The sequence below is a fragment of the Stylophora pistillata genome, chromosome 7 (genome assembly GCF_964205215.1).
Source record: "Stylophora pistillata chromosome 7, jaStyPist1.2, whole genome shotgun sequence".
Taxonomy (NCBI): Eukaryota; Metazoa; Cnidaria; class Anthozoa; order Scleractinia; family Pocilloporidae; genus Stylophora; species Stylophora pistillata.
Window position 1 is genome coordinate 28731019 of NC_142525.1, and position 70075 is coordinate 28801093.

The following is a 70075-nucleotide window of genomic DNA, read 5'->3' on the forward strand; positions in this document are numbered from 1 at the left end:
TGTAAAGTTCAATATTTCTTGTACTAATGTCATTTTTTTCACGGAAATTTTGATGACATGTTAATTTCATATCCATTACACGCAGATTTTTTTAGATAAAGTTGCAAATGAACCTTATCGCGCTTCAGATTGATTTATGATTTTCGAGACAGTGAGTTGTATCAGTTAAGAGGCTCCAGGCCACATGCCTCTTTCTTATGAGAACAAAAGACGACCGAGGATAATTTTATAATAACTATTGTCTTTGAGGTTTCGCTTGGCTGCCCGCCAATCAGAAATCGAGCACTAATTAGTGGCACGCGCTATTCTTTACAAACGAGTTCGTAATTTACATTTTCGTCCGAGAGTGATTCTAAACAGAGCGAGTTTATTTGATCTTTTGGTCGTGTTTTATTAGTTACTGGGTGTCGAATCAACGCTAAATATCAGCAATAAGGGAAAAGTAAACTTGAAAGGTCAATTCTGCGAAGTATTTCGCGTAAAACTCCCACAGTGGAATGTTAGAAAGTTGAAAAGTTTGCCACAGACGGCAAATGGAGATTTGTTCCAAAAATCAATGAGCATTCCGTCTGGTATTGTTAGGAATTATCTCCTGAATTCTTCGATAAAAGTGATATTAGCTAAACAGTTGCCTTTTGAATAATTTGTTTATTAACTTAAAAAGAGAGTAACTTGTAAAAATCCTCGAAAAAACCTCGCATTTGCTGTCAAAGTAATGGAAAGTCTAAAATCCAGACCTCATTTTACCGGATATAAGTATATTTACACTCTCGAGTGTATATTTGTGCGCCTATCATCAAAATACACGCAATATAAGTTTGCTAGTTTCCAATTTTGTAAAGAAATTATCACCGGCTAAAGCGAAAGTCGATCTAACACTCAAATGAAAAAGTGAAATCTGCGGTGTCACAGTTGTTAGAGAGTGTAGTCCTCGCGTGATATACTGCGTACAACAGTAATCTGTAGAGCTATGCTGTTCAGGTAGTTAACAATTATTCCCTGCGAGTCATAGAAACCGCACAGAAACACGCATCTCAATCACCTAAAGAGTAAATCTGGATGCAGTTGCGTGCCTTAGGCACAACCATGTTGACAGAGCTCTGATATATTCTATCTCGGCGATAATTGCAGCCTGCGTCGCTCAGAGAGTCTAATTACATAGCTACGCTCTGGTGGAAAAAAAAAGGACAAATAATCTGAACCATTTCAACTCACCTGATCCTCGAGGCATTGTTTAGACCCTGATTCCACTTTGAGTTGCCTTTTCCAACGTCTGTCAGAAAATCAAGTTTGTTAGAACTGTTTTTGAGATCTCTCGCTGCAAATGCTGCTCTGATTAACTACTGGTGTGAGTGCTGGTTTTGAACCCAAGTTTTTGTTTATACGCCGTCGTTGTTAACTAAAGTTTTGTAGTTTTTATACACCGCCCATGGATCGGCCGGGTCCCAATAAGCCACTAGCTGTCCTTATACACCAGAGTACAACTATCAAAAACGCCCAATGTGTGACAGTGAGAGTAGGGAACTACGACCGTGTCTTGGTTACAAGCTTCAGAGACAATAGGCTGCATTGTTTTAGGCCTAGCGTGGTTTGCTTAAGGCGCGTGTGTCAGAGACCATTGTCAATTGTCATTCACTTAATTGCTCTGTAGCTGTTAGATATACAACCATACATCGCGGCACGCGCAAACAATTAACTCAGACACTCGCCACGTGCCTAAGCGAGTATTGTTATAAACTCGAAGACATGATCCGCTTCTTGAAGTGGAATTGCATTAAGCGACTTAGATGTGCCGGAAGCAAACTAAAAATAACATTTTTGCTGTGCTCTAACAAAAGTTCTGTGCAGTTTTTGTTGTTTCTTTGGCCAGGGTGTCCGGTTTATTTTAACTTAATTTCCGTTTAATGACCGTTGAGTTTTTCAACTCCGCATTCAACAGCTGGTTAAGCGAATTTCTTTGTCTTTCTTTGTATGATGTAAAAGGATCAGGCACAGGTGTTCGCCATTAGCCAAACGTCTTCTCGTCTGTAGCAAACACGCTTGCTGTAAGATTACACGCGCGTGCTTACAGCACCGAACAACACGCTGTTAGAAATTCTGACTGTGTATGGCGCGACACATAGGCGCATCTTTTAATAAAATCTCTACTTGTTCCGTTTAAAAAATGAATAAAGAAAAGAGGACAAAACAAAAGTGCGACAAAGTTTTCAATGATACCAGAAAGGTAGCGCTTTGCCCAAGTTTAAACAAGACAATTTAGCTCGGACCGCGAGAGATTGGGACCGACAGGTTAAGGAGCCGCTGGTGCCCCTTGGCGACTTGTTTACAAAGAGGACCAAGGACTCTTTTGTTAGCTGCAGGAGTTAACAAGGGGAAAAAAAAGAACAGGAAGAAACGGTTAACGTTCGTTACGCTGCTGGAAGCCTAACAAGTTCGTTACTGTTTGTGAGTTCAAGAAACTGAACGTGGATGAGGGGAAAAATCATTGCGGCCATTATTTTCTTGGTCACCTTAATGGAAACATTTCCACCAATCACGGCCTATTCAGCGTAGGGCCCGTTTTATTTGCATATCAATATTGAGCATGGAATAATTTGTTTTTAATTTCTATACCGCCAAGCTTGTATTACCTATTGTATGTTAGAAGTCAGAGAGTAGTATCTAGGCAATCGTGTATAAATCAGCTGGAACGCACGTGTTGATCAGCGAATGATCGCTAAGAAGCAATAGAATCTTTGATCGCGGAAGGGATAGAACGTTCAATCGGCTCATAACAAAACCGTCACATCAGTATGAAATAGATTTTTTGGCTGCAATGAGTTAACACTTCGCCTTAAGGTTTGATCATCGATCGTTTTGTATTCCTAAAGCAGTGTAATCGTCGATTTAAAAGCGATGAAATGATCTCCTGCAAAAGCAAATATATCAATAGGCCAGTTTTGCACACATTTTCCTTTTGTACTCGGCAATAAACATGTAACAAAGTGTGAAAAGTCATTTACCAACTCGTTAACTTCACGCTGTTGCGAGCATTAACCATCGCGTCTCACAAAAAATAACGCAGAGACCCATCGTTGGTAATGAAAAAAATGAAACTTATCATTTCTTCCACTTTGTGCTGTAGTTTTGTTAGGAGATTGCCATCTTTAAAAGCTAGTCACAGGAAAATAAGGCGCCATTAGGTATCGAAAAACCATCATTGTGCGGTAAAATTAATTTTGAAAGGAAAGTCGCAAAGTTTAACGATGAATGTCATATTGAAAGGGAAACCAAGCCTTGTCTCTAGTTGACCAAATTGGCTTGATATTCATCAAGACTGGATCTTTATCTGCAAGACTTAGCTCAGATATATCAGTCGCTCACCAAAGAGAGAGCAGATAAAAACCTTGCTTCGTGTTTGCTAAAAAATTGTTTCTAGGGGTAAAAAAGCTGCGTTCAGGTGAAAAACTAAAACAAACAGGCAAATTATTAATAATAAATCTGAGCTTTCTGAGCGTGTCAAGTGATTTCAATATTATTGATTATTTATATAAGATATATGTATCAAAAACGTAAGACGTTTATAGAGTAGATTCAATGTTAAGCGACAGCCGCCAACCCATTGAAGGAAAGAACTTAAATCAAATTACTCATCCGTGTTCTTTCGCTATGAATTATCCGTTGTGGACATATCGTGAAAATTTAATTACGTCCCTATCATAAACATGAATTTTACTGTTAGTGGACTAAATTTCCGTCCCGATTTTATTCTAAGACAGGAGTTTATCAGAAAATAAAATCAAGACATGAATTGATCTCCTCTACATATTTCTGTTAATCCGTTCCAAGAACCGAAAATTTTGATTTGAAAACTTTTCATGAAACATTGAGAAAAAAAGAGTAGTGTATCTATCTCAATATCGATTTGGATGTTCTAGCAAATTTGAAAAGTTCCGAAAGAAAGCTTTGCTCACTTCAAGTCTACGTCGTGGTTATTTCTGAAGATTGCAGAGTACACAGTACATGGAAATTTTTGAAATAGAGAACATTTGGAAAAATGGCATGAGTAAACTTGATTTCGGCATTCTGGGCATAATCAGAGCAATAAGCGGGGCTGTTTTGTACTGTAGTGCAGAACTTTGAAGCTGAATGACGCAGCAAAGCAATTGTTAGTAATCGAGGCCTTAAAGGTAAAAATAATTTTCCAAGTCACTGGAAATCCAGCACCGAATCGCACGCTCAGAAGCTCGGGATACAACTTAGGCTCTATCATCAAGAGATCAGTTTTAGGATGAACACGTAGACTTGCAGGGATTATATTTTCCTTCGTGGCGGCATGAAGAAGATGGAAAACGTCCATTTAACCCCAGACTTTAACTTAGAAATTTGCCCGCTGCAATCATTAATAAAGCTATACCACCGTTGGGGAGTTCACCCCTAAACTAAAACGATTGTCTAATCTGACTGCAAAACAAACCCGTAGCCCAGCAAAGGATGGATTCTTAGGAATAGAAAGTTAAAACACGGATCGTTCGCTGGCAAAATTCTATGGAAGCCAACAGAAATATGCCTTCTTTGATATTCCCATGCAACGAAAGGACGTGTAGAGATGGGAGGCAAAATGCTCGCGGTTTCCCTAAGTTACAAATCTTTTGGTGCCCAGTTGCCACTGAAAAACCCTCTTACCTTCCAGAATTTCCAACTTTCTGTGATGTCGAAAAAGTCTTGCCACCAAATCCTGAGATGTCCTTGCAGCAAGTTCACCGCCGCACAGTGTTCAAGTCACTGCTTAATGGAAAACATGAGTTGTTATTTTTAGGACCTTGTTTTGTGCCCTTCTTTTGTAATTCAAGTAAAACAATAAAATCTGGAGTTCTCATCGTGTATTTATTATTTTGATTGACAGTTAAAGTTTTCTTGCAGAAATAAAAGCATATTGGAGGCGTCCACCTTTGCGGTGACCGCGGTACACAATAGGTTGTTAATTTTACTTTTAGAAGTACATGCCACTCTTGAAGTTCAAATATCCATGGATATTTACTAAGACCTTGAACCTAGCGTAAGATATTCCTCTGTTTACGCATGTACATTTATTTATTACCTAATGCATCTGAGACTCACCATTCAACTTCCTCTAGTCGCGTTCCGACTCACTAACAAGCGAAATACAAAACTCCCTTACACGCTAGACATAAAATGCGACGTTCCAATTTGTCTTTTGCAATGTTTCCTCGTCGGCTACGCGCAAAAAAACTCTACTTTGATTATTTCGTTTATGGAAAGATGGAGACCTTCACCCGACTTATTTCCCTAATTTATTTTAATTTCGCGCAGGTTTCCCATCTTTCATTTTAGTTTCATAGTAAGATGTATGGTGTTTTCGTTTACATTCAAAATTCTGCGCATGCATATTTTGACTGAAATTCTTCCCCCAGGCAAGTGAATAGATAATGGCCATGTGCTGACAAAATTAAAGTTTAATGTAAAACAATTGAGTGATCTACCCGTCTATAAGAAAAGAAAAGCCTTATTTCTCAAATCAGATACAGAGTTTCAACAATCGCATCAGGAGTTATGCTCAGTTACCGTATTTCACAAACGCATCAAAAATTGTCTTGTTCGTTATTGTATGGCCTTAGAAGACCGCGGTAATTTTATGTACCTAATATTTGGCTTTTGATCGCCGCATCGTTCCCAAGCAGGCTGTGTATCTTAGCAAGAAACCATGGATTCTAAAGACGCCCGCGAAAAATGTTGTTCGCTTTTTTCATTTAAAATTTAATAGAAAACTGAACGTGGAAAAAAATTGCAATTCAAACTGCGTTCTTGAGCTTTGTCTGCGGTCGGTTAGTATATGTAAAGACCAATTCGAGGACTTTTGTCCAAGTTTTGGTTAAGAGAGTAAATTGTTGTTGTTTTGTACACAAACGTTAATCAAATCCATGCAGCTACTGAGCGACGTTTAGAAGTTATTTCAGAGGGGCATCGTTTTTTCCCACTTTAGCTCTGCTGAAGTCGATGATATATATTTGCGTCGATATTTCAGAGTAATTCCCTATGCTTTAGGAATGAATTGCCAAAGATTTAGAGTCGATTTGTCTCTTAGCTAAACACGTGTAGGAACGATAAGACTATTGTGAAGAACTTTCTTGACCGCAAATCTTCTTTTCGCCCTTTGTTCGAGAGTGAATTATATTCATAACTTTCCGTTATTTCCCCCCCGAGTTTAAGCCTTTATTGTGCCACTTACGGAAATGACCGTAAAACGAAGAATACGAACTGGAAAGCTGGTGTCGACTTCGCTAAACTTTGTGCTTTATTTCGGCGGAGTCTACGGAACCCTAGCTCATCTCAGAACCATCAGTTTAACAATGCATGCTACTTAAATTTGCGTTTTTACTCATCTAGCGAAATATGCGGACCAGAGGTGTTAGTAGATCGTTTTTTTGCTAATCGCTTTCGCGTCTAGCTGATGTGCGGCAAGGTTAATGCCGCCATTTTCAACAATCGACAGGGTTGACTAAGGTCTTTTCAGTGCTGACTGAAAAATCACTGTTTTTGTCAATAAACCGTAGCTTGCTGTAATTAAAACATTGTTACATTATTCAAAACGTTTTTACACCTTGGACAAATTAATCGTGCGATATTACTGCACGATACTTAACCCTCTTTCATCGCAGTAAGTTTTGAAACAGTTTTAAGAACACAGTGCTGCTTGACATGGGAAAGTTCACACTTGCTGGTAAAACTCTGTAATTTCAATGGTTTTGACAGTGAAAACCTTTGTCAAAGTTTAGTGACTCAATCAATGAACAATTGAACTGGAAATACAAATATTGCTTTGAAAAACGCCGGATGTTTGCTTTCATATAAAGTAATACAGTCATTGTGAAAATATCGTACCTCAAAGCTTTCGGAAATGAAAGAAGATGAGAGAAGATCACCACAAATTATGAAAGCACGGTCAAAGTCCCGCGTCCTGAGAAAATCTTTGCTTGTCGTCCAGAACTAACTTTTAATTATTTTCTAAGATATGTATTGTATGTGTTTTATTGGTTACAGGGCCCTCAAACCTAAGTAAATAGATAAAGCGCATTTGCCGCTTTTCAGATGGAATTAGTGTATCTGGCGAACATTAAACGTAAATAAAATAGACAAAAATCGCACTTTTTTGACGATGAACACTAGCTCCTCAAGCCAATTTACTGGGACCCTTTATTCATTTGTTTTGTTAAAAATTCAGAACAATATAAATCGTTGAAATTTTAAAGCCATGCGGTTGACTGGGAACATTGAAACAGCGATAGCCAATCGAGAGCAGAATTTACATTCCTTGCCAATATCTTAGTTCATTCTATGTACAAGTATTGTCACAAGGAATGAATGGAAAAATGGAATTTCAATTGCTGAAGTGAATTGTCTAATGAGCCTCTTTATTTCAGATTCTCAATAAAAGAAATGGTGACAGTTCTCACATACAGAGCGCTCGTATCTTGGCAATATACTTTCCTTATAACTGAAACCAGTAAATTAGCCAAGAATTTTGGGAATTCACATCATTGCAATTTGTGTAAATGGTACGACTTCCATAACCGATGGCTACAAAAACAGTGCCTGACTCACCAAAGCCTTTGTTTGAATCAGAATGACAGAATTTATTTGAATGTATTGCTTTGAAATAGTAGCAGTGCGGTAACCGTTGGGATTTTGGAAAAAAAATGTCGAAAGCAACATAATTTACCTTTTGAAATATGCTTTTTTCCCCTTTCGGTTGTTGTTTTGTTAGTCTTTTATAGCCACCCGGCGTTTCAAAAGTTTCGAGTCCGACTCTGCATTACGCATCTTTTTGCTTGAAATTATTGTGAGCATGACGGAACGAAGCGAAATTACAAGTTAGCATAAATCTCGGTATTTTGGAAACCAAATGTAATAGGTTATTATGATTACAGGGAAGTTTTTTAAAATTTCTCACTCAGTGAAACGAACTCTGCAACATTTCGTGCAGCCTAAGTCTTTTTGTCTTTGATACGAAGAACTACTGTTTTACAGCTGTAGATTACACAAAAGCAATATTGAGGTCTTCTGTACAGCTAGGGTTCGTCTACACTGAAAGACACTTTTACAATCGTTTGCGCGGTTTCAAAAAATCATCGAAGCATGTAACTCCGCCCGTCACTAGGCCAGCATCACAGTATCGATCTTGCGGCATTTCGACTTTGAAGTCACTCGTTCTACAGGTAGATTTAACAGGAGCATGATAAATGAAAGAAAAATAAGATTGATGCGTGTTTGGTCAGATGTACACTCTAAACAAAAAATACCTGTCTTGTACACTCAGCCTGTAAATTACACCACTGCATGGAAGACTTCACATGCACGTGTTTTTTTAAGCCCACACGAACCAGGTGTGTGGGCGAGTTGAACGATCGCTAATATGACAGAATTTCATGAAAATATAACTGGTTTGTATTTCAATAAATTGAGACGAACGCGGAAATATACTGATTGTTTGTGTTATCTAGACATATTCCCTCTATTTTGGCGCAAAAAAATTGAGTTCCGTGAAGCGCACTAACATCAATGTTTTTGCCCCTTTTTTTTTTTTTTTTTACTCGCATGAAAAGGAGGAACTGTTCCTAGATATAGTCTAAGGATTGTAATCACCGAAAGCTATATAAAGGACTAAAGTGCGACGTAGGCTAAGAACATTTCATTTAACTGTACTCATGTTGGCAATTCGATCAGGCGTTAAGATGCAATACTGAACCTCTACAGGGATTGAGCCAATTCTCGCAATTGCAATTGTAATGTACTGGCCCCGGTTGTTCGAAGGGTGGAGAACGCTATCCACTGCGGGATAAATCTCTATCTGAGATAAAATGAATATATGAAGATCATATATTTGCGGTATTAGATACGTATGATGCACGATCCTCGCAGTAGATAGCGCTATTTAAGCAAAAGCGAAAATCAGACCTGAAAAAAATCAGGCCTGTACGGGACTCGAACCACTGACCTCTGCGATACTAGTGCAGCACTCTACCAATTGAGCTAACAAGCCAACTGGGAGCAGGCCGTTAAGTTGATTCGTAATAATTCCGTGAAAGTGATAAATGAGATACAATGAATATATGAAGATCATATATTTTGAACTGCGGTATTAGATACGTATGATGCACGATCCTCGCAGTAGATATATGATCTTCATATATTCATTGTATCTCATTTATCACTTTCACGGAATTATTACGAATCAACTTAACGGCCTGCTCCCAGTTGGCTTGTTAGCTCAATTGGTAGAGCGCTGCACTAGTATCGCAGAGGTCAGTGGTTCGAGTCCCGTACAGGCCTGATTTTTTTCAGGTCTGATTTTCGCTTTTGCTTAAATAGCGCTATCTACTGCGAGGATCGTGCATCATACAAATCTCTATCTGTTGGATAGTGCATCACATTTTGTTAATCCTTATCGGCTAGATAGCGATTTATCCGTTGAATCAGAGTTATCCACCCTTCGAACAACCGGGCTCGGGCTTACATAACAAGCTGAGTTATAGACACATTTTGATTGTGTGTTTGCTATGATTTAATGAAGGATGATTAACTCATACAGCGGACTTTTGTTTCGTTATCATTAGCCGGCAAAACCGGGGTGACTTTTTTGCGTTTTCAGGCGCTCACTGAAGTTAGCGCCTGTCTCCGTTCGCCTAAAACTGGCGCAAACACAACCTCGCTCCCAGGGCCTTTTCTCTTAGCTGGTGTAAGGGAAAAGGCCCTGGGAACGAGGTTGACGTAAACAAAAAAAAAAAAGGTCTGCTACAAAACAAATGGATTCCTTGTTGCTGTGGGTCTGTTAAGTACGAGATCTCAGATGACGTCATAATGTGCTAAGAGCATAAGTAACAAACCAGGCTGCACCTCGTGTGTAACTTTTATTTATCAAATAAATTCCTCTTTCGTAATAATACTACTAGTTATAGATTGCGAAATAGTGAAATGAGGCTGGCTCTTCCGCAACCTCGTACCGATTATGTTCGTAAAAGTTTCTCTTATAGCGGTGCCGCGTTGTGGAATAACCTTCCGACTGATATTAGAGTATCTTAAACATTAGGTGCGTTTAAGACGAAGCCAAGTAACTTCAGTTTTGAGTGAACTAATGACACGGCGTCCCTGAAAGGCAGTAATTTTATTTTCATTTATTTTCATTCTAATAAGAAGTTAGTTCAGTTCGTTTAGATTAGGCTTTTAATCTTTGTATATATTTTATAATGACTATATGGTTTTAAGTTTTACATTTGTAGAGTATATTGCTTGTATACGACTGAGTGGAATTTAACGTGTATAATTAAAGTGATCTATCTATCTATCTACCATGTTGGGACGTCATCTCATGTTAATCTTTTACTGATAAGACACATAGCAACACCTTTTTTTTTAATTTTGCGCTTTTGAATATTTTATAGAAAAGGCGCAATACAAATAATAAATGTTATTGTTGTTATTGTAATCATTATATATATTTTCCTCTTATAACAGGAAACGATACAACTTCCTTACCAAACTTGGCTGCGACAAGTTTAAAAAGTGAGCCAATTGTAGTTGATTTATACCTCTGAAATACGTAATATTGCAGCATGCATATGCAATTATCTGCTACATATCTTGAAAAATGTACTTGTTAAGCAAGAGCTAAATTCAGAGTCTAGATAACTTCTATCCTTGGCTCATCCCTATTTTATTCCATTTAACTTTATTTTCGAAAAAAAAAAAAAACTCGAAGAAAAGAAAGGAAGAAAGAAAGAAAGAAAGAAAGAAAGAAAGAAAGAAAGAAAGAAGGAAGGAAAGAAGATGAAGAACCGGTTATCATTTGTCGTGGTTTGGGTGGGGGGGGGGGGGGGGGGGGGACAGAGGATTCTGCTAGTTGTGTCAAGATAAAATCAGTTAACCTCGATTAACCTGATTCCCCCATAACGCTGTATCAGTTTTCTTTGATCCCTCTCTAATAATCCGACTGAGTACTCTTGTATCTAGATCTAAGTGGGTAAAAAAGGTTGCGCGTTTCGTCTCTGGCTAACCAATCACAGAAGGGAAGAGAAGCAAAATCAATAAAATTCCAAATTATTTTCGAAACTCAATCGAATAATGCACTCTGTGGACGTGGAATGATGGTAATAGAAATGTTCATACATCAAAGTGTACATGTCGTATTTGAAAAGCAAAATGTTACCTGTAAGGAAGTATCTCATCGAACGGATGTTCTCTCCAGGCCTTGCTCATAAAGAAACAGGCTCGGTTACCTTGCCTGTTGTTCGTTGACAACAAATGGCGTCTCGATCACCGTTTACCTTGCATTTACTAACTTGTATCAGTTTTATTCGAAAACCACATGTAGAAAATAGTTTTTAAGAATAATTACACCAGTATGGCTACTATGATCAACGGGCAGTTGATCCTGGAAGAGGAATATGATGAAAACTATCAACCGACAGAACAAGGTATAGTAAATTTAAACGTTGTTGTGTTTGTCTTGTTTACGTCTAAGTTCATTTAAGGTTTCAGTGATTGAAACAAGGCTTGGACCAGTTTTTGATTCCTCGGGCACGGTAAAATTGACATCCAGAAACTGATAAATCAATTGGTAACATAAATTTAATACAGTGATCTGGCAATCGATGATGCATGATAGTAGCTGAAAATGTATGTTAGTTGGCAGCCTGGCAGACAAATGCACTCTGATGCAGAAAACTTCAATCAGTTGTTAAAGTACTTAGGTTCGACGTTAAAAAAAAAAAAGCAAAGAAGAAAAGAGAAACAGTTAGCTGAAGAAGAAATTTCATTTTAAAAATTTCGCCTTCCCCAAAACGATTATGAAACAATAATCTGCCAAATGTACAGGGTTAGATGAATAACAAACTTACAAAATTGCACAGTGAAAGCGAACAAGTTATACAATCGAGTCGGGAAAAATTAAGCTTCTCAGGACTTTAATTTTCTTAGAATCATTGTAGTTAAGAAACAATTTTATCATCACTTTAAATTTCTTGTAAGTGACCATGTATTAATGAATGGAGCTTTAATTAACTAAGCCCTTTTTTGTGGTAAACACTCTAACTTATCAATTTTGAAATCTTGTTGGTCTGAAGGAGTTAACGCTAATGTTTAAAAATAAACTGTCCATCTAGTGTCTGAGTCTGGAACTATCCTAGCTGTTGACTGAATTTTAAACAAGTCTGGTTTTTAGAGGTTGTGATATTTTTTTGAGCTTTGGTATATGTCTGTTGGTGAGCACTGAGGCCAACTGCACCAAAATTAATTTGTAACTTTTTCTCCAAATTTGCTTTGCAGAGATATTTGAGTATGCCCATTCAATAGGTATTGATCCTATAAAAGAAAGAGATCTTCTGTATATTGCAAGGGAAGGTATTGTTGCTCCTCTACCAGATGATTGGAAACCTTGGTAAGTAGAAGAAAACTTTTGTGGCCATTAAGCTGCTGAATATAGTAATACACACTGTTCATGTAACTGAGGCAAGATGTTAGTTATAAATAAAATAAAGAACTCTTACCAAACAAATTCAAAGACAGTACTATTAGTTACAGACCCATTTTTTTCTGCTTGGATTTATGGCCAAAGTCCAAAATCTGAGTGAAAAAAAGGAGGGTCTGTAACAGAAAGTAAGGACCAAGAAAACAAGGTTAGCAAGATATTGATTATAATATCTCTGGGTTCAAATAGAGAGGGAAAGTTTCAGTTTGCAGGGCTTGACACTAACTTTTCAACCCTATACCAGCCAAGAAGCTGATGACATCTTAGATGTTAGGAAAATTTCAGTTTGTTTTCTAGCCAAACTGGCGAGTGGAAATTGAAAACCACCAGCCAAAACTGAATTTCTACTAGTCTGTGGCTTAAGTGGGCTATCGTTAATGTTGAGCCCTGGGCGGTGTAATGAAATACGGCTAGCTTCTCTGAGCTACATTATGATTTTGTTATTATTTATTTTAACAAATGTATAGAAGACAAGCAGGAGAATTGATTTTGAGGTCTTAGGAATGAATGTGTTAAGGCAGCGCTCTAAGCTGCGACCATTTTGGTCGCCATGGTGAGTGAAAAAAATATTTGGCGACTAAAATTCTGGTGAAAGTCGCCAGTTAGTGACCAAAAGATTAAAAGTCAGAGAAACTTACTTGAAAAATTATCAACAATAGGACGAATTTAATCAATAGTACAAGCGGTGGCATCACCTTTGTTTCTCTTTTTGCCTCTCATCGTTCAGAAACTTGACTGTGTAAAAAAATGGCAAATTTGATCGATTTGAAGGGGCAATTGGCAATGTTGCATGGTCTCAACAGCTTTGTAATGTTGAAATAAATCGTTTTTGCTACTAGACAGTCTCTTCCTTTTCGTTCTCTTACAGTAGCAAACCTAAGTGATAAAATGTGCCGTTCGGCGCATTAGCCAATTGTGTAATTTATCATGAAGTGTCCTCCCCTTCTGTTTTTTTTTGGGGGGGGGAAGGGTGCAACTAAATTTTTTTTATGGTGACCATTTTACAATTGAAGGTCGCCAAACGGCAACCTTCAATTGCCACCACTTGTACTATTGATTAAATTCGTCCTATTGTTGATAATTTTTTAAGTAAGTTTCTCTTTTAATCTTTTGGTCGCTAATTGACGACTTTCGCCAGAATTTTAGTCACCAAAAATTGAGCTTAGAGTGCTGTAAGGTGCAAGTCAGTAAGAAAAACTTTTTAGCCAGAGATCAAACTATTGATTCTCCCCTCTAGCTGCAACACATTTCTTTGTAAATTAGCTGCGAGATTTAGTGTAAGTTCAAGATAACAACTTCTACCAGATAAGATTGAGCATTCTCATCACCTATTTGCTGTACATTGTATGGATATTATAGGGAGAATCTACTTGTTAATCACCTTTTAGGAGTTAAAGGATTAACCATTTTATTATATAGATACTGATGAAATACCAGGATTTCTCCTTTTACTAAAAAATCATATCTTCACTGTGCGCAGTGAAGATACTATTTTTATCTTTCACGTGTGAGGATATTGGTTTGGCCATGGTTACCAACAAAATTACCCAATTACTGTTTCGAAAATAAATAAAAAACGCATGGTCACGAGTACAGACCTCACTGCATTTGGTCCGTACTGGCGACCTCGGTCAAGATTCTCCCATACAAACCTCCCACTCGGTTAATAAGAACTAATTATGAGATTTAAATGGAATGATTGACAATTAAAGAAGCTTCTGATTGTCAGACATATTCTCCGTGTCAGTAGATAAGGAAATTTAAAGAAAACAGTGAGGAGAATTTGAAAACTAATGTTAGGGTGCAAAGGGTTACTGGTAATGACCTTTCCTTCTTTGGTGGATTATTTTTCAGTCAAGATGCCAATGGAGATATTTACTATTTTAACTTCCAAACGGGTGACAGTGTCTGGGATCACCCATGCGATGACTATTATAGAAACATGGTTACTGATGAAAGAAGAAGAAGAAGCAGTATGGGTGCATCAGCGAAAAAAGATAATAAAAAGAAGGATAAAAAGGATGGAGGCAAGAAAAATAAGCCACTTGAAGGATCTTTAAATAAACAGAAGGTAATCTCGTTTTTTATTCTTATTCTTATTATTATAATTTTACATGGAGTAATCTACTAGACAGTTGAAACAACATGGATTCAATGAATTGTGCATTTGAAAATTGTTTGACTCTTCATGAGGCCTAAGGTTGCAAGAAGAAGTTGACAAATCAACTGCAGTATATTAATCATTAATAGAATATTAGTTTACTTGTTTGATGATCAAAGAGGACAATGGTTGAAATTGTAGTGGACGCTGTCAGATAATTACGTTTTGATGCAGAAAACTACAATCAGAAGCTCAAGTAGTAAGGAATTATAATGTTTTGTAAAATAATATTCCATGACGATAGCATTTTATTCCAGAAATCTCCCTTTCTCTAAGTGTTTTCATCCATCAAGCACTTTGGCTTTGAAATTCAATGATTACTTGACTCTGCAGGTAAAATGGTTAATAAAAATGAGCATTCTCATTTTAATTAACACCCAGGCTGCAGTTTAGAGACAATTTTTGGGCTCAACTTGTTATTAACTTTTACTGGGATTATCACTAATTTGTTAGACAGCTAATGCATGCTGTATGATTATGAATCTTTTCCGAGCTCCTCCTTAGGTGAAGAAATTTTATTTTGATTTTCCCATTTCTTAGCTGTGCAGGTGTTTAGGAAAAGAATGAAAATCTCTGAGCCCTTTCTTAAATTTCAAGATATCTTTTAGCTATCATATCTAAGTTTTATTTTTATTGGAGAGTGATGTGTTTAATGTCCTCTTTAAGTCTCTTAGCCCTGGTTTGGCACCACTGAAAGGTGAAGGGTCCCTAGCTCCATTGAGAGATTCTTCTCCTGGTCGCTCATTGGGTGGTTCCCTTGGAGCAAGCACAGGGAGCACTTTAGGTAGGGGCTCCCTTGGAGGGGGCTCTCTTGGAGGGGGCTCTCTTGGAGGGGGGTCTTTTGGAAGAGGCTCTCTTGGAGGGGGCTCTCTTGAAGGAGGCTCCCTTGGAGGTTCTCTGGGAAAAAATCCCTTAGGTGGAGGCTCTAATGGTGGGCTTGGGACTAGTGGAAGGTTTTCAGGTGCAGATCGACATATGGATCCTTTTAAGCAGGCCCCTCTTGGTGGCGTTAAGGATTTACTAGGGGTAAGTTCAAGAATTTTGATATTCAACATCAGCCTTTTTTTTTTTTTTTTTTGTCAAAAGATGCATGTATAGTGTATCTCTTTTGTACATCAATTTGTTAAAAATTTTTTTAATGAAGCCTTAAAAAGCTTTGCCTGAATTAGGTCAATTCTAATTTTTCCCATGGTTGTTTGAAAAATTAGGATTCTACCGTTACAGAGAACTGCTAGGTAGTAATTTTCACATTATATAATATTCATGGAGAATGTCAGCTCATTACATTTATTGACCAGCATGTTACAGGCACATGTAGATTTGAATTCATTTCAATCTCATTGCTTCTATAAAAACAAGAAACAGTCAACAGATCAAGAAAAGTTTGGACGTGGAGTTGGTGATGGTAGTGGAACAATCACGCTAAGCACTGGATTAGGGGACAACATAAATCTGAACTTTATGAATGATCTTTCAGAAGATGAGGAAGAAAAGGTACACAATTGTTATGCTGTGAAAAAAAAAAATGCAACCATGACTTAATTTTACCTTGAATTTACAGAGTAGCTATAAGTAGCTGATATCTCTGATAGTATTTACCAGATAAAAATTGGAGATAAACATTGTAAAGAAAGGTTAATACAGTGTTTAAGAACCCCAACTTGCATGAAGCAGACTAGGAGGCCTATTCCAAAAAGCACAGCCAGGGATTTGAAGTCAGGGCAACCAAGAACAAATCCAGTGAATTGCAAGGCGAAGGCCTTGTACTTGGGACTACCAGATTACAAATCATGAATGGGGCACTCTTCATATGTGGTGTGTGAATAGTTTCCCTGGCATGCAGTATGAAAAGATTTGACTGTTTATTTGCAGAGTGATTTTGGACGGCCAACAATTGATCTTGCTGGTGTACATGACATAGGAGCACTTGGCTATGAGGTGGGTTTACTTGTATGAAGATTCATTTGTTCTCCAAAATTTAATCATTAAATCAGGTAGATTCATTTGAAACAAGTCTATATGTAGTCACATTGCATCCATCACTCCAATTCATGATTATTACACTCCATGCTCAATTTCTCCAATAAGCAACCAACCTTAAGCAACTTTGAACTGTATTTATTTCACACTATTAATAGAAACGTAAACTTGACTGGTTATCAAAAGTGTGATTCAAGCTTTAATAGGACAGTGCATGCATCATGCTAGTTAATAGACAGGGTAATAAGACAGTTTATTACACGACTCGGGCAGTCAGAGGGCCAATAACTAAATTCAACCAATCAAAATGCTCTATTGCCGGTCAATATTCTCTCAGTACTGGACCAGGTACAGTCCCGAATGGTCCTGAATGATACCGAACTTGTGTCCCTTTGAACTTCAGTCATATGATAAATCTCTTATTAAGCAAGCTTGCTTGGGACCGTACTGGAAGAATATCGGCCCTCGGTCTTTTTTGTACGGACCTCGCTGCGCTCGGTCTGTACTGTCAAGACCTCAGGCTGATATTCTCCCAGTATGGCCCTCGCGCTTGGTTAATAAGATATATTTATGCATCATATGTGATGTGTGTATACTAATTGATAGTATCAGTCATATAGGCATAATTTCAGCATTTGTGCATTTGGGCTAGTTAACATTTTTTTTTTATGAAATCATTTAACCAATGGCTAGTTTATTTAATTTGCAACTTTGCCATAGTTTTGATTAATTGATAATAGGATTTCATTTTATCCAATTCAGTGAGTAATTGCACTCATGATTAATGAACTGGACCTGCAGTCATCCGAGTTTGTTAATCACTTGTATGATTACAGACCTAATAATATACATGAAAAAATTTCTCAGTTCTGATTGGTTAAGATGATCAATTCAGTTTTCAGTTAATTTAGTGCAGAAGAGAGTTAATTCAGTGCAGAAGAGGGTTAATTCAGTGCAAAGAAAGAAACAAACCAGACATTCTGATTGGTCAGAATGATTGGTGAATGTCAATGTCAAGGTCAATGTCAAGGTCAAGGTCAATGTCAAGGTCAATGTCAAGGTCAATGTCACTTGTAGGGTTTGAATGAATTATTTTTGCACGTTATGCACGCGCTTTTCTTCTGCGTAGTTATGAGAAGCTACCTGGTATTTTTTCATGTATATTAATTATTAACAGGTAATCACATGATTTTCTCGTGCAATTTAGAATAAATAAGCACTTGTAAATTTTTTCAAAGACCACAAATTGCACTCGCCCGACGGGCCCATGCAATTTTGTTAGTCTTTGAAAAAATTTACTTGCAGTGCTTATTTATTCCAAATTGCACTCAGAATCATGTGATTACCTGTACAAATTGAACTTCTCTTGGTTCTATTACCATATTATTTATAAATTCAACAAAAAGCTGGTGCAATAGACCTCAGCTCAAGGCACCAGTGAATATTAACTAATACAGTTTGAAGGATTTGAACTCCACAACCTCTTTGTTATGTCTGTCATGATTTTATCTTGAATTTTGAGATGTTAAGATTGGCTGAGTAGGTTTGTGTTTGCATGGTAATATGACTGCCAGTTGGAGTACACAGTCAAGTCTGTTATGTTATCATATTTTGTTAGGACTCAGAAGTGGAAGAAAGCTCAAATATCAAGTCTCCTCCCACGCCATCAATGAGTGATGTTGATGATGGAGAAGAAGTGGTGAGCACTCTTTAATTATAAACTGACTGTTTGTTCTTAACACTTTAACTCCCAGGGGTGATCAAGGCAGAATTTTTTCTTTACTATATCAATACAATCCTATTTGTGCACGATCCTCGCAGTAACTGAGCACTATTTAAGCAATAGTGAAAATCAGACTTGAAAAAATTCAGGCCTGTATGGGATTCGAACCTTACGGGTTTATTTCAGACCAATTTATTGACCTGCTCCCAGTTGGCTTGTTAGCTCACAAGGTTAAGAGTGCTGCACTAGTATTGCAGAGGTCAGTGATTCGAATCCGTACAGGCCTGAATTTTTTCAGGTTTGATTTTCACTATTGCTTATTTAATAGTTCTCAGTTACTGCGAGGATCGTGCACAAATACATTTCTATAACCGCAGTTCAGATATATGGATTTCATATATTCGTTGTGTTTATATCAATACAATATCAAGCAGACAAATGATGATAATAAAGAATTGTATAAGCTAGGGGAGTATTAGTCGGTGTAATAACAAATTCTTCAAACTTGCATCATAAGAATTGTATGACAGACACAGTTACAAGAAATCTATGACAGAGTGCGGATGATTTATGTGGAGATTAAGGGAAAAGATATAATAATAATAACATAATAATGATAAAAGCAGAGGTGCGGTAATGAGTGTTTTTTTGGGGGGGTTAGATGGGGGGGAATGCAAGTGTTTGAGGTAGGAGCTTCAATCCTTTCTTGAGGGAATAAATCCCCTCCTAAACAAAACTTCTTTTATGCCCCCCCTGCCCCCCGCCTCCCTGCCCTCCCCGCCCCACTTACATGTAGTCCCTCAGCTCCACTATCCTGGACAGAGATAATGAACTTATTCCTCTTTTGTTGATGTCTCACTCAAAGCTTTCAAATTGAAATAGTAACCTTGTAGATACAAGAGGAAGGATGCTTGAGGAATCCTTTGTAAAATTTAGCCAGTGTTTCCAAGACTTTCCTCGGGTCAAAGTAACACGTCTATGTGCGAGACATATGCAACTTTGGAGAGTGCAAAATTTGCTAATAAATAGTGTTATGTCGGTGTACACCATTCAATAATTATTCACATGCAGGTGTAGTGGTCTTTTTGTATCATCATGTTACAACTTTCGGAGTTCAAAAAGTTGAAAATATGAAAGAGGGAAAGAAATTTTAAATGAGTGTTTTGTTCCTGTGCAGGACTTTGGCATCAACAAGACATTGTCTGACAGACTGGAGGGAATGAGTGCAGAGCTTTTAAGTCCAGCACAAAGTGCCACTAAAGCAGAGGTACGTTTATGTATTTGTAATGTTAAAGAGACCAAACAAACTGTGCCAATTTGATCACTACTAAGACATTTTCAACCCAGTCGTCATGCTGTATTTTTTTCCGTGATGTAATGAGCAGTACGTTTGCATTTTGTATTCCCAGGCTCAAGCTAGTGGAGTAGCTGCAGTGAGCAGCAGTGTAAGGACAATGGCTGGAGTGAGGAGTAGTGATATTTTGATTCAAGATCCAAGTCCTTCCAGGTAAACAATGGTGATAACAACAGTAATAAATGGATGATGGCAACTTTCAAAACTATCAACGATAAACGAGACGAGAAGACTCGTCCACCTTCCTTTTTAAGGTGGAGGCGACGTGGCTGAGTGGTTAGGGTGCTGGACTTGAAATCCGGTGGCCTGGGTTCAAGTCCTCCACCCTGCCACTCACTGGATTTGTTCTCAGTTGCCCCTGGTTCAACTCTTCGGCTGCGCTCTTTAAATAGCCCACCGGTCTGCCTCATGCCTGTGGGGATTTTTATCATGTAGCTTTAACACTCAACGTTTCAAAATAAAGGCTACCTACCTACCTACTGAACTATCTATCTAGGGGAACAACGTTTGCTATATATCGTCAGACTTAAAGATTGTGCGTGGGTCCATCTTCTTAACTTGTTCTTCTCTGGCCAAACAAAAAGAATCATCCTCTTGCAAAAAGAAGACTGGACACTGTCTTGCCTCCACAAAAGGCCTAAAATTATCGACCGCTTTAGTTTGTTTTTTCTTTTTTTCTCAATTTCTAAGTAATAAGTCCATTCCAATCCGAGGGACTAAAGGTTTAGCCAACTATGACTCCTGAATGTTGGGTTTATTTAACGTTTTGAAGCTTTCTGACAGTTTCTACAGCATGTACATGTAAATGGTTGATCATAATTGTTGTAGGTTTATCCTTTCTTCCCGCCTTCTCCAGCGTTTTCCCTTTCGCACCCCTCCCTCCCTCCCCACCTTTTACTTTCCCAGTCTCCCCTCGCCTTTTACTCACCCTCTTGCCCCGTTTAGTCTGTTGCCCGAACAGTTGACAGATGCCGAATTATTTTTCTAAGACCTTCCAGGCAGGTGATCCTTACCTTGTGTGTGTGTACATGTTTTTTTTTTTCTCAGTAACAAGGAGAGTGGTGTAACAACGAACAAGGTGGAAGGAGAGAGGTTACAGAAAGCCACACTACAGGCCGAGGCGGCAGAAAGGTCAGAGTAAGGAAATGTCTGAAAATCCAAGCTGTATCGTCAAGTAAAAGGCCTTTTTGACTCATTGGTTACCAGTGTTTCAACGCTGCAATAATCAGACCGTTATAACAACTTTAACAGTTAGACCTGCTAAGCTGCATGTCTGAAATTAAGTAAGGTCAGATAAGATGGTACATGTAAGTCGCACGAATCTGCAATCCTTTACAGAAGGACATCAGAAAAAAAAAAAAACTGTCGGAATTAACACATTTTTAAACGATTGAGTGTCGTAAAATTAAAACCAAAGTAACAACAGCCGTGAATCAGGGCAAAATAAGGAGCCAATGAGAACTCCAGGTGAAAGCAAGCAAACTGCCTAAAGCGCGGGAAAACACGAGTGACGAAGTTTATAGTTTTGAATCTCATTGGTTGATAAAGTGGGGTGAGTTTTTTTGGACCAATCACAGAGCTAAGTAAAGTAAATACAATGCAATCTGGGATTACTTTCGACACTCAGTTGAAAACTGCTCTAAGCACTAATATTCCACGCCTTGGTGGCTGTTTGGTGTTATAAATGTCCATGTCTTGAATTGCAGAAGAGCATCACATCAGAGGGAACAAGAACAAGCAGAGAATCAAGAAAAAGAAAAGTAAATATAAACTCTCTTTATTTCAAATTTCAAAAGCCTGATTATCCTTTTACAGTGTCTGTAGAAACCATAAGTTTGATGCAGTGCTACCCTGAAAATTTGGTGGTGTAATTGTCAGCACAAATTACGGTGTGTTTTGTAGGCTTGCAAAAGAAGCAGCCAAAGCAATCGAAGACATGAGGAAAGCCACTGAGAAAGAACTGAACGAGGCAAAGCAGAAACTACAGAAAGAGAAAGAAGATGCTCTGAGGAAACTCCAAGAGCAATATAAAAAAGAACAGGACAGTGAGGAAGAACGACTGGCAAAGGAACACGATGCTGTGATGAAAACACTCGGAGAAAAAGCCAGAGAAGACGCTCTAGAGGAGGAAGCCATGTTGCAAGAGGGTAAGCAGGATGCTATGAGGAAACTTAAACAGCAGATACAAAGAGAACAAGAGCAGGAAGAGGCTGAACTGAGAAAGGAAAAGGAAGAGGCCTTGAAAGTACTCAAGGAAGAGCTAGAGGAACATGAGGAACAAGAGAACGACAAGATGGCGGATGAACGAGAGAAGGCCTTACGGAAGATGCGGGAGACATTTGCAGCGGAACTGGAGGAAGAAAAACAGAAGTTAAAAGATAAACAGAGTGAAGTTGTAGATGAGTTAAGGGAGAAATTAGAGAAGGAAAAAGAGATGGTATGTTAAAAGAGAGGCTGTTTTTTTTGTCCTTAAATACTACTCGTCTAATTATCTTCAAAAAATATCCTTCCCTTCTTTGTAAAATGCTACCTGGAGTTTGGTCAAAGGCCTGCGCAAAGCTCCTTTAACTTTTGCCACATCACTATTGCAATTACTATATATATCCTGCAGGCGTTGGAGGAGCTACAACAAAACAACGAGTACGAACTTCAACAACTGAAAACGGAGTTAGCCGAGAAACATGAGAGAGCGCTGCAGGAGCTGAAGAATGAGCTAGAAGTGGCACAAAACAGCCAATTAAATGCTGCACGTAGATCTGCGGCGGAATCCAAACCTAATTTCACCATGAGTATGGACTCACTAGATGTCGAGGTAAAAGTGATCAGGAATTGTCCCCCCTTTGCATTTTTTTTCCAATAGTTATTGTTGATAGAATTTGAAGGTCAAAAGAAGTTTTTCTTTTATGTCGGAAAAATCACAGATGGCATCTAGTTAACAATTGGTTCATGCTTTAGCGTGCACTATCGAGTTATGGAGCACGCGGGAAGTTTGGAGAGCACGAAAGAAGCGTAAGAGTTGCCCGAGGCGATAGCCGAGGGCAACTCTAGCTTCTTGAGTGCTCTCCAAACTTCCCACGTGCTCCATAACTCGATAGTGCACAGCTGAAAGCATGAACCAATTGTTTTAGAACATAGCCGGTGGAATTGTGCATCAAATCCGACGCGAAAAACGGACAACAATATCTGTTGAAGCGAATCGTGACGGCGCTGATGCCGAGTATCCTTTTCCTTTGTTTTTCTCTTTTTCTGCCTCATTTAAGAACTCTAGCCCAAGGGAAAAGGTCCAAACATTGTCTTCGTTTTCGGACTAGTAGGCCGAGTTTCTGTTTGTAACCATTATTGTCGCGAAATATATTATTTTTCCCTGCGCTAACAATGGCCGCTCGCGCGAAAAAAAATTTCTCGCGAAGTCGGATTTGCTGACGCTATCAGCGTGCACTATCGAGATTTTGAGCACGCTTGCGTTTAATGAATTTGATTGCGCGACTCTGCTAGCTATGTTCTAATTATCACTTAGAAGATTGTCTAATTATTTTTTCTCTTTCCTGATAGGCTCAACAAGAATTTTTGAACAGGAAAAAAGATTTAGAAGCTAAGAACGAGGGACAACTAGTAAGTCGAGCGAGTATTTGGCGAAATTTTGAGAACCTTCGACCGGTCTCTTTGGCATGTAGGGTAGAAAGTTGCTTCTTCTCCTGCCAGAGGATAGCTCCGAACCCAGACCTTTCTAAGCGGAGTCCAACTTGGTAACCACTCGGCCGCCACCACCTCGTTCAAGATCTTTTCACCCTTGAGTTAATTTTTTTTTCTTTTTTGCAGATTCCTTTTTAAAAAGTGATTCATCTTTTAAGTGTCAAATTTCCCTCTACAACTTTTTTTAAACAATGTATTTTTGTAGGAGGCTTTGCGGAAAGAATACGAGAAGAAAATTTACAGCATAAAACAAGAGTGGAAGGAACAGGTAATGTGATAAAACAAAATAATATCCTTAACATTCAAGAAATTCGCGTAATGCAATTTTTAATTGACTGCCGTAAAACCAAAACCAAAGTAATTACAACGGCCAATCGTAATAAAGGCTTGTATCATCATTAGCCAATGAAGACTCAAAGTGAAAAACAGTTAAACTACTAAAAGCGCGGGAAGACGTTGACGTAGGCGACCAAGTCACGATTGGTTTTCGTTTGGCGTCTGATTGGTTTAAAGCGTGGCGCTAGTTTTTTTAAACCAATCACAGACTGAAGTAAAAATGAAAACAATGCAATTCCGGTTACTTTTGACATTCAGTTTAAAAGTAACCTTTTCAATGAAAGCTATTTCATCGCAGTTTCCCCTCGGCATGTTGCCATGTTTCCAGGAAATTTTGGTATAGAGAGGCCCTATGAGAAGAAAACATGGCCGCGCATGGCTTGTACATATTTCCTCTTGTATTCTGTGAGCAGGAGACCAAGGAGAGGTTTGACTTGAGCGAAAAATGGGAAAAGGAGAAGAGGAACTTGACAGATGAACACAAAAAGAATATGAACAAACTGCGACAGGAGATGGAGACTGAGAAGAACAAGCTGCAAAGAGAACTAGACCAAATGGTTTGTTTTTTACTTTGTGTTTCCAAAATTGACTTCTCAATATCAAATTATAGTAGAGGCATTGCGTGGCCGCGAGAAAGTGAGCTTGAAATACGTGGCTGCTAGGCACCAGTCTCCTATTTCTAACTTCGTCTGATTGAAATGTTTTTAAGACTTATGATTACAGGCTCATGCATCGTCTGGCAATGGTTCCTATTCGGCCTCTCTGCCTTCCGAGTTTTGAGCTGCGTTATGCGATCATCATGTAATTCAATAGTGGAAGTATAACTCGCATATGTTTAAACCAGTGACATTCCTTCTTTGGCGGGGCTAAACGCAGAAAACTTTTTACTGCAGAGAAATCTCGAATGCGGAGGGGATCTAGGTGACGGTCGAAAGGAGTCTGTGGTCCAAGTCGTGTTTCTTTCTGTCACCCGCATTTAGTTTTGTTGTAAGAGTTCTTTCAACGTTCACGATCAAATTAAAATAAAATGTATTTATGTGATGCCGTTCAACAATGATAGTCATGTTTTCATTGAAAGCAATTCTTCCGGTTTAAAAATTAACTATTCAATGTCGTATTTGAAAGATCAACATCATAATTTGTGCCTTTTTCACAGAAAATTTAGCCCAAATATTTTTCGCCTTCTTTTGCGAACTGCGTTTTCTCCACCTTTCTTGACCATCTCTATGCTAGTTCTCGTTCTCTATGGCCTTCTTTGAGTTAATCTTTTTTACCAATCCATTACTTACTAGCTTCTGTCAAGTTGAAGTAAGATTTTGTCGGCGTTCAGCTTTAATGCTGAGCGGAAATTTCGTTTTCGAAGGCTTAGGCTTCAGTTTCGCTGGTGGTTTTGTTACAGAATTTCCCTCACTGTGATGACTTGTTTCTTCGGGAACAATATCATTTGTACAACCTTTTTGCACTTTTAAATAAGGACAGTTTTTTTTTTTTGGAAATATTAGGAAGCAAGTATGGCGACCGAACGAGACAACCTGCACAAGCTGCGCGAGGCACTTGAACAAGAGGAAGAAGAATTAGCCTCCCAGGTATGCCAACTTGAACAATTTTGTCCATTAAGAGTCAATATATAAGTAAGGAATTGTGTTGAAATACAATAATGTTTATGCAGAATCGTTTGTTTCGCTGTAATTTAGATCGTGATCAAGATGTTTTGACTGCAAACTGTTCGTCTTCTTCAGGCGACGCGTTTGACTGGTTTCATTTGCATGGATGAAATCGCACGATGTGGTAGTTTGATCGCCATAAACATGCCATTTAACATTAATTGTTCCATGTTCCTTACTTACCAGTTGATCAGAATCTTGCCTGTCAGTTTCTATCGTCGCGTTAATAAAGAAAACAATTTTTTTTCCCTTAATTCATAGAGGAGAGCATTGGAGGAGAATCAAGAGGAAATAGGAGAGGAGAAGAGAAGACTTGTACAGCAGAGGGAGGTAATTTAACCTTTTTCACTCGTCAGATGAGAAAATTGAGCCGGTGGTTTCTTTTGTAAGTTATAACACCCAGAATGTGCCTTAAAAAAAGAGTACCCTTGTTGGAAAAAAAGAGAGTCTGTAATTCTGATTGTTTTTTTTGTTTTTTTTATTTTGTTGATCTTACCGGATGGAGTTATAGTAGAGTCTCGTGGTTTTCTTTCGTCCTCCCTGTAGGCTCTAGCTCGAGCCGGCAAGCAGGCAGTGGCATCGACAGGAGAGGATGAAACACTCGTAGGGCTTCAGTTAGATGAAATCAAGGCAGCTATCTCAAGTGGTGAACGTGACTTGAGTAAATTAAACAGGTTCGTGTTTCGAATGTTTCTTTTATTATTTTACACACTCATTCCCACCCTTACATACGCTTTGTTCCTTTTTTACCCACTGATCACGAGTTTGCTCATCAGTGGAGTGGGAACCCATTTTCATGGGATCCCACACATCAACACCAAGGGAAGCCACAAAGGTTGCTAGTGAAACTACTGATTAATATATTTAATACTATACAAATCACGAGTTTGCTCATCAGTGGAGTGGGAACCCATTTTCATGGGATCCCATACATCAACACCAAGGGAAGCCACAAAGGTTGCTAGTGAAACTACTGGTTAATATATTTAATACTATACAAACAAACACTCGCAAGGCTTCAGTTAGATGAAATCAAGGCAGCCATCTCAAGTGGTGAACGTGACTTGAGTAAATTAAACAGGTTCGTGTTTCAAATGTTTCTTTTATTATTTTACACACTCATTCCCACCCTTGCATACGCTTTGTTCCTTTTTTACCCACTGATCACGAGTTATTTAATACTATACAAACAAACACTCGCAAGGCTTCAGTTAGATGAAATGAAGGCAGCCATCTCAAGTGGTGAACGTGACTTGAGTAAATTAAACAGGTTCGTGTTTCGAATGTTTCTTTTATTATTTTACACACTCATTCCCACCCTTGCATACGCTTTGTTCCTTTTTTACCCACTGATCACGAGTTATTTAATACTATACAAACAAACACTCGCAAGGCTTCAGTTAGATGAAATGAAGGCAGCTATCTCAAGTAGTGAACGTGACTTGATTAAATTAAACAGGTTCGTGTTTCAAATGTCAGGACATTAACTCGGGTTTGAGCGTTTTATTTTTAACTTTATTTTTAACGTTTTATTCTTAACTTTATTTTTGACTAGCATCTCAATTATCCTGATAGTGTCACTGGTGAATTAAACATTTAAAGTCATAATAATAACGGAAATGATCACCGGCTAAAGACGCTCGCGATTGTCAAACAAATTCTCCTCGTAGGTACCACAAGAAATGTATAACGAGCAGTAAGGAGACTATACATATTGATGTGAGCTTGTAAAGGGCTAATAACTCCCCATACCATTTTTAGTCGGAGGCAAATCCAAGGTGATATGAAAGAGATATCGTGTATTTTCTTTTCTTGTTTACAGACAGAAGAAGAACCTTGAAACCGAATTGGAAAAGTTAAACACTTCTAAGCAAGAGCTTCAGCGTGACGTAAGGTTTGTTACAGGATTGTGTGATGCGTCTTCCAACTTCGACTGTGGCGCTTAAATAGCGTTGCGTTTCCTCATTGTTAATTTGCGATTGAAGATTACAGACTTCGTATAGTCCTTAGATGCACCTTTTTTATTGCTTCGTCCCAGCAACTTTACGAAAAATCTGAAAGAACTCAAAGAAAGTTGTCGAAAGCAGAATGAAGAGCTACAAGACCTTCTGATTCAGCGTGATAGACTTCAAGAAGAAACCATTACGAACGGTGTACACGAAAACACCCTGGTAAATGACAGTGGTCTTGAAAAGCCAGTGCCCTCCTCATCGAAAGTTAGAGACGTAAGGAAAAGGCCCAAAAAACAAGGAGCTGACGTGGGTTCTGAAGATGAAGCCCTACATGTAGAGGACCTGGAACCTCCTGGTGTTTCTGCGACTCAGGTATGTTCCTTGACTGTATCAACTGAGCTGTAATTTAAATTTTAAGATTGCGAATATTATAAAGAAAAAAGGGTCACATGGTTCGCTGGCGAGAGACGCGTGGACTGCGGTTCGCGCCCTGGGCTTCGGGTTTGAGCCCTGATCAAGTCATTGCCTTGTATTATTGGGTAGGACACTTAAATCTCGCAGTGTCGCTTTCCTTCCAGGGTACTGTTGTTCAGAGGTCGGATAACGCTATTCAGTGGATAAATCGGTATCCAGCGGATACGTGTTAGCAAAACCTACTGCGCTATCCACCCGGATAGAGATTTAACCAGAGGATATCATGGTGCTATCCAGCCTTTGAACAACCGGAGCCAGGACTAGAAAGGGCTTTCAGTGAACTATCAGGGAAGCTAGAAAAGTTGCTGAAGTTTAGTTGCGATGAGCGGTTTCCCTTTCAGGTGAAAACGTCCTCGTGCCCCTCGTTTTCCCGCCTTTTGCGGTTTTGCCGTTGAGGATCGCAGGCTTCGGTACTCTGTTTTTTACTGCAGGGGCCTTCTTGGTTTTGTTATGTTTTGAGCTCGTTATAAATTACTTCTTTGACGACTTCTTTCTGGTTGTTCGACTGTTCTGGTATCAAGAACAGACTCTTGTTTTTCTTTTGTTTTTTCTTACTTTTATGGAATCAATGTACGCTTCAATGTAATGTTCCAAAGAATAATCATTTTTTGTTTTACAGGGCAATCGTCTTGTGCCACCTTCAGAAGTGAAAGGTACTATTGTTATTATAATTAATGACTGATTAATCATTGATACGATTTGGTCTGTCATATTTATTGGAGCTGGCAGATTAGTGACTTTTACTTGCTCTCTTGCCCTTTTGGCAAAATCCTAGACAAACAACAAATCAATAAAACGGCCAACTTCAAGCTAGGTTTCAGATCTCAAACCCAATTTAGAGTCAATAAGAGCGCTTTTCAGTTGAATGTCTAAAATAAGTGTTTTTCTTCACTCCTTTTTGATTGGTTTAAAAATTTCGCGCCTTCTTCCCAACCAATGAGATACAAAAAAAAAACGGAAGTCAATTATGAATTAGTCACTCACGTTTCCCTGCGCGAGAGTCCGTTGACTTGAATTTTTTCATTGGTTCCTTGTAATATTTTACATTATTCGCATACACCCAATTCATAAATGGCGGCCGCACGGAAACGCCTGGTTTGGAATACATGAAAACGAGGCTCGAAAGGCCTCCATTCAGTGTTAGGGCGTCTTCGGCAAATGCGTCCGATAGCGTTATTCGGATTCCGTTGTGATTCTACGGTCAATAGAAAAGCGCTCTGATGCTTGACACCAGGTGCATTACTGGTAAATGGCACTTAGCTGTTTATTTTGGGGAAGCCTGTGTATCCAAGTACTCGGTGGCGATAGTCTGAGCTCTCTGTCAAATCTCACTTCTCCTTTGTCTTAATTCATTATGTTGGAATGTTCTTTGCAGCTCAACTCTTGACAAAATTTAATCTCTCTCTTTAAAATGTTGGCATTTTGTTCACAGATCGTTCAGACAGCGAGGACCTTTCCCCAGGTGAATTTTCTCCCCGGGCAGCTGTGCATTCAACGGCCAAGAAAGGCTCAGTAGGAGTCCGAGTACCAAAAGAGCCCGGTGGATTGGAGAGAGCTTTCGATTTAGGTGAGAGATAAATGCCTTTCCCCATGTAACTCACAAACTGATAAAAGTCACGCAGTTAAAACTAGTTCTAGATAGAATGGGATAATTTTCAATTTAATATGCTAAGGTAATCCAAGATTCGATTTGGTTTGCTTAGAGAATGCACTCCTTTTTATTTTGGGGCGAGTCACATAGCACTGTAATATTTTATAGCAGATATCTCATCAGATGAAAGTTCTTCCGAGAACGTCCAAGGAACCTTCCTGTATTTAAAGAAGAAAGCTGAACTTCGTAACAGGTGAGAAAATAGCGCCTTAGAACTGTTGAAATCGCTCTCTTTTAAGACTGGGAAATTAGTATTCAGGTAACTGGGATAGGATTTTGCTGAGCTCTGGTGCCTCAGGGAATGGGATTTGAGGGAAAATCGGGTTAAATCTGTACTTCCATTAACGTCACAGAGCAGAACGTCTTTAATTTAAAAGCGTAATCCGAAGTGCAAGTCTGATGATAAAGGTATCTGGGCACCGTGTAAATTCTTGAAAAAGAGGCATTAGGAAAAGCGAACCGAAACTATTTGCTGGCATCTATTGACTCGCGCGGGAAATAACTCTGGGAAGAAAAGGGAGTGGTCATAAAGTTTGGAAGTAAAAATTCATGCTTGTTCTTGCAGCGAATTGAAAAGCCGCATTGCGCAAGAGGGAGATGCAATAACAAGGGCCAAGGAATTTTTACGACGGCAACGGCGCTCTGTCCAACGAAGACAAGTAAGGAGATTTTTAGATTGGGGTTCAACGAGCTTGACTTATTTCCTCCTGATGATATCTACAATAGATACAATCAACGATTTTCAAAAAATTCACTTATTTATTATGAACATGTCACAATTTCTGTAAAAGACCTCGGAGAAATTACCTGCTTGGAGTAAAAGATTTACGAAAAGCGTTTCTCGCAATGATCATTTGATCTCGGGTGTCAAGTTACTTAATTTTTGGATAATGCTTTCGTTGCATGCTAGATTACGACTTTAAAGTGACAGTGTAGTACAATTTTAGCGAAACTATCTGATTTAGATGGTGCCATTTGGGTTCCTTTAATGAAACCCATGATGGTATAGCGTCTTACGAAGGTAGATAAGGAACACTACTAGCCACCTTATGTTGTGATAACCGGATTAAGTATACATGATTGGGCCAATTCTGATCCCAATACAGACTGTAATTTGTTACATAACAAGGGTTTTTTTCCTCATCAGACCGCTTTAGAGGATGCTCGGAAAGAATGGACAAATGATGTGTCGCGGAACAGTTCACGAGGAAAGGTTTGTTTCAACATGCGCAACTTAAACTATTCTGGAATAAAAAAAAAAGACAACGTGTAATTTCGATAACAACAGTTTAAAGACAACTTTGTACAATGACTCCTCTTTTTCCTCCTGCAGCCTCTGTCCAGTCGTAACGCTACGTTCTTGGAAGATGTAAGAACACGCTTAGATGAGGTAATGACGTTATTTCTTTGGATTAAAACCCCGTTAAGTACTCATTGCCCAACCCTTTGTCGTCACACTTGGCTTCCCTCCCTGTCCCCTGTCTCGTTTTTCAGCGCTTGAAGAGGACCAAAGGAAACCTGACCAAAAAGGGTAGCTTTCAATTAAGTGTCGAAAGGGATCAGGGATTGCTTCGGTTTCACTCCATTGCGCCCTCTAACTGGTCAAGAAAATAACACCACCCTATCAGCTAAGTGGTGTTGAATTAAGAGGTTAAGTTTCTAAAGAAACTGTTGTGCTGCGTCGGCGGGGAGTCTAACAAGATGATTTGGCTTTTTTAACGACCGATTTTATGATATAAGTTGGCCATCGTAAAGAGTTTAAAAGCTGACGTTTCGAGCGTTAGCCCTTCGTCAGAGCGAATGACGAAGGACCACTCTTTACGGTGGCCCACTTACATTATCAGCTCAGTTGATAAAACCAAAATTACAGAGTAGCGATTGGCTGCTTTTGACAGTTTCCTTTGTTTTGTAAGGTCGTTTTGACTACTTGGCTTGGTATTTCTAGCACGAGATTGAAATGCCGAGCGCTATTAAGGTTTTTTCTCGCCTAGAATTGGCAAGCTGGCTGATTGTGGTATATGTGAACCTTAAATGACACGGCCAGATGCGTTCTTAACTCCATGCACATTGCTTATTCAGGAGCCTTACACTCTTGATATTTTCTTGTTGTCTAGGAGGAAGCGGAACTTGGAGTGGTAATGGACAACATGACCGCTGGCCAAGAATTGCTGAGACAGAAGGAAGATAGGCTCAGGGTTTTAGAGAACGCCTTGTTAGGCGGAATGGTAAGGCACTATCATTGTTATCATACTCGAAATTATCTTGCTTGAAATTAACGGTTTTTCAGTAATTCTGTGATGCGCATGAAATGACAAATTCTGTCAACTAACGTTGACAGCACTCCTCTCTTTAAGTACTAAGAATTTTTTCTTTTTGGTTTTCAGTCAACTGCTTCGGACTCGGGAGACACATTCCTTGGGCATTCCAGAAACGCTCGTCCGTCGACAAGAGACAGGCACCGTCCTCGGAAAACGCCGCGTAAGACTCTTGATGATGACGACAGCAGCGGCATCAGCAGTAGCGACTATGGTGATATCATAAGCGGGAACGTTAGAAGAAGTGACGTCAAGATGGGCAGCAGGCAGCCGAAAGTGGCCCTTCCCAGAAACCTGAGGAAACCCTCTACTGGGGATGAAAGCTCCGAAGCCGTTCATTACTCGTTGCAGCAGATAAACACGGACTTGGCGCGGATTTTAACATTACTTCAGACTCGTGCACCATCCTTTACTCACCCAAGTGTCACGCCGGGCCCCTTCAGGGCTGAGCATGTCACGCAGCCGTTTCCTGATGCTCTCAGGGAGCCTCGTGTCGCGCCTGTGTATCCTGAAGCAAGTCGGGTCAGTCAGGCCCAGGTCCCCTACCACCCTGGCACAGTAACAGATCCTTATCTTTCGAGAGGTGCTAGTGTTCCTGTGGTACCCACTGGTGCTCCTGTGGTACCCACTGGTGCTCATGTGGTACCCAGCCGCCACGGACAAACTACTACTTTGTGAGTTTTTGTCGACGATTGCTTTTAAGTGGGGTTGTCCCTGGTATATCCTAGCTTAAGACTGTGCTTTGTTACAAGTGTTGTCAGTGTTGTACCATTCGCTTCATGCTGAGCAAATCAAAAAGCACCACAATGCAATAACGATTTACCTAAAATGTAGCGCGTTTGCTTGTCGTTTGATACCTGTTGTAGTTAGATTATCTGTTTATCCGTGTTTAATCCTCTTTCTTTAAAAGTTACCATGTACACTTATTTCCTTTTGTACCTAATCAATCGGATTGAAAATATTGAAAACGTTTTATAACCTGGTTTTAAGGGAGGCCTTACATAGAATCCCTTTCAATTCAAAATTTCACGATCGCCGTAGAAATTAGAACCCTCTGGACTAATTCATCTGTTTTATTGTTTGCCACAGCAGTCCTATGAATAGCGGACCTCCACAAACTCAGGCTCCATACAGAAACCAGGAAAGCACTGAATCGCAGCTGGAAAGGAAATGGAGATCGTACTTTGGAGGTTAAGTTCACATCAAGACTAAAAAACAACAATTACAAAAAATGATCTATATGATATGCCAATTGAAGTGCTAAAGTATTTAACACCTCAGTGTTATTAAGGTTCTTAAGGTATAAGTTGTTCAAAATCCCAACTTTTGGGAGATAAACAGATCAGTTGTCTCCGAAGCGAAGTGAATCGAATCACTGCGGGACTTCTAGATGGAGTCTGAACCTAGGGCCCGTTTCTATAAGGTCCCGTTAACTTAAAGGGCTCCGTAAAGCTGTTCAGGAGTTTCTTAATTTGTTGATCATTTCTGATATTCTCATGACCTTTACATTTGATTCGAGGAGTATACTGTAAGAAGAAATTAGAAGCTGGTCACTGTTAAGGGTTAAGTCTTTTCTTCTTCCTGTGGGTAAAAAATCTTTCGCAAGAGAAAATATTTACTTTTGATTCATTTCGTGTACTATCGCTTTATAACCGCAATATTCCTTGTTTTATAAAGTTTTTTTTTTTTTTTATATATTAAATGTTAAAGCAACATGCTGAGGTTGTTTTGGCACCCTCATAAATCATCCCAAAGAACTTGTTATATTACAGTTGATTAACTGTATTTTTAATTCCACTCACAAAAACACCGTGCCTTTTTTTTTTTTTTTTTTAATTTCAGATCAATCACGTGACTCGCCAGCCTCGCTTTCCCTCGGACCTACGAGTAGTTTGTCTGGGTCAAGGTACGTGAAATGATGCAATTTTTTTTTTAATCATAGTTGGATGTCGCGAGGTAGTCCGAGAATCCGTTTGTGGCTGAAACTTTATCGGTCTTGAAAACTCACACTACTCTAATAACCGCGTTACTATTTGAGAAAACCCAATCGAAAGAGCTTTATTTGTCCTAAGGATTTCTCATCCTTTTTTATGTTCTACGGTCTATAGGGAACCAGCGGGTGTAAAGGACTGGACCTCAGAGAAAGAGTTAAGCACCGCTGAGCGATTGCAGTCTCATGCCGAGTGGCTTCGCAATTTTCGGCGCGAGGCTGGCCTTCAAGTTAGTAATGCAAGGGGACCGGAAGACAGAGCAGTTTCGTATCCTTTTGTCGTTACTAAGTAACTTATTACTTGCTTAGAGAATAAAACGGCGTACAACATTGGAAACGAATGTTTAGTTTGTGCTGGTATGAACAAAGAAGAAAAAATCACTTGCAAAGTAGATAGAATACCGTAGCCGGGAGAGAGTAAGGTGATTTAAAGGACAAATTAGACGAGGTTTTAAGGAAAAAAGGGCTCGGAATTAATCCTTAACTCGTTTCCAGATTCCCCACCCGGCAAGGATCAACGCGAGACTTTCAACTGGGGATGTCAAGTGGTCGTTCTTCATTGTCCAGGCCTCCTCGACTAACGCTTAATGAAAAGAATGAAATTCGTTGGGTTTGATCACAGTTCGCCAAAAGCGTTATGAAGTTCATAGCGGTGATAAGTTTTAAAAAAATGCATTTTACGTAAGAATATTCTTTTGGAGACTTTTATGAGATTTTTGTGAGTCTGTTGATAACTGATACTTGCGTTGTTTTAGCAAGATTTTAAATTCTTATCTCGGGCGTAATAATGTTTTACGAACTGACACCGGATTTGGCGAAAGGTGGTTGTTGTGTGAGGTGAGTGACTCGCAAGTAGCGTGCGTTTGCGTGTACACCCGTAATTGCAGTGAATCTGATTAAAGCAGTTGAAAATTTTGTTTATGTTACTACATTACGCTTCGTTGTAATCAGCTAAGCAATCTGCTGGTGATGACAATTTAGATCGTATTCACACTAGGTTTCGTACAATTTTAAAGCGACATCTTTTGTGTCTTTATTAGGAGCTTAAACATAATCATTGAAATCCTGACCAACATTTAGTCTCCATACCATTATTTACAGTGCATGTATAAAAATAAACGCGAACAATGAAACAAACCCTTAGAACTACATAGTTCTTACAGTCAAAACTTGGCTTTTCGAGAGAAATCGGTAACAAATTATTGATTGGGTATGGGCGTTTGTCCAGGAGGGAGGGGTGGTTGTGCCGGTGGCAGTATATGCCCGCCTTTACGTGACAGCAAAGTTATTTCATCCTTGAGAGCGTCGATCTCTTGAGCCTGCAGTTGCACTAGCTGGACCAAACGCTGCCGTTCCCGGATGTCGGCCTTGCGACTTTCGGTAAACTCCGTACCGAGTGACTTCTGTCGAGAGTTCAGCATCTGTTCAAGCTCTTTCTTTTCTTGCAGTAAAACAGTGAAGGTGTCCAGTCTCTGTGTGTTCTCACGAGTAAGTTGCGTCACTTTGCCTTTGAACGAATCAATCTTGCTCTGAAGCAAATATCAATAGCAACAACAAAAGTCAACTTAACTCAGGAGTACGTCTCAATAACCAATCTGGTGTTAATAGTAAATCCTCTACTGAACCAGGAAATTGTAATAGGAGAGAGGGGGAGGGAGGAAGGGCAAAGGGGGTTAACTTCGTCTCCAAAAGCTCTTTTATCTTTAATTGCACCATGGCTCAAGTACGCAGAGAAATATTAGAAAGTTGCCCCTCCCCCCTTCCCTCTATTGGGGAACTTAAGCAGTCAGGACGGCAACGCCACGGAAGACGTCGATTAAAAAATGAGTTTCTACTTTTAAATAGAATTTCGAAAATGGCTGCATGTGTTTACCGTCTCATAGAGCGCCAGACCTCAAACTCATCATAACGCATAAAAGTAGCGTTGAGTTCCAAATGGAAATTAAAATAATTTGCCGCCGCGGTTTCGGTTTGCAGACGACGTAAATTTTGGTGATTTCACGTTGTTTTGCAAAGGACGGCTAAGAAATGTACAAAGTTTTAAAACAAACGTGCTGGGCTATTGTTCTGCCAATTAGATCTATTGTTTTTCCACGTTCTCGTTGCCGTCGCCGTCGTGGTTTGCTTAAATTCCCTATTGCCATATTCACGGAACCCCCACCCTCCAATACTTCTGAGGTTCTGCTGACGTAGAGTTTTAAAGAAGAACTCACATTCCATTTGGCGATCTCTGCGGCGCTCTTAGACTCTTGTTGTCGGAGTTTCTCCTTCAATTCCTCCACAGTTCTATTTACTGTAACAGACTCGAGCTTTTCCAGGTCCACTAGCCGGCCGAATTTCAACATTAACATGCTACGAACTTTCTCTTCCAATTCACCGATCTAAGGAAGAAATCCATTAGGATGTAGTGAGACTCAAGAAGGGATGGAAATTTTGTGAGCGTTGTCTTTCCTATCCGTTAACTCACCTATCTATTCTTTTATCTGTTTAATCATTTTCGACCCGAAGAGCATCAACGCGTGGGGAGCGGCCAAAGAAAAGACAGAGATTACTTGCAAAGTGCGGTCGCATGACAAACAAAGGACGATGAAAGCATTTAGTTGTTAAAGGAACTTTAACTCAGCTACTATTCTTTTTTAGTATTTTAGGCCTATAATTTTGGGTACTTGTCGCTATGTGCGACAGTTCTCCCGAAAATTTTCACTGTTTCGCGCACATTAATTCAATAGTGGGCTTCCTGTGACTTGGTCAGTTAGATGCTGCACAGTAACCTTACCCTGGCTTCCTGGACTTTCTTGTCCCGGATGAGCTGCACATGAGTCTGGCGATGCTCCCTGGAAAAATAAATTAACACAGCTCAGCTATCAAAAGCAATGTGAATCAGATTTGGGTGAGCTAATCAACTAATACAACTAGGAATCAAGTTTATAATTGAGAATTTAAGGCAAAAATCAGATTTTTATCTAACCTGTAAAGTCTCTTTTGCTCAGCTTTCTCTTTTTCCAGCTCTTTGATCCTGTGCTGTAGTCGCACCAGCCCCGGGCTGTTAAAAACAAGACACTGCGACAAATCCTGAGGCAGTACACTGTTTATCGTGTACTGGATCTGATGAAATCTGAGCACCACAACCACGTCTAGTTCGTTGAGTTTTTGCTGCTTTTCGCGCTAAAAATATTTAGATAAATAAATTGATTAGCAAGTTTAAAGGAGTTCTGTCGAGTTTTAGGTATCTTGAAATAACAAGTTTATAATTTGCAATCCAAGTGTTAAAATCTTGTTCATCCTTAAAAATTCCCGATCCATTCCGATTCATCTCTACCACTGGCTGTTGTTCGACCTCGCAACAATTTTTCAAGGCTCTACTTCAGTTAAAATGATTTTTTCTTCTTTCGCAAAAACGACCCCTATGTTGTTTTACTAGGATTTTAAAATGACAGTGAATCACATTTCATTTATTCCGCTTACCTGGAAAGCTTCCAAATCAGCCTCAGCCGTTTTCAGTGCACCATCGATGATTTTTGCTTTCTTTATAAGTGCGTCAGATTCCTTTTTCAGGGTCTCGCTTGTCTTCTTTTCTTCTGCCAATTCTTCTTCCAAGACTAAGCGGCGCTCGCGTAGCTGACAAACCTTGAATCGTGATAGAAAAACCAGCACCCATATCAATCAATTAAGCAATGAATCAATCCGTCCGTCCGTCTGTCAATCAGTAAGTCAGCGAATCAGTCGACGAATCAATCAGTCACTCGACATGCCAATCAGTCACTCAACATGCTCATCAGTCACTCGACAGTCATTCCAATCAATCAACTGAGCAATTTATATACGGTTACCTTCTAAACCCGGGCAATAGACTCATGATTAAACTGCATGACTGATTTCAGTATATATGCAGTAAAGAAAAGTTAACCCAATAGTCCCCACATATAAAGGATCAGTAACACACCTGATCAAACAAAGCTTGGTCGCACCCTGGTGGACACACGCTGTCGTCCAGTTCCTCCGCGTCAGAATCCTCCTCATCACTCGAAGACAAGTCCTCGTCGCTGTCCTCATCTTCGCTCTCCTCGTCCGAACCTTCCTGAGCTTGAGTTTTCTTCTTAGCGCGTTTGATTTTCTTCTTGAAAACGCGCGTCAAAAACGACTCGAACTTGTTGTTCTCGCCGAGAGCTGCCGAGAACGTGTTGTAAAGCGCTTTTTCCTGTTCCTGGAGCTTTTCGATGTCTTGTTTCTTAGAGTCTAATTTTAATTGACAGTCTTCTACCTGGATGAGAAACAAATTTGACCCATTATCGTTCAAGCCATGACAAAAAAATTTGACATTTGTTTGTATTAGCTCGCCAACCATTTTGTGCGTAAATAGATAGACAAAAAATGGCGTTAGGCGAGTGAACCTACACTTCGAGTTGATAGATAGATCGATAGATAGATAGATAGATAGATTGATAGATAGATAGATAGATAGATAGATAGATAGATAGATAGATAGATAGATAGATAGATAGATAGATAGATAGATAGATAGATAGTTTATTACCAAATAAAATACATGGCAGCCATAGGCTGAATTGCGTGCTTTTCACAATCTTTTATTATATAAGACTATATAAGACAACCAATTACAAACTCCACCTAGTGACACAATTACAACTACAATTACAACTCCACCAAGTGACACGCGCGGGAGTTTACAACAGTGGAGATGATAAGGCAAATTTCTCAGTTGTGTTCAACACAAGGTAGCGTCGCTTGCACGCGCCGGCAAAAACTCGGTTTTTCAGTTGCGTCAGACCTAATAAGATGGACAAACCGATAATGAGCACTGAACGAGAGCTCAGAAAATGAACTGGAATGTAACATATTTTGTTGGATTTGCTACATGACAATCAACATCAAAAAGAAAAAAAAAAAAAACCACATTTCGCTGTGAAGTCTTTCTAAATACCTTCTCCTGCATCTCCTCCTTCTCAGAGAGTTTAGTGTTTACTTTGTTGGCGAAGCTGTTCTCTCTTTTCTCGAACTCTTTTAGCAGCATGAATTCTTCAAACAGAGTAACTTGCCTATCAAGAAAAGTAACAAAATCAAGCAAACGAAGCTTAGAGTCTTCCCCAGGCTTCGGCCCTTCAACTCTCCCCCTCTCTACTTTCTTCCCCTCTCTTCCCCACATTGCCTCCCCCCCCCCCAAGAAAAAGGGATGTCGAAAAAATTGAGACCAAAAGACACCCCTTATCTCACTGTTTTCACACCTGCCACTTCTAGTCTCTTTGGAGAATAGTCCATTTTACAGTTGTGGGCTTGGTTGCCAAGCCTTTGAATGGGAGTGAGGTTGAGGGTGACCTTGTTATGATACAAACCTTGCAGCCTTTCAAATGTAAATCACTTTGTTATCATGCTAACGAGATACAGGTCTCTATCATGACAAGGTCACCTTCAGCCTCACTCCAAATCAAAGGCTTGGCAACTAAGTACACAACTGTAAAATGGCCTATTCTAACCCTTTTATTCTATGGACCTCACCTTAAGTCAGCGCACTTCACAGCAACTTCTAGATGCGTTTTATCGTGTCTCAGGTATCGCAAATCGGCATCAAATTTTTCCAGTGTGCTGGTGATCTTGTCGATTAATACATCTTGTTCGTATTGTAACCTGGATTGGCAGAACATAATGTTTAGCATCATTTTTTGAAAAAAAAAAAAAAATTACAGAAGTTTCGGTAAGAATTGTTGGAGCAATGTAAGCCATTAAGTCACAATACCTCGCATGCACAGAAGAAAAAAAAATCAAAGAAACACTCAACATCTTCAACATTAAATTCCCAGGTTAGTCAGTGTAAATACATTTTCCGGCGCGTGGGACTAGCTCAACCATTCCCGCGCTTGCCTTTGTTTGGGGAGTTACCTGCGTTTGCCGCTGATTGCCCATTTTCTTGCGTTACTTGCCTATTTTTCATTTGGCGTGCATTTCATAGGTGCGCCGTTTTCACTTATTTGGTAACACATAATAGTATCTAACAGTGGAACATCGCAGAACAGTCTATATACTCGAGGTTTGTGCTGACCAACAGGCCTCTGTATCTACATGTGTGTGTGTGTGTGTGTGTGTGTGTGTGTGTGTATTTCTTTGTATATTGTAAGAAAAATTTCGCGCTCCTTTGCTGACGAATCAATTAGATAATTACTCGTCCCCCCCCCCTTACCCTCCGAAAAAATAGTTGAAAGAATACTTGTCCAACCTGATTTGCTCCTCATATTGCATCTCCTGCTCCAGTAGGGACGGGTCCTCCCTGATATCTTCTAACGTGGGGTCGGGGGTTCCTTTGTCCGTCAAAGTACTCAAGCTAGACTTAGGCCTTCCCGAATGTACAGAGACGGAGGAGATAGAACGCTCCCTCTGCTGTGTTCCTGGCTTGCTTGTTGGAGCCAATTTTGAGGGCTGAAATGACAAATGGAAAATATTGATGTATAGAAAAAAAAATATAAGGTCATTTCCCAGACAAATAAGAATAAATGGGTCCTGAAATTAACTGATTCACCATGTAGCGAAGAGAAAGTCGTGAAATCTTTCAGCAATTGTAGCAATACGCAGTCTCAGTTCCCCGATGTAAACAAAGCGTGTACTCACCTCAGTTGCCCCGCCACCAAATCCACCAAACCCTCCAAATTCTCCTCCCTGGTCTCCTCGATGGACCTTTTCGTCCAATTGTTTCTTGAATTCAAGTAACTGCTCGCGTGTGTATTCAAGTCGTCTACAAAAGGAACGGAAATGAAATCAAAAATCAATTTTTAAATACCTCTTCTCTCTAAAGAACTCACCAATGAAACAAGTGTAACTACTGTAACACAAACTACAAAAAAAATATTTTGGTTCATGTTCGCAGGCATAAATATGTTTTTGGTCCGTCAAAATGACTCTAAGAAGGGCCCAAAACTTATTTATTCCCAAAAACATTGAGTGCATTGCTATTAGTATCATTTTGGAGGGCATCCCGAAAACATTTCTCCATAAACTCATTTGAAGCATTAATACGCAAACATGCGTATTGAACCATTTGCAAATCTCAAGCCTGCGCGCGCGAGTACGCGTCAACAATGTTTAAAGGAAATCCATGGCAACCGAAAATAACAACCAACACGCTAAGACTCTGTTCAGTTCGAAAGGCGTAGAAAATCGTTTTCTCCCAAATTCCGCTCCACTAACACGTTTTTCAGCTAAGAAAAATGTCTAGAAATCTACTGGACAGGATCAAAGAGCTGCAAGATGCCATGGACTCTTGTCAAAGAAGTACAGAAAATTTAATCGATGACTACAGACAGAGTGTGCTACAAACGGCTGCCGTGGTAGCGGCCGCGAAAATCAACGAGGAGAAAGTTCAAATTGAAAGGAAAAAAGAACTTTTTCGGAGGATGATCGACAGGGAGAGAGAAGCAGGTCAACTCGCTATTAAGAAGGTGCACAAAATTGCAAAGAAATCCATTCAAGCCTTGATAAATGACAAGGACAAAGAGTTGCAAAAAGCTCTTGATCACATGGAACGCGAGCACAAGGCGGAGAAGGCGAAGGCGAAAGCTGAAACACGACAGAAAACAATTTACGAGTTCACAGCAACAAGAAAGAGGAAAAAACGTGCAAGTGAAGATTCCAAACAGAAGGCTGCTAGAGCTAATCGAGAAAGTCAAAACCTCAAGTGTGAAAGTTGCGGAAAAGTGAGTGCTTCCTTATTGATGTGCAGTGGTTGTCGTATAGCTTTGTACTGCGATGAAGTTTGCCAGGGGAAAGATTGGGGCCGACATGAAAAACACTGTGGTGACGGCACAGAAACCACCATTCGTAAAAAAGATTCTTAGGAATATTTACCATTTTCACATGTTAATCTGTTACACATTTACAAATTACCTCAATTATATTTAATAAACGGAAGGTGCTTTCACCGATACGCACTGCTCGTCGAGAAATATTTGATTCCCTATGAAACGCGATTTTATAACGAAGAGTGTGTCAGAATTTCGGCACAATCCACAAAGCAAATAGAAAGTATTTCGGGAAATGAAGCGAAGAAAGCGTTCTTTTTCTTTACGGAGGTGAAAATAGACAGAAAGCTTTGAATACTTGATCAATCTGAAAATCTACCGGTCAGAAACAAATTCATTTTGTCCTGAGCTTGTCAGTGACAGTTTACTTATAATCCGCTACCAGTTGGGATTAGTTTCCTGCTTCTGATTGACATTTTTTCTATCATCAACTGAACCTCTAACAAAACTGACTTTTCGGGACATTCATCCGGCATCATTTCGGGTATTTTGGGGATTGTCCGTCGGGAATGAGGGTCAATCTTGCGCTGTACTTCCTCGAGTTCGGCCACCACTTCCTTCAACTACAAAATGAAAATGCAAGTGTTAACAAAACGTCACAATTCTTATTTTAGTTGATAGAATTCACTGCTGAGGGAACAGGTTACCCATCTTGACCTACCTCTTTGATTATCTTGATTTTCTTATCTCGCAGAGCTAAGAATGAATGGTTGAATTCAAACTTGTAATGATGAATCTGGACAAAACAAAACGGAAATGAAAAAGAAAAAAGCATCAAAATGCGGTTGCTTTTTCGAACATTCAGCTTACATTTCTTTCATACTCAATAATACTTGCAGTACTTCGCGAAACAATGATGGGTAACAATTACCTGGTCAAGTAGTTTTAGCAGTTGAATTCTCTTCTTTTCCGCGTTCACCCTTTGGCTTTCAGGCACCACATAATCTTTAGCAGTCTTCAGCTTGTAATCGCCCATGTTTTCTCGGGCTTCTTTAATGGCAGCCAGATCTTTAGGATCTTCATAACCTTCGTCAGGCTTGCCTCGATACAACTCGTCCCACTGAAATGCAAATTAAAGCATGACTGTTTCAGAACTCTAACAAAGACTGGAAAACGAATTAGCTGCAGAGCTTTCATGCGCGATACATCCTAAATTTTATTTGAGTTACTATCTAAAACCTAGCGTGCTTGTGGGCGAGCTCTCGTCCCTTGTGCGTCTTCTTGCGCTTCAACCCGCTTTTCTGGCGACCACTTGCTCTTATCTAGATTTTTGCAAGCGTACATCAAATAGTTCTAGGTACCTCGGCCTGTCTGGCAAGTCTTTTCTGCCTCCGAGCTTCTGCTTTGGCCAGTGCATTTGCTACTTTGCTTCCCAACTGGCCTTGTGTCGTCGGAGCTTGTTGCTGCTGTTGTTGTTGGTTTACACTAATCTTTTCTTGAGTGGTACGCCTCTTCATCTGCATAAAATGACATTGTGATCATAAAACTATTTCATATATCAAGCACTTGCAGGGATACATAAGGGGTCTTAAATCCACGACAAATATGGTTGAATGATGCCTAACATTCACGTTACCACTTTAGAGGAAGTATTTAGAAATGAAATTCAACCTGAAGGACACTTTGCCACAATACCCACACTCTCCCTTCCCCACCCCTTCAATCAAAGTCACAAACTCACAAGGGACAAAGTCTTGTATGAAGGATAACTTACTATTCTGTTTCACTCACAACGTGATCGCCACATTTTCCCGCGTTCCAAGCAGTTGGCCAGCTTTGCGTTCCCATGGCTCCTTCTAACATTTTCCTTATTCTGATTGGCTGTTGTGACAATTCGCGTTTTTCTTTCGCGCCACTCGGCTCATTCCCAGTTTTCTTTCAAAATAACTCGATTGAGAATGTTCATAAATAAAATATCGAAGATAATCCCTTACCTGAGCTGCTTTCTGCGACGCACTTGTGAAGGTCTTCCTCCCTGACGCTCCCCCGTCAGTTCCCTCTCCACCCCCCGTCCCTACAGCCTCCTGTAGCAGCTGGTGTAGATAGTCTGGTTTAGCTGCTCTGAAGGCTGTCACAAGATGAGGTGTAAGGAACGCGCGGAGTACAATTCGATCACATTCAACCTCGTCCTTAAATCTGCAAGGTGACAAAAACAAACATTGTTCATCAAAAAGTCATAACGTGGTGAGAATTACGACAAATTAAATTACAAAAAGATGCGATTTGGCCGTGACGCTTGTCATACAGGTCACGGGACGCAAGTCAAGGGACGCTTGTCACACTCTACCCGAATTTAAAAGCTAACTCTGTAGCTCAGTGGGAGAACACATGACAGCAAAGAGTGAAATCTCTTCTCACCTTTTCTGCAGTTTTTTCAATCCAATAGACTTTTTTTCTGCTTCCCAAGCCATCTCTTTACGAACAAGTTCAATCTAAAGGACAAAATCCGAAAAAAGCATAAAATCAGGTTCGTCTTACACATTTACTCAGTGGGAACAACTGGATTAGCTGACGTCAGGTTCACGGTGAGTGAGAAAAGCGAAAAAGCAGGCGAGCGGGAAAGTCAGACTATTATTTTTGTTTTCCCTTGCACACCTCGCTTCCTCGCTTTCTCGCTTGTCCCAACAATCCGAGTGTCTCGAACAGGCTAAAAATAGATTGCTTGATTCGCACTCACTTTCTTGTCCACCTCAATTTTCTGTTCCTTGACGAGATCGGGATCAATTTCGAATTCCTGGAAACAGAAAAACACGGATTCCCTCAGGTAACACATTAAAAAAAAAAAAAAAAAATGTGGAGTTGACTCCTTATAACAGACCTCTACAGACAGGATTCGAATATTTCACGACTGATGGTGTTCAGTCACAATAAACGTTGATAATATTTCGGTCAACATAAAAATTAAAGGAAAAAAACAAACTTACATCGGTCGTAAGCTGCACATGTGGAGGAAGCTTCTGATTTCGGGTCATTAACTCCTTAAAGGCTCTTCTCAAATTTCCAACCTTTCGACGAATGTTCTGGAAAAAGAAGGTACATTTAGAGAAGTAACAAAAGATAATTACGACACAAAGGGCTTGTGGGAAGGACGAGAAGCATTTTGTCCTTTAAATAGCCGGCGTGCGGGCTGATGCTGATTTCACGTAAGAAGAACTTGAGAAACACGCAACGGCCGGAGCGAGTTCCCCTCTTTGACAGACGCACTTTTTCCTCCCGCGCGAGCCCCCAGGAACTTAGTTCTTTTGTTTTTCCTCGTGTGGTTACTATGCAGCCTACATGTTGAATGGCTCTAGATTCGCTGCGCATATAAATACCTGCTTTTTCTCCTCGGCCAGTTTAACCAATCTGTCGTGTTCCGCCTTCTGCTTCTCGAGTTCGATACTATAATGGCTTGGGTCATCAATATCGTCGACTTTTTTCACTATCTCTTCGCCCTCTTCCCCGATCAGCTTCTAAAATAATCAGGATATGGAAACCAGACTTAAGAATGGAGCTGAAATCCATCAGTCGATGGGGCTTACCATTCTCTGTAATTATCCATATTTTATTCTGTCTTTATTTTGTGACAAGATAACACAAACAAAGGACGAAAGGTTTTCCCGTGGTTGTTAAATAAAACCCCAAATTTTTCTTACACGAGAAAAGCTTGCATTTTTTCTGTCCGCCGAAAATGGGAGTGACCAGTTACTCTCGGTCTAAGTTTTGCATCTCATTGGTTAAGAGCTTGGTACAAGACTCCTGGACCAATCACGGAAGCGTAGTGAAACTCAAGCTGCAGTTATCCGGGTTATTTTCGACAACAGACCAACTGATTGCTCAATACTAGTCTTACGCCCCATTCATACCAGCAAATATATGTTTAGTAAAACCAGTCTACTAGATGACAATCAGCAACTGAAAATTGCAAAACTGAACTTTACATAGAGTTCAAGTAGTCAGTAGCTCGAATTTTCATTGTTCTAAATTTGAAGTCGACAAAAATCATATCAAGCAACTTCTGTGAGGAGAACAATTTTAAAACCATTGCATAAATGGGGCGTTACTTATTTCCCTCGGCTTATCTCACCTTTGCAGAAGGTATGGACACCTTATGAGACACCTTAAGGCCTTCCACAGCTTTATCCATGAAGCGGAACACGAAGAAGTTACCGTCCATTCCAGCAGTGAAGACATATTTGTCGTCAAAGCTGGTTTTAATGTGTCGGATTCCTCCATGGTGGTTGTCGTGTACATTAAGTGCCCAAAATGTGCTGAAGTCTTCAAGGTCGTTCGATCCGTCCAGAGGATGAATACGAAGAACTCCATCGTCCATTCCAAAAAGGAGGAATTTACCTGAGTGACTGAAAAGCAACAGAGAAAAAAATCTCAGTTCAGGCATTTGAAAACGGCGACGCAGGGAGGAGCGGTGTCCTGAAGACTTAAGGCTTAAGACTTACGACTTAAGGTAGGCTTTAACTAAAGGTAACAACTCTACGAAGCAACAAGTTTGAGATAGCAAAAACCTCATACTTGAATTCAACTCAAAAAAATTGAAAAGGTGTGCCTACTTCAGTGTCAGATTCACGCTTAGATTTTCCGCCCATCATTGGCTAAATGCTGAGATCCGAAACACACCAAGAGAAAGGGAAGAGAACATATAGTTGTTGGAAATATCACTCATGAAACTCAAGAAAATTCTAATCCTGACAATGAATGAAGAAACTGTCCTCGCATAGACGTCTAATGAAGTCTTTATCGCAGCAAGCTTTCACAAATTTTCACTATGTACGGTTTTACGCATCCACATCAAAGAGAGAAAACCTAAATTTTCACCGCATTCGTCATACCTGAAACACACAGATCTGATGGGGGTATCGTTGCTGTTATGAACAGGTATGGATTTCACTGGTTCATCTCGGGTGTCTTCCTGGCCCTCCGCGGGAGGCGGTTTTTTACCATCATCAAATTCACACTGGTACATATACCCTGCATCCCAACCGCCCTGAAATCCGGACGACACGTACATTTGAAACATAAAATATAGATTGTAATGATAAATTGGGAAAAAAAAAAAAAAAAAGAATACGTTTTCCTCTTTTTAACGCTTTAGAATCGCAGTTTGTGGCCATCCTCTTCTCGGTTATTCTCAGAATTGATCAGTTTTGGACAAAACAAAAACCATTGCCTCACATTTGGGTCAGGAAAGTTATTAATTTGCGTTTCCTAAAAGGGAAATGATACATTTGAAAAACATCACGCAATTTAAAGAGAACAAAAGGAAACTTTTCCCACAAGGAGAGTAAAAAATATCATTCAAGGGATTAGGTTGATCCAATACCAAATTTTCCGAACTAACCTCAAAAGAATTGCATAGCAGACAGTAAGGAAAATTATTAATAGTATCTTGATATTTCTGATAGGTAAGCCGGTGTACAACGTACCATGGAAATCCAGAATTGCTCCGTCTTTCCGTGATAAAATCCTTTGATAATTTCTCCAGGTTCCTTGTGTTGTTCTTCTTCGTTTTCCTCGCCTTCCTTCTGTTCTTCTTCTTGTTCTTCTTCCTTTTCTTCTTGTTGTTGTTCTTCTTCCTCTTCTAATCCTCGTGCTCGCCGCCGCGCTTGTTCTGCCTCTTTCTTTTTTCTCTTCTCTTCTTCCTCTTTCGCCTTTTGCGCTTCTTGTTCGGCTTTCTGCAAAAACGTGAAATATCTATATTACTGACCAAACATAATCAGGCACTTTCAAGTTCAGCCGTCCAAGCGCTTCCCGATCGACTGCCGTAAAACCCAAAGCCAAATTAATTCAAACGGCAAATCAGAGTAAAGAAAATTCTCACCTGGCGCTAATGACGACTCGAAAACTGACGGGAAGAAAAAGCAAGAAAAAACCCAAGTGGAAGGGAGGAGTGGGTGGTGAGAGTTTTCAGAGGCATGGAAGTGACTTCAAGCGTGAGGAAGCGCGAGTTCAAAAGCATCTGATTGGCTAAGAGGATAGCGCAGGTTTTCTTTAAAACCAATCATATCGCGAAGAAAACCAAAACTAACGCAACTCGGGACTACTTTCACCACTGGATTAAAAAGAAAAGAAAGGCAAAAAACACCCATCTGATACCCACTCTGAGTTTATCCTTGACACTCTTGAAGTGATACTCCTTGGTCTTGAGATTTTTCAGGGGCAGGTGGAACGTCTTGCTTGTGTCATATTTGCCAGGATCGGGAGCCTCGACATGAAGCACTGTGCCATCCTTACAACTGATGAGAACGCTCTTTGGAGCCTGGTGGAGAGATAAATGTCGATTACGAAAGATGAGTGTTGCAGAGTAACCGAACAACTAAAAAAGTCCTTTGAACCACTTAATTTAACATGCTCATTTTACGACCCCATTTTACGTGAAAGGAGAGAAAACATTCTTTGGAGGTTTTCAAAAGGGCAAAATCAGAGTGGCGCTTGTTTTTCTGTCTGTTTTATAAACCTTTCAAAGCAGTAAAAAGCACAAGCGAATAACTCACATGGACAAAACTTCCTTCACCACAAAAAGCAAATTATAATCCAAGGACATAACGATGTGCCCACCCTACAAATAACCCTTATCAGAGTGCGATAATTCTGACTGAAATCTTTTACAAAGTCGAAGTAATAATAACACAACCTTTAGAGTAATTTTCAGTTGAGTGTCGAAAGTAATCAGGGATTGCTGTCTTTGCTTTACTTTACTCTGTGATTGGTCAAGAAAACTCACACTAATCTTTTAACCAATCAGATGCAAAATTGAAACCAATCATCACGTGTTCGCCCGCGATTTCCCGCGCTTTAGTCATTTTGGTTGGTTTCACCTTGAGTTCTCATTGACTTTTGTGGTTACTTTGGTTTTGGATCAACAACACTAAATCGAAAAGCACTCTATAAGACTGTTACCTTTGCTTTGTGTGACCATTCCATAGACGCAACTGGAGAAGCTGTTTCAATGAATCCTATTGGTTTGTAAGTTTCACCAACAGTGAAGAAAAACACTGTGCAGTCGTCACTCTGCAACGTCACGATGAAAAACAAATTTAACCCTTTAATTTCCAAGATCTGATTGTTAATTCTCCTCTCAGTTGCTACACGTTTACTTGTAAATTAGTCATGAGAATTTGGTGCCAGATCAGGACAAAAACTTCCACCAAATACGTTTGAGTATTCTCGTTACCTGTTTGGTGGATATTATATGGATTTTTTGGGGAGAACTTACACATTAATCACTTCTGCGAGTTACAGGGTTGCGCAGGACATTTAAATCAAGTTTTGACTTGGAAGCAGCATAGCCAAGTGGTCAGGGTGTTGACGTTTTTTTGATCCGGTGATTTCATGGGTCGTGAATATGCAAATTTTCACAGCTTTTTCATGGGATTTTTCATGTCTTTTTCATGGCACTGAGACCGTGAAAATGCCATTGATTTAACCATGAAGATCCTCTGAAAAATCTGTGAATTTACCATGAATACTTTCACAAGATTTTCATGGGTTTTGATTTCATAGTGACTCCTTAGCTGCTCGCTGTGAACAGCTACACGCCACAACACGTGCCACCCTAGAAATGGGCTAAAGGGCATGCTTGTAAAATATGATCCCAGGATTGGTTTAGATTGGCAACAACTCCCTTTATCATCAGTAATGACAGAAACTTACCCCAGTGGCCAGAATTTCTCCTTGCTCGTCAATAGTTAACACAGTGACTGTCTTAGTGTGAGGTTTAAAAACTTGCTCCAAATTGAGCTCATATTTCTGCTTGGACTTTTTGCTCCTCAGTTGAGAAGGATCCACCTTATTTAGAGCCAGTAGGCGGACCACACCATCTGCAAAACCAGCAAGTAGTTTGGTACCTTTGGTGTCAACCTAAACGAAGTTTTAAAAAGTGTTAAGGTAAAATATCACCAAAGGAGTTAGCTAGGTGATAACAATGAACATATACCTGTATATTTTATACAGCTTTCTTAACAAGGACAACAATTAATTTTGACAAATCAAACCACATAAACAAACAGTAAGATGAATTAATTTGATTGAGATGTCCCATTTGTGATCCCACAAAATTGATGTAGGTGTAGCTAAGGAAATAGTCTGCTGGTTGAGAACAGAACTGTACTGAACCAATGAGAGACCTGATAACAAAATTTGGCTCCCAATTTTTCACCCCTCACATTTCCATAATTGTGAATGCAGGATTTACAGACTGAGACAACACTGCAAGCAATTACCCTTTCCAAACTTAGTGCTATTACATCTTTCTCAGCTGCTGAATTTAGCCAGCAGCTATCGTTTAGCAACAACCCTCTTAATGAAATCTTGTTCCCAAAACCAGAGTGACTGCATGTACGTCAACTGAACGCAGTTGTTCTCTTAGAGGCAAGCACCCCTAGGTTACTATTGTTCTGTAGGCAAACATAAATAAACTTGGTTAAACTCACCACTTTAGGGGGCCACAAGAGGCTAGAACCACCTGAGTTGTATTTAGCCTGGCACATTGGTGTCTTGGAGAGGTAGTCATAGACTCGAACAGTATCTGAGAAGAGGAATCAAAGTAAAAAGTGTACGAAGCATTATCAATTCATCTCCAACCCCTTATAGCTAGTGTTCTCCTTCTCAGGCCATAACAGGCAATCATACAAGGGGCAAAATTACTGAATTGTGATTGGTCAAGACAGAGGGCATTTTTTTAAAATTTTTTTAATTGCCCCGGGCAAAATGATTGGCTGAAAATCGCTTAGCAACGGCTGCCAAGGTAAAGAAATTTCTGTTTGTTTTGTAACAATGGTGTCCCGTTTTGCGCGAGATCAGTAAGAAAACATTTTGCCCCTCATATTATAAACAAGTAATCACATGGTTCCTCGTAAAATTAAGGATTAATATCACTTGTGTTTTTGGAAGTTGCAAAAATTGCCCTCGTTGCTGCATGACTCGGGCAATTTCAGCAACTTCTGAAAACACGCGTGATATTAATCCTTAATTTTACTCTGTCCCATGCAATTACCTAAGTATACAAATTTATGGCCTATGGTACCTCTTAACCCTTTAACTCCTCCCTACTTCGGTTTCCTCCTCGGTTTCCTTCCATGTAAATAGGAGAACAGAAAAGTTGGAACTCTTGTGTTGACTATGTTTCTTTTTCATGGAAAATCAGAGGACAAAATAATATCGACACCGACGGTGGTAAAATTGCGTGATAACTCTCCTGTGATTTTGCACCACGTAACGTAAAGTAACCAATAAAATTGAGCCAAACTTAATGGGTGGGTTATAATGAAAAATATCACCTAAGGGATCATCAGTTGATCCAATGCCAAATTCTCCATGAAGAATTGCATGGCAGACAGTAAAGGGAATTACTTATAAGAAATTGGGAATGAAAGAATTAATACCCCCTAGATTTCCTTGAGATTCTTGTAACAGGTAAAAGGAGCCCTAAACTGGTTTGAAAATTGTTTTTAACTAGTATGTTTAAAATAAAGGAGAACACTATCTGTCCCATCTCCATAAAGAAAACGAAAAGAAAAAACAGTCACTCACGATCCACTCCAATTGTGGCCACAAAATGAGCAACAGGGGAAGTTTCCAGGCCAGTGATTGGTCCAGCATGGTATGAGAACATCCTCTCTGGTGCATGGCTCTGTGAAAACAAAAATCTCCTCAGTTAACTCCAAATCTAACAGAGAAATCAAATGATTTTTGAACAAAACACTTTGTAATACTTACAGTGTGAGTAAATGACAAATCTAGTTTCCATATACCACCTGCGGCATCCTGGAAAAGATTGAAGATTTGAAAAAAAAATTTAATCTTATAGTTTAAGATGCTTCTTCAAGACTGAACTGAAAAAAGTTTCAAAAGGAAAAGATATCAAGAGGATAAGAACAGAATTGGAAGTGCATCAGAGATGTACAGTCATGTATTTTATTCAAACAACTCTAGCTGTCAACCCAGCCAGTTGTCATCGCAGCAAATATGTAAACAATCCCCTAGCTCAAACTTTAAAAAACCTCAGTAATTCTAGGTTTTAGAAAGTAAATAGAAGTATTTAAAAAAACATCTCTGAAACTGAGAACTTATAGCTCAAGTGCATGTTTAATACAGCACAGTCAGTAGGTTTAACTTACAGAGGAGATTATTATTTTAATGTTCAACGACACTTACCTGAGCATACCAAATTGGTGCTTCAGTGTTAACAGCTTTGACCATTGACAAGAGTTTGACATCAGTGCCAACCTGTGAGAATAAATTATCCACTTTGTAATTAATAATAACAGCATTAATTAGTGAAGTGTCATTTCCCAGCTTCAACAACACTTCCAGTGATGGCAAAAATTGGGCCAATTCAAACATAGAACTGATGGATCTCTTAGATGGACAAAATGCTACAAACTATTTTTTTTCAGAGCTACTTGACAACTTTATTTAATGCAGTAACAGTACTATGACATGATTGTTCTTGTAGCCAAACTTTACCTCAGAACCCCTACCTTCAGCTCATACATTGGGTCCATTTCAAACAGCTGCCCCTCCTCGGTTGTGTCAGCATTGTCAATGCTCTCAAAATCCCAGACTTTCACAAAACCATCGGCACCAATGGTCATGAGTTCACCTTCATCCATAAAGAACTGTTCAATCATACCAACATGACAGGGTTTCCTGCCTTTCTTGGAAATTTCCACTTTAATTAGACCACCATCCCAGAGTAACATGTTGCCCCATTCTGATCCAGAGAGTACTTTACCATCAGGAAGCTCAACAAAACCTGTTGTTAAGACAGTTAATTGAGTATCTTGAGTATATGAAAGTAATGTTACAGTACGAACTACATTGCTATTACACTGTAACTTTCCTGCATGTTCAGCATTGATCATCAACCTGCAGAAATTGAATATTGAGGTCCAGGAGGTTCATTTCTTTGTGTCAGAGTTTTATTTTGTTCCACACTTTTAAAAAAATATCACGATATTTCATTATGGTCGGCTTTGTTTAATTTCTCGTTATGATATTTTTTAATAAGTGGATACAAACTAAGTCTCCTTACACAACTGCAAGCTCATATAAGTTTGATGGGTAATTACAGTGCTAATTCCTCTGATGCTTACACCAAGTGTGATTAGGATTATGAGACAAAGGAAAGTAAAATTTGAACTTAAAGAAATAATTTAGCCTCAAAATAGAGTACCTCAACTAGATTGAGTAAACAAATTGCCAATATTGGAGCAGTTTTCAATTGAGTATTGACAATGATACTGGATTGCTTCTGTTATTCTTTTAATCACTTCACTCTGTGATTGACTAAAACTAAAACCAATCCCAACTTGGTCACACGATCTACCTCAACTAGATTGAGTAAACAAATTGCCAATATTGGAGCAGTTTTCAATTGAGTATTGACAATGATACTGGATTGCTTCTGTTATTCTTTTAATCACTTCACTCTGTGATTGACTAAAACTAAAACCAATCCCAACTTGGTCACATGATCTACCTCAACTAGATTGAGTAAACAAATTGCCAATATTGGAGCAGTTTTCAATTGAGTATTGACAGTGCTACTGGATTGCTTCTGTTATTCTTTTAATCACTTCACTCTGTGATTGACTAAAACTAAAACCAATCCCAACTTGGTCACACGATCTACCTCAACTAGATTGAGTAAACAAATTGCCAATATTGGAGCAGTTTTCAGTTGAGTATTGACAGTGATACTGGATTGCTTCTGTTATTCTTTTAATCACTTCACTCTGTGATTGACTAAAACTAAAACCAATCCCTGAACTTGGTCACACAATCTTGCACTTCAGGCAGATTGCTTGTTTTTACTTTGAATAAGCCATTTCATAGTTGTGTACTTAGTTGCCAACTGAAGCCAGTATCTAGTTAGCATCATGATGAAAAAAGTAATTTTCATTTGAAAGGTAGCAATGTTTGTATCATTATAAGCTAGGTCACCCTTAAAGCCTCACTCCTGTTCACAGGCTTGGCAACCATGCAAGCAACTGTAAAATAGACTATTCTCATTGGTTAACGATGATGTTGTCTTTTGTCCTGATTGGTTGTTTTGATTACTTTGGTTTTGGTCACTCAATTGAAAACTGCTCCTCATGTACAATGTAGCTCAAGTTTAACCATTTGTTAACACGCACTGACCTTCTATATCAGAGATTTCTTTGGCACCAAACTTTCCAATTTGTCCCTGTAATTTCAGTCCAGTGAATGTGTTTGCCATTGTCCAAAATCTGCAGAGATACAGAGTTACAGATGCTTAAATTTTAATCCAGGTTTTCTTATTTCTCTATTCAAGAACCTTTATGAGATAGTTTTCCTTATTCTTTTTAGAGCATCCAATCATCAAATTGTAGACAAAAAATAGGTAAACTGAATTTTCTTTCAAAGCTTTCATGTCTGAAATAAAATTTTACACAAACTCTGGGTTATCTTAACCCAGCTTCGAACAACCTAGCCCTGATTTCAAAACTGTACAGATGCCTTGTCAAATCACACACCTGATTTGAGACCAACATCAGGGCACTAATGATAGCCCACTAGCCACAGACTAGTAGAAATTCAGGTTTGGCTAGTGGATTTTGATTTCCACCAGCCCAGTTTGGCTAGTAAACAAAGTGAAATTGTTGTACATAACATCTAAGATGTCACTAGCTACTTGGCTAGTAAGTTAAAAAGTTAGTGAAACCCTGAACATCATAAATTTACACACCTGATGTGTCCTGAACCACTGGTACACAAATGTCCCTCATCTTCAGGTGAAAATGCTACCTTGTAAATATCCTGTGAGAAAGCCTTGGACCTGAGAATAACCTGTTCATTTCTCCAGTCCCATACAGTCAGCATATAGTCTGGTGCACTGCCAACAGATGCAAGCTTGTCTCCCTTGGGGGAGAAGTCCAAATGGGCATACCCTTCCTCTGTTCCATCGCAAAGGATTCGATGGAGCTTAAGAGAAGGGTACTCAAAGATATTGATGTTGGGCTTCACTCCTTTTTCTGCTACTGCAAAATATTTTCTGCTGGGATGGACCTGATATTAAAAAAGGTTTCCATGTATGTTACAGCTGTCACCTACCAAAATTACACTTGCAATGTTAACATTAAATAATTAAAATTGTTTATAAAATTACAAACAGTTCTGGGATTCTTCTTTTTACAGTTTATGTGTAAGAAATGAGAAACAGAAAACAACTGATAATGAAACACTGAAATAAGATCAGAAAGTGTCTTATAATGATCATTTTATTGAAACATCCAGTCTCGTTTAAAAACAAGTGAATTAAGATAAAAACTTACTGCCACTGCCCCAATCCCACCTCCCCCTGTTGTTCGAATGTGAGTTTGCTCCTGTGTTTCCATATTCAGAATCTCTACTGAGTTTCCAGCAGAGAATAAAACACAGTTTTCATCCAAGACATGGAGGTTTGATCTCTTGGTACATTCAAAACCAAATGAATGGCTTGTAAAGAGAGAGGAGAGTTAAGGATGCAAACACGCGTACATGTATCTCACTAAACAAACAAAAAACTATAATTTTAATGTAATCATGTGCAGTTACTGAAATTCAGAACATCTCAAAGAAATTTCAGCATAAAATTGAGAGAAAAAATTTCCATTTAATGGAAGAAATTAGGCACAATGTATGCAAAGTGCTTTGCAGAATTGCTTTATATGGACTTTGGGTATATTTTTTGGAATGCTATACTATGTACAGCACTTTCAATAAATTATACTAACTTTTAGAATTATAATTTTAGCATTGGATATTCCCTGAAGAGGCTCTTCTGGCCACTGTTTCCAGGTTGAATTGGAATTTGGAATGTTGGTTTTTGTGGAGGGAGGAAAACTGGAGGACCCACAGAAAAAAAAAAGTTGTAGCAAGGTCAAAAACCAACAATCATCTCAACCCCTATACAAAACCAGGATTGGGAATCAATAATAATAATAAAGTCTTATCAAGCACTCTAAACAACAAACATGTTTAGTTACAATGAACTTAAGCAAATATAAAACTAATTAACTAGATAACTAACTGAATAACTAACAAGAGAACATTGGCGGGAGGTGAGAGCTCATACCAGTATACCATTCCTGCCCTCCAATGACAGATTAACTCCCATGTGTGACCAAGAAAGAATTTCTCCTTACAATATCAATACAATATCCAACAAACAAGTGATGAGAATACAAAAATTATCACTTAGGGGATTATTAATTGATTCAATACCTAAATTTCTCCAAACCTAAACATCATAAGAGTTGTATGGCACACAGTAAGAAGAATTATCAATGAGATCTTGGGAGGGAGAGGGTAAGCAAATGCTAGAACATGTATTACATTCATATCTATCCCAAAGGATACTAAAATGACAACAACCCTGGTGGGATGCCCTCTGTTGAAAATGCCTTGGAGACTAGTTCATCAAAATCATAATAGAAGTCATCTGGTAGAATTCTTTTAGCCTCTTCCTCTGCATCTCCTATATTTTGAACGTATTTTACACATTAACAACATGAAATCATTAAGACTTCTTCATATATTTATTCCCAGGCAACATCATATGTGCAGGATATAAGATACACGCAGTACTAGAATCATGATTATAGAATTCAGAGAAAAAATTAAAAATCAAAGTATACAGTTACACAGCATATATAATACATAACCTGTGTGTGTGTGTGTGTGTGTGTGTGTGTGTGTGTGTGTGTGTGTGTGTGTGTGTGTGTGTGTGTGTGTGTGTGCGTGTGTGTGTATACAACATATAAGAAACTTTTGTATGCAGGAAGGCAAAAAACTGAGAGTAAAACTCACAAACTGTTTTTTAGCAGATCTAACTTTTAGCAAGGATGATTGTGCCAAATGTCACTGTAATTGATGTATTCTCCCTTTTACTACAGGTCTATAACTTGCTATTGTCACTTATTTTCATTATTTACCTGGTGCAGTCTGTTTTGGTTCACCAGGTTGCAGTGCTTCTCCATCTGTTTTTACAGTTCCATCTGCTTTCTCTTCTCCATCTTCTTCCAAACTCTCCTGCTTTTCTACACCTTCTTCCTCTGCCTTTTTCTTCTTTTTCTTTTCCTCATTGTTTTTTGTTTCATCAATTTTGTCCACGGATGCGTCACCTTCTTTACCCTCCTCTTTAACTTTTGTGTCAGAGGATCCCTCTGTGTCACCTTGATCGCCACCTTCCTGATCAGCTTTTTCCATCGCTTTTTCCCTTTCTACTTCTGCTGATTCTGATTTTCCTGCGTGACCATCCTGTTCTTTCTTACCTTCACCAGGTTCTGCTGATGATTCGTCTTTGTCAGTTGTGACACTTTGCTCCTGGCTATCTTTTGAACCATCCTTAGATTGTAAGGCCTCTGATGAATCTTCCCTCCCACTAGACTTGACATCAGCGTTTCCTCCCCCATCAAAGTGTTCTGCTCTTTCTTTCTCCCCTTTGCTTTCTTTAGAATGTTCCCCTTCCTTTTCTTTGTTATTGCCTTCTGCCACTGCAGGATCCTGTTTATTGTTAAAAAGAGAGTCAGGGCTTTGTTTAGATTCATCAACATGATCTTTAGATTTTGCTTCCTCACTCATGGGTGGTGACACATCATCACTTGATTTGTCATCAGCACCTGTCTGCTTTGATTTAGAATTGTTTTCAACACTAATTTTTTCTGTATTGTTATCAGAAACCACATTTTTTGAGACTGATTTATCACTATGGTGACCTTGCTCCTGTTTAGTCAGATCCTTCCCTTCTGTTGGAGATACACCTTCATTGATGTTTGCAGCCAAAGCAGCATTTCCAGTTGCCGTAACACTTTCTTTTATTTCACCCTTACTTGTTTTGGATTGAGAAATATCATCTGTGGTTTGAATGATTCCATCACCAGTAAGATCCCCATCTTTCTTAGCAATAGTATCTCCTGGACTTTCAATGGTATACCCATCTTGGATGACCTTGCCTGCAGCTCCTCCTTTGTCTCCTGACTGCGGTCGAGACCTCCTCCCAGTACCAGACCCACCCCTTCCACTGGCTTGCTGCTGGGTTTGTTCCTCTTTCTTGGCCCTCTTGTCAACGCCTGATCCCGGTCTTGACCTGTTACCATCTCTTGATTCAGGTCTACTGCTAGGTTTTCGATAGCCTTCCTCCCCCTTCTTAGACCCTTCAGACTCTGATGTTGGTCTTGCTTTGCTCGAGACTGGTCGTGAACTCGCCGAACTTGGCCTCGAACCACGTACGTGTGCTGGTTTATCCTGGGAATTTGAAACCCGCGGAGTGTCTTCGCTTTGAGGTTTAGAGCTCGAGATTTCATTTGCTGTTTCCCCTTCCCTAACAGAATCAGTTCCTTTGTCTGTGTCTTGATCTTTAACATCAGAGCCTGGTCTACCACCTTCTTTCTCGGATATATCAGATCTCTGAACGTTTTCTTTATCAGATTTGTTGCTGTCGCCATAAACAGAATCCTCCAAAGCGTTGCCTTCTTTTGGTTTCGCAGAATCCTTACCAAAACTTCCATCTTGTCGACTTTCTTCGTCGTTGGCGCTGTCACCATTGCGATCAGTAACATTCAAGTCATCGTCTGTACCCTTACTCGCAGAATCTGGGTTTTTTGAATCAAGTAATTCACCATTTTTTTCGGTTTCCCCAACATTCTTATCGGAAGATGAACCTTCGCGTCCATCATCAGTTTTGGCGCCCTCGCTGTCATACTCAGTATTTCCGAGCTGATACCGTCTTAAAGCTTCTGCTTTTAGTATGTGGGTCGCATCTTTTAGGGTTCGGGATTTTGTACCATCCTCCTTTTCCTCCGCTCTTGAATCTGTATCTTCAGGATTGTCCGACATTTTGAAAACGACTGTTCAGAGCTCGTCACCATAGTGATCATCTTATTTACAATTTAATCGAAATTATGACTTCCTTACATCACTGTAAGTCTTAAGAAAATTCAATCAATTTGAATTCGAGTATCAAGGTTGGTTTTGTAGGCAAATTTCTCAAGACTTTCATTTAAAAACTGAGGGCAAAGTGAGCAGCTCGTAAGATTTCGTAATAACAGCACAAAATTGCTGACCGACACTGGCCAGCCTTGATCAGTGTCCTTTGATTACTCAGAAACAATTGCATCGTGTACTTGTACAATTGCATATCGCTTTTCTCTTTTTTTCTATTTCACTGTGCAATTGATATTTCATGATATCGTTAGGTTTAAGATACCTACAGCCATAGAATTACGGCGAAGCAAAAGAAGTTTGAAATCCAAGTGCATAAATTTCCTATTTTTGTAAGCTTTGATTTCACCTCGAGATGCAGATGGTATCATTTTCAAGAAAGGAAACAGGTTAAAGCACATTTAACTGAGCTACTCGAAAAACTTGCCTAAGAAGAGGGTCGTTTTTAAATGATAAAGCACAAAAACGACCTCGTCAGTTTGACGCCGAGTAAACGGTATATTGATCTCGAAAGCCTCACAGTTTTTGTTTTTAATCCGTACTTGTCAATTGTGAAAACAAAACAGCCTGGAAATTGATTACCTTACTCGTGATCTTATATGAAAGTATTCAATAATGGCTTAATTTCATGATGGGTACAAAAGAAAGGGGGATGAATTTCATGCTTTGTAAACCTTGACTGGACGCATGCATTCAACAGTTTGATCAAAGTCAATAATTCACTTACCATTAAAATTTTTGCTCAAAGATCTAATCAGCCTCTAACAGATTCGGATTGAGACTTTGCTGGATTTCTCCACTAGATCGCCTTCAAATTGAACGAGTGAATAATGAAGACTCTGCGCTAAAACGAACAAATCTATCGCTATGGCGGATAAATTAAAAAGCGTAGTTTTCCGTGCAGCTTTTGTCGTACAGCAGCTGCAATAAGCGTGCGCTTGACAATGGGGTCTCTCAAAGGTGGCAAGAAAATCAATCTTTATCAGGATGAGCGAACTCTTGGTACGAAACAGCTCCAATTATAAGAGAAATTAATTATAATCTGCAGCAGAAATCACCAAATGAGAGCACAAAGTTTCCTTGATCGTCACCAGATGGAAAATTATAGTGAGAAATCGTTAGATCAAGTACGAGTGCTTTGCGAGAATAAGTCACTGGAAGTTTGATTAAGTTGTGTTTTCTCCTAACTCAAAAGTCCGCGCGCGTCACTTTCGCAAAATCCTGAGAGGCCTAAATCTTCTCAAGCCATAGAAAATGAACTGGCTACAACATCTGTACTGGGGCTTTTCCTCCTTCTTTTCCAATTTAGTTCAATCCCCCCCGCTTTTTTTTAAATTCAGTTCATTAATATAATGCTCTGCAAAAGATTCCGTCCTCGTATACACGCGTGACAGAGCTGAATAAAGCGCTTTAGTAAAAACTGGATCACTGGATAATGCAATTCAAGACTTTTTATTGGCTTAGCCATTATGGTATATGAGCCAATATACCATAATCTGATATCTTTACATTGTAACATCCGGTTTCCTCCTACAAAATAAAGTCGAGAAGATTTGCCTAATATCTTGGGGGCCTTTTTTTTTTTTTTTTTTTTTAATAAAACAATTATTCCACTCGCTCTTGTTGGATATGAGATGATTATAGCCAACGAGGCGCGTAGCGCCGAGTTGGCTATCTATCATCTCATATCCAACGCGCGCTTGTGGAATAATTGTTAAAGAGTTTGCCGCGGAAACACGGATTTTGAGTCGTTTGCATGAATGATTTCCTATTCTGTTGCTTCTAGGTTTCGTTTTTCTCACCGCTTTTCTTTTACAGAACAAACTCCAAAAATTTTCAAAAATTAATTTTCTCCTTAAAACCTCTGGAAATAGGAAAATGCCTTCGACGAAAACAGAGTTCCTCGGTTTTAAAAGTCAGCCCTTATTATTTTCCGCTAATTTCGCTAAATTTTAGACCCAGGACACTTGAGCCCGCGTTGTTGACCGCAACCCACTGAAGTAACACTTCATATTTCAGCTCTGTCTACACACGTAAGGTTACAAAGATCAAGAAGGCTCTCCGATTCTGTCTGTCCCAGTCCAACCGCTTAATGATAGATATTCCCTATACTCATTTCTGAATTTCATATTCCTTGGTTAGAACATTCTCCTTTCGACTGCTATACGTTCAGTACTTCCCTAGTATACACTTCTCATCTTAAGGACACGACCGCTTTAAGATCTGTTCGGGTTCCTTGTTAATATTCCGATTTTTCTAGTGATTGGTTCGAAGAACGTCCCACTGAACCATGGTAACGGAAGTTCTAGGCATCATTCTCAAAGTTGTCGTTCCCATGACAATCGCCCGCGCCCGTTCCGCTGGACAAGGATAACGACAGCAGAAGGTTCAGCATCCTAACTTCTGGACAAATATTCGTTCCTTTGAAATCTAGCTAATTGTGTGATAGGACAGACACAGTAAAAATAAATAAATAAATAATTAAATAGATAAATGAAAAAATAGATAAGATTCTACTTCGACTAAAACTTGGAAGAAATGATTTTGATCAATACCCGAAAACACGCAATGCGTGGCCGGGCCAGCAGCACTGTTAAGTGAAAGGATTGCGACTTTCAAATAGGCCTTGTCGCTTGAAAAGGGTACAGACAGAGAAATGTTGGCGCCATTTCAACAGCGATGTTTAATTGACGATATTAAACGAAGTTCATTAATTGATAAAGCGATTAGGTCAATTCTATTATACTGATGTAAATGGGCTTCTATTTTTAAAAATAAAGTAACTAAGAAAAGAAAAGAAAATTGAGCTAAAATGAAACATTTCAAAGTTATTAGAGAAAACATTCGTGACCATTCGTTTGCCTATGATCTGAAAATAAAACTCTAGTAAGAGTCCATAGTCACTAAGATTTAAGAACTATGTTAATTTGTGCAATATAAATGTTGCCGTAATCAGCTTTGCCAACTCGCTTACGAAAATCATGATTGTCCGTAACAGTTTCAAGAGTCAGTTTGCGGTATGCGAGGTAGAGCGGATTTAAAGAATACCTCTTCATGTGTGAAAAGCTTTTATTGGTTTGATCTCCTAATTCTTTCTCACCGCCACCCCCTATCACAATATGGAAAACTTTACAACACCAGGTAGAGAATCATATTTGCAAGGCACCCTGAATTTCTTCAAAACAATAATTGACTTTTTTAGTTCGGCACTGAAATTACAATTTTGATATGAGTTATCTCCACCGATCGATGCCACACTCATTCTATCTGATTATCTATATATTTTCACAGTTTATTTTATATTTGATTTAACTAGATAAAAATAAAAGACTGTAGTTTATTTCAGATAAGTATATAAATCTATATTGGTTACTCACGGAAACATTAATTGGAAAGAACAAATAAGTATGAGGGATGTCAATAAAAATGAGCACTATTGCTTTATCAATATCATCCCTGAAAGAGTGCAGCATATAATTCATGACGCAGTTGGAGTTTTATTGATATCAGTCGCATGCAGTGGTTATTTATGGGATAGAGTAAATCAAGATGCCCATATCTTAACAAAAGAAGAGTCACTTCACCGTAAGGTGAGCTGTAAGTTATTTCGTGCATCAACTGGTCGTTTTAAAACTGGACTTAAAACGAGTTACTCAGAATTTTTGGGAGTCACAGAATTAGATTAAACTAGGTGACGCATTGACTTTGCCGAAAGAAAATCAATTTATGGCTCTGGTAAAAATGATCGAGACTTCAGTGACGCGATAGAGAGCGACCAAGCGTGATATATTGCACTACAAAGTCAAGCGGTCGATACAGAAGCATCAGGAGACTCTCGCATCGAATCATCATGGGCTATAACTTAAGGTAAAATCTATCCTTTTCGTTAAATTCTTCCTGTTCGAGTACATCGTGAAAAGAACTGTAAGAATCATATAAGGACTAAGTTATACCGAGAAAACGTGCCAGAACATAGAATAAGAACACCGAGTAAGGCCAGATTGCACGATATTTTTGCGTATTGATGGCGAAAAATCTTACTCACTGGAAGAATGAAACAAATATCACAGTCTGTGAAAAGAATCGAACTTTTAAATGACGTGGCTTAGTTCAAAATATTAGCTACATTCTCTGCTGTGCACGTGACACTACACGTCGATGACAAAGTACACTACATTTTCAGAGGCGACAAGCCACTTGTAATCTACTTATAGTGAGATATACAATAAAGGCTTCGCTATTGCAATAAAAGGAAACTAGGAATTTGACATTCACCGGTATCATTATGACTTTCTCGACAAGTAAAAAACTGCATTTTTATACTGGGCCTAGTTTTAGGAATTATCACTCGTGACTGCCTCATAGAAATTGGAGCTGGTCTGAGGAAAATTAATTCAATTCGCGTGAGCATAACATTTCGACTTGGCAAGATTACTGGCTCGTTACCATATAAACGGCGGACAATTGTCTAAAGGGCCATTACTGGCCTAAAACGCAGGGACAATACAGCAACCTCACGGTGTACAAAGTACAGATTCAAGCCAATAGCCCCAGTCTCCCCTCCCCCAAATATAAATTGGGTATTCAAAAAGAGAGATCACGTGGTAGTTGTCGTCGTTTCGCGTGGTAAGGCTAGTAAGATGGCGTACGCTAAGCAGGGACAAGAAGGAAAGACAAGGCTTGAACGTTTTCAACAAACTGCACGCGATTTTGGGCACTTCCTTTACAATAAAGATGGCGAAAATGGTGAAGTGCAGGTCATGGGCAGAAATGGCAAGAGCTGGGGTTAGTTGATTAAATCTAGCGTAGAGTTTAGTTGAAGCAGAACCGGTGTATTGTTATACGTTAGCTGTGAGGCAACTTGTCGATTGATTTAGTTCACGAACTGTTCCATGTACCTGTAAACTGACATCGGTTTTTTCCTTTCCTTATTTCAGCGAAGATCACGGTGTTCTTCTTGATATTTTATGGCTGCTTAGCAGGATTTTTCGCCTCAATGTTAGCCATATTCATGACTACGGTACCACCTCGAGAGGAAGGGCCGAAAATGACGAGATATTTAGCGGGAAAACAAGGTTTCTTTCTCTTTTTTATGTTTTGTTATCTGAGATATGTTAAGCCTTAGCAAACATATACTGGCAGCCATTCTTCAATTTGAAGGTTAAAACAGGAAAACTAATTTGAATGTGCGCAGACCGCCTGTAGCATGTATGTGGTTTCATGGACATTTGCAATTCAAATGAAAAAAATTATTGCGAGTGTCAGTTGTAAAGATTTGTTCCGATATGAAAAGATTTCTTTAATTGTTGTTCTCACAAAATAACTTTTCTTTTACAACGAATTTTCGACTTACTTAGAAGTCCAATTTTGAAATATGAGACGTCGTACGTTTCGACACAGACATGTACGGGTGTATTTCGGGCTCGTTGATTTACCGAGCTAAATGGAGAATATTTGCATTTGTGTTAAATGAAAGCTTTCCCATGGTTGCAGTAAAGATGAAAGAGCGGCCACATGAAAGTATATCAGCCGCTCTGAGAATTCCTTCGTTTTTACTTTGGGTCTATGTTGTTCGATTCGTTTGTTTGTTAGTATGAAAGCATCTTTAAGGGCGGGTCTCCTAAAATTTGCGTTACGTTCAGCAGATGTTCGGTGTGAAGTTTCAAGGTTGTAATCGTTATTTTGTTAAAGATAAATTCAGACTTGAATTACATGAGAGATTCCAAATTCAAAGTGTTGGCGATGTCGTGATTTACCGAGTCGTGCGTTTAATACAACAATTTTAAAGGTCCCCTTTATATTGCCCACATGCACCAATATTATCCAGCAAGTTTGTTTGATATTCGAATGGATTTCAGTACTGGTTAAATACATGTTCAATCATATTGTTTTTGTGCATGATTTGTTATACCTCAGCCTCTATCGTTGAAAGCTAAAGTGACATTCCAACGCATTAAGCAACATAAATCTGTGTTAGGTGTGTTTAAATAAATACTTTATCAAATGTTGCTAACTTTCAAATATAATAGTTGAAATATTTGACTAGATTTCCAATCCCCAGGGAAAAAAATTGTCAATGTGTGCACTTGACCATAAAGTTCTTATGTAATACTGACACTAACACTGATGCTCTACCAAGTTCAAAACATTTCATTATCATTTATTCTTTTGTTATTTTTGTCTCTTTGTCAGGCCTTGTACCTGTCCCATTCTATGAAATAAAGGACTATGGTAATGAAAAGGAATCATATGTGGACAAAATCAACAAACTTTTGCAACGTAAGTTACTATGAATTTTGTCCTTCACTTAAAATCTTTCACAGCTGAATGCCTTGATAAACTGAACTTGCCTGTTTTTGTAACATTGCAAGAATTGCAGTAGGGCCAAAAGAGATTTGAAGGGGAGAGAGAGGAGAATTAGGTATCTAACATGATAGACAGTGTTGGAGATGTGAAGAAAAGACAGTTAAGAACTGAAACAACTGCAGTATATATCAGCATATTTGTAGTTCTAGGATTAAGCACTTTTTAAGCTATTAAAAAACAAAAGTGGAGGCTTGAAATAAATATTGATGTTGATCACAAAATCTGTATTAGTTTAATAACATCAGGCATTCGAATTCTAGTCACCGCTGCACTGTCTTTGAATTAAAACTGAAAGTTAGGAAGTTAGGCTTTAGAATGTTTGGGTTTTTTCATTTTTAACTGAGTGGAATGTTGTGATAATCTGTATGGGTTAAGGCATAGATCATGGGTTATTGCTCTTGTCAGGTATGCCACTATTGTGTGGATGATAATATACTTTAACACTTTAACCTCTTCCAGGGAAACTATTCATACCCCTGCCAGTGGGACTTAGGCTTAGGTCTCAAATGACCAAAAGAAACACATGAGGTCTGGAGTAAAACTGAAACTTAAAATGTGTGGTGGGCTTCAATCTATAAAATCGTTTTGGTTGGAGCACAAGCATATCCACGTATTGCACCATAAAAGTATTGCATGGACTAATTGCAAACATAAATGACTTGAACAACAACAAACATATGAAACATATGTATGAACTGCGGTTATGAAACGTATATGTGCACGATCCTTCGCAGTAAAGCACTATTGCTCAAATAGTGCTTTACTGCGAAAGATCGTGCACACATAAGATAAATGACTTGGTGTAGCATGATGATTATGATATAGGAGATTGGGCTCTTTCTTTTTAGCTTTTCCAGGAATTTATGTAATGTAAAAGAAAATTATAAATAGCATTAAAAACTGTATATTATAAGTACTCATGTATCATTTTTTGTTTCAAGCTTACAAGGATGCTCTTGAAAGTGATGATTACAACCAGAACTGTACTGAGAGTGAACGTGAAAAGGGTTCTAAGCCCTGTGCCATGGACCTTTCTTCTCTTGGTCCCTGCTATAGCAATGAGACTGATTTTGAATATGGCTATGACGAAGAAAAGCCGTGCATCTTTATGAAGATTAATAGGGTTGGTTGAAACTGTTTTACTCCTTTTGACATGATTTTACAGAGTTGGATGCAGTATAAGTTTCAAACTTGTTCGTGCATATTCATGTAAAATTAAAGATAAGTTTTCCTCACTATTTTAGCATGATATTTTCATGAATGCCAGTGAGGGTTAAATCACTTGAACAAACATTCCATGAGCAGGGTCTTGTGATCTAGAATCCTCTAAAATAAGAATTGGAATCTCTGGCATGATAGCGAAATTATTTCAAATAAATGACGATAAAATCTGGTTTGCTGCTCTTATGTTTTCTATTTTCTTTGCACTGCTCCACTTTCACAATGTTGGGGCACATACAACCTGTGAGGTAACATTAACCCTCCAACTACCAAGATTTGATCATCAATTCTCCCCTCTGGCTGCTTTACATTTCCTTGTAAATTAGTTACAAGAATTTGGCGTTAAAGGAAGATAACTTCTACATGATAGGTTTGGATGTTCTCATTACCTGTCTGCTGGTTGATATATGGATAATATAGGAAGAAATTACATGTTAATCACTTCTGCAAGTTAAAGAAGGAAGATTTTATAATATTTTTGTTTTCCCTAAAGTAGGGGAGATGTCTCTAAAGATTAATGGAGATTATAGGATTGACCTCTGTTGTAAAAGAAGCTATCTGTCTATCAAAGACAAGATCAAAACTTTGTGTCATCCAGTTTTCTGTAGTCATACTTGTGGTTGACAAGTCAAACTCCTGCATCACAGTCTTCCAATTTTATTAATCATATAATCACAGAGCAAATTGGACTCCTTTATAAATTGTGAACTGAAGATATTGTGTTCTCCAGGTGTACAAGTGGGTCCCTGAACCTAAATCTGGCAAGGATTATGTGGAATTGTCCTGCATATTTCATGAAGGTGGCTCTCCGGTAAATCAAACTTTATACATTTATTAATAAGAGTAAATCAGACATTTTCAGTTATATCAACTATAGCTATTTAGAAGGTTACAAACTGCACTGGTGGCTGTAGCAAGCAGTAAAAAGCATGGACACTAAGTTTTAAGAAAAAGTCACCTTTTTAGTGACCTGCATTTAGGTGTCCCAAGCTGAAATGCTCTGTTTACTTCGTTTTTGTGGCCAAAGTTAAAGAAAGTTGAGCGAACACACATTCACTCATTCTGTTCATTTGGTAGAATCAGCTGGAAATCTACCCATCAGACAAGCCTGGCTTTGCTACAAGTTTTTACCCTTATCTCTCTGAAGAAAATTGGCTTCCTCCAATTGCTGCCATTAAAGTCAACACCACTAGCCCAGCAGTGATTCGTTGTGAAGCCATTGCCGAAAATATTGAGCGATCTGAGACATTCCGTCTTAACCGAGGTGCTACAGGAAGGGTCCGTATTGAAATTAAGCAGAAATAGTGAAGCAGAGGTAAATTGTGAGGTGCAGAATCTGATTGCCCTCAACAATTTAGTGACAGGTGTTTTTTTTCTTTATTGCCACACTAGGTAATGCCTCGTATATACCTTGAATTTTGCCATTACCTAAGTTTGAATTGCTTTAGTTACCATATTCCTTAACCTAGTTCTCTCGAACTGAATTTTTTTTAAGTTACTCCAAACTTTTGAACTAAGATATTTAAATTGTAGTCATTGAAAACATCAAACAGAAGTGGGCTGGACAGTTTGGTTTCTGTTTGCAACAGAATGCACCTCAGGCTTCTTAATGATGAGTTTTCTAAATCTGAGTCACATTTAACTTCCAAGGCAACACTTTTAATAAAACTGCAGCATCATTGATTAGGTAAAATTATGGAAAGAAATTCTTTTATTGTCAAACTAAGACAAACTCTTTTTATGTTTGAGGTGGGCAGCATTTATTGTGTTTTCAATTTCTTTTGTTGGCCTTACAGTTTACTAACAAGCAGTAGCTATATACTATTCTATTAGGTTAATGGCCTCACAGTAATTTCATTAAATTCAACTTGGTGTTAAATTTTTGCATTTGTTTAAGATCGGTAATGTTTTAGTCTAAGCAGCTACACATTTGGTCATTTTTAATTGGATGAAATATATTTGTGATGAAAATTATTCATGTTTTATTAACTTTTTGATATTTAAAGTAGTTCTGTCTTGCACAGTTTGAGACATATGTATGATGCACTATGTGTGCATCTATACTTGATTAGTTGATTAGTGTTAAGTTAGCTTAGTCTCTTGCCAATAATCGAAACCCTCTTGAGGACTTTCTTGCATTAATGATGATGATTACTATAGTCACATCTGTGCGGTTATCTGTAGAAGACAATTCAACATTCAGAAGGTTCAGTTTCCTTTGTGTAGCTTTTTTTTGTTAAAAAGCATGCATTTTGATTGACCTTGGACAGTTTTAGGCACACTACCTTTTGTTAAATACATGACTTCTGGTCATGACTTAGAAAATCACCCTTTCTATAGGATTTTTTTTTTTTTTATTCAAGCACACTTTATCAATGTTTATTAGCTTCTATATAATAGGCATTGCCATAAATTCTGTTATCAACATCATGGGGAGTTATTTGACCATATGCAGGGCTTATTGAGACCATAGCAATCAAGTACACAGAGAGATTGTCGATCAGTTTCTTTTATTATGCATGTACTTGTGAAGTTGAGATGATTAGATGTCACCTTCAGCACCTTTCCTGATACATCAAACCTCGTGATGTTTTAGACAGCCACAGTGAAGGAATCGTTGTTTGCTGAAGGATAGCATAGTAAGCTTAGTATTTGAAACTGGTCTTCAATGTGGGAAATCTGTTTTGATGGCAGTGGAAGCATTGGGAGGTAGTCGTACATTCTAAGATCAGTGCAGATTGAAGATTACATTAGGTAGTTACTTGTGTGAATGCTGGTATAACTGATGACAGTTTTCTGTCCCATAAAATTTGTTGATGCATCCTAGTGCCATATTATACTAAGTGTCATTTAAACTTAGTCTTTTCAATTGAAAAATCACAAACCCTTAGTATGTTACTGATGCAATTTTTTTATAATGTTCCTGATAATTTTTTCACTGTGGTCTTGCTTGTTATCAAGGGTCGTATTAAAGGTGTCTTAAATTTACTGAGTTTATCGTGTCAATCTTTTAGTGAACAAAAAAAGTCTGAATCTTGACCGTAGTACCCGACAAATTTTTGGAGATGCATAAGCTAGAGCAGGACTAGTCCCAGACTCTCACCCGTGATTAGCCCAAGACGAGTTCAGGTTAAGCAACTCTCACTTCGAAAAACCTCCAAGAGGAGGCGCACTTTCAACGCATACTATTAAATTAGAATTAAAATGTAATTCAACGGGCCACAAGGTAAAGATTTCTTTTGTTAACAGAATATCAATGCAGCTTTGTCTCGCCAAGTTTAGTTCAGAGCAAGTAGAGCCGGAGCACTACCAGTCGCTCTGCTTAAAAATGAGCCCGCGCTCGTGTTTTTGCGAGGATCGAACCGAAGACAATCAACGCGGTCAGACGTCGAGCATGCGCTAGTGGATCTTTGGCTATCCCCGTGCCATAATTCACGCATAATTCCAAGGGAAACTCACGAAACAACAGGGATCTGAAAAAAGATGCGTATTAATTGAAGCGTTTGCAGAAATATTTTTAAAAGGGTACAAAGGTAGGGAGAATGGAAGCTTGATAATTTTTCTTGCACAAATCTAGTTGTTTCACCGTATTGTTTTGAGCTTTACCTAAACAGTTGTCCGCCTTAAAACACCGTGACTTGCAGACTTGAGTGGTCAGTCGTAACACCTGGGGTTCAACTTGATTCTTACAGCCTGAAAGTACACCCCAAGCCATCACAACGTCTGCACATGCGCAGATATTAGATCGTGTTTTAGACTAGAGATGAGCAAACGGAGCAATTCTCACTAAGTCTGGCATTAAATTTTGCCACTTAAGGACTTCTCTTAAGAGTACATTGAAATGTTCTTTCTATCGTTCACACTGGAAACTTCAGTCCGGTTTCAAAGCCGAGAATGGACTGGAACCGGACGACTAACGGGACGGG

General features: G+C 39.0%; 5 protein-coding genes and 1 long non-coding RNA gene across 9 annotated transcripts in view; 4 read left to right on the forward strand and 2 right to left on the reverse strand.

Annotated features, from left to right (window-relative positions):
* Positions 1-4826, reverse strand: part of LOC111320700 (regulatory factor X 4) — a 16525-nt gene extending 11699 nt beyond the window's left edge. The window contains exons 1-2 of the mRNA XM_022923373.2: positions 4666-4826; positions 1216-1273 (exon numbers count right to left, since the gene is read on the reverse strand). Coding sequence (XP_022779108.2) covers positions 1216-1231 — 16 coding nt within the window. The 5' untranslated portion in view covers positions 1232-1273; positions 4666-4826. The remainder of the gene's footprint in view (positions 1-1215; positions 1274-4665) is intronic.
* Positions 4827-9935: 5109 nt separating this feature from the next.
* Positions 9936-10752, forward strand: LOC148727376 (uncharacterized). Its single transcript, XR_015989423.1, has 2 exons — positions 9936-10087; positions 10513-10752. It is a non-coding gene; the product is annotated as an uncharacterized LOC148727376 (long non-coding RNA).
* A 517-nt stretch (positions 10753-11269) lies between these two features.
* LOC111320771 (uncharacterized) lies at positions 11270-34735 on the forward strand. Of its 3 annotated transcripts, none has more exons than XM_088727150.1 (33): positions 11270-11471; positions 12322-12433; positions 14378-14594; positions 15351-15710; positions 16044-16178; positions 16557-16622; positions 18283-18363; positions 19565-19654; positions 19797-19894; positions 20789-20872; positions 21448-21501; positions 21644-22178; positions 22353-22553; positions 23294-23353; positions 23640-23702; positions 24184-24327; positions 25273-25356; positions 25696-25764; positions 25981-26108; positions 27257-27328; positions 27473-27758; positions 28480-28513; positions 29293-29427; positions 29620-29704; positions 30077-30170; positions 30659-30724; positions 30845-30901; positions 31626-31736; positions 31896-32500; positions 32919-33016; positions 33669-33732; positions 33935-34084; positions 34312-34735. In XM_088727150.1, exons 1-33 carry the CDS (start codon positions 11399-11401, stop codon positions 34430-34432), a joined length of 4632 nt encoding a protein of 1543 aa, XP_088583276.1. In that variant the 5' UTR covers positions 11270-11398; the 3' UTR covers positions 34433-34735. The 3 variants fall into 3 exon arrangements, with proteins under 3 accessions (XP_088583276.1, XP_022779203.2, XP_088583275.1); XM_022923468.2 differs by having other exon boundaries at positions 11271-11471; positions 32916-33016; XM_088727149.1 differs by having other exon boundaries at positions 11271-11471; positions 29623-29704; positions 32916-33016.
* A 79-nt stretch (positions 34736-34814) lies between these two features.
* LOC111320769 (cilia- and flagella-associated protein 44) lies at positions 34815-59446 on the reverse strand. Of its 2 annotated transcripts, XM_088727148.1 has the most exons (36): positions 59290-59446; positions 56555-57125; positions 55980-56097; positions 54914-55076; positions 54328-54647; positions 53760-53848; positions 52097-52371; positions 51771-51842; positions 51333-51380; positions 51147-51246; positions 50048-50142; positions 49269-49475; positions 48516-48626; positions 47716-47874; positions 47042-47290; positions 46448-46602; positions 45688-45961; positions 44936-45073; positions 44546-44641; positions 44299-44355; positions 43980-44053; positions 43556-43757; positions 42923-43078; positions 42493-42681; positions 42283-42357; positions 42075-42184; positions 40435-40558; positions 40046-40245; positions 39331-39459; positions 38759-38873; positions 37760-38077; positions 37282-37443; positions 36785-36981; positions 36593-36650; positions 36030-36197; positions 34815-35345 (listed from the first exon to the last, which is right to left on the reverse strand). In XM_088727148.1, exons 1-36 carry the CDS (start codon positions 59290-59292, stop codon positions 35016-35018), a joined length of 5907 nt encoding a protein of 1968 aa, XP_088583274.1. In that variant the 5' UTR covers positions 59293-59446; the 3' UTR covers positions 34815-35015. The 2 variants fall into 2 exon arrangements, with proteins under 2 accessions (XP_088583274.1, XP_088583273.1); XM_088727147.1 differs by lacking the exon at positions 59290-59446 and having other exon boundaries at positions 56555-58482.
* LOC111320772 (protein CBFA2T2-like) lies at positions 40794-41752 on the forward strand. Its single transcript, XM_022923469.2, has one exon. The coding sequence runs from the start codon at positions 41031-41033 to the stop codon at positions 41655-41657; it is 627 nt and encodes a 208-aa protein (XP_022779204.1). The 5' UTR covers positions 40794-41030; the 3' UTR covers positions 41658-41752.
* A 3713-nt stretch (positions 59447-63159) lies between the features above and the next one.
* On the forward strand, positions 63160-69142 carry LOC111320717 (sodium/potassium-transporting ATPase subunit beta-1). Its single transcript, XM_022923395.2, has 6 exons — positions 63160-63347; positions 63500-63637; positions 64755-64841; positions 65870-66051; positions 66880-66960; positions 67227-69142. Exons 1-6 carry the CDS (start codon positions 63203-63205, stop codon positions 67452-67454), a joined length of 861 nt encoding a protein of 286 aa, XP_022779130.2. The 5' UTR covers positions 63160-63202; the 3' UTR covers positions 67455-69142.
* The last annotated feature ends 933 nt before the right edge of the window (positions 69143-70075 follow it).

Bases quoted from the DNA above. Each gene is read 5' to 3' on its own strand.
- LOC111320769 (XM_088727147.1), bottom strand. From the start codon at position 58,457: ATGTCGGACAATCCTGAAGATACAGATTCAAGAGCGGAGGAAAAGGAG. The intron at 36,651-36,784 runs GTTAGATAAAAA...TTATTTTTCCAG, and splicing joins GAGCAAAAGAGACTTTACAG to GGAGCATCGCCAGACTCATG. The intron at 35,346-36,029 runs GTGAGTTCTTCT...TATTTGCTTCAG, and splicing joins CAGAGATCGCCAAATGGAAT to AGCAAGATTGATTCGTTCAA.
- LOC111320771 (XM_022923468.2), top strand. From the start codon at position 11,399: ATGGCTACTATGATCAACGGGCAGTTGATCCTGGAAGAGGAATATGAT. The intron at 11,472-12,321 runs GTATAGTAAATT...TTTGCTTTGCAG, and splicing joins CTATCAACCGACAGAACAAG to AGATATTTGAGTATGCCCAT. The intron at 23,354-23,639 runs GTAAGTCGAGCG...GTATTTTTGTAG, and splicing joins CTAAGAACGAGGGACAACTA to GAGGCTTTGCGGAAAGAATA.
- LOC111320717 (XM_022923395.2), top strand. From the start codon at position 63,203: ATGGCGTACGCTAAGCAGGGACAAGAAGGAAAGACAAGGCTTGAACGT. The intron at 63,348-63,499 runs GTTAGTTGATTA...TCCTTATTTCAG, and splicing joins CAGAAATGGCAAGAGCTGGG to CGAAGATCACGGTGTTCTTC. The intron at 64,842-65,869 runs GTAAGTTACTAT...TTTTGTTTCAAG, and splicing joins AATCAACAAACTTTTGCAAC to CTTACAAGGATGCTCTTGAA.
- LOC111320772 (XM_022923469.2), top strand. From the start codon at position 41,031: ATGTCTAGAAATCTACTGGACAGGATCAAAGAGCTGCAAGATGCCATG.